The 72,089-nt window shown below is 40.9% G+C and overlaps 1 protein-coding gene across 2 annotated transcripts; it reads left to right on the forward strand.

The window, feature by feature from the left end:
- The first annotated feature begins 7,262 nt into the window (after window positions 1–7,262).
- Window positions 7,263–54,827, forward strand: ELL2 (elongation factor for RNA polymerase II 2). Of its 2 annotated transcripts, XM_052701528.1 has the most exons (12): window positions 7,263–7,391; window positions 17,347–17,394; window positions 32,998–33,119; window positions 37,663–37,826; window positions 40,273–40,532; window positions 43,205–43,329; window positions 43,636–43,729; window positions 45,114–45,675; window positions 47,848–47,917; window positions 51,923–52,094; window positions 53,120–53,164; window positions 53,294–54,827. In XM_052701528.1, exons 1-12 carry the CDS (start codon window positions 7,263–7,265, stop codon window positions 53,408–53,410), a joined length of 1,908 nt encoding a protein of 635 aa, XP_052557488.1. In that variant the 3' UTR covers window positions 53,411–54,827. The 2 variants fall into 2 exon arrangements, with proteins under 2 accessions (XP_052557488.1, XP_052557490.1); XM_052701530.1 differs by lacking the exons at window positions 7,263–7,391; window positions 17,347–17,394; window positions 37,663–37,826 and adding an exon at window positions 23,032–23,090.
- Window positions 54,828–72,089: the final 17,262 nt, after the last annotated feature.

Raw genomic sequence — 72,089 nt, forward strand, 5'->3', positions numbered from 1 at the left:
TCACTGCCAAAAGCAGGAACAAAGCTCCACTGTCCTTGCTATTATATACTTTTATGAGTACCAGCTTACAAAAGTCATCAAAAGTCAGTTTTCTGTCATTCTAAGCACCACTGAAACAAGTCCCAAGATTGGAGTTTGGATTCTGTGTGTCTTCATCATCAAAGTAAATTGCTTTTGCAATTAAATACATGCTGATGGTGGATGGTAGGAGAAAGGATCAGACAGAATCAAGACAACAGACATTTTTATTTTCCCTGGTCCTAGTGGTGCCTACGATGAAATCTGCGTTCTTCTGCTGTCAGCAGCTTTTCCAGCAGTCCACATGGAATGAGAATCTCACTGCTAACGTCACATGATAAGGTGTTGGTGCACAGCAAATTTTCCTTTCCTGATATTTAAAAAAGATATTAATAATACTGCATTTACTTACGGATTTAGTTATCCATAATACTGCACAATGTAATCAACTGTCTAACACAGCAGATCACATGGAGTACCTGATTTTTCCACCATGAATACTCATGTCTTCATTTCAAGTGCATGACACAAATTTAAAGACTGGAAACTAATGGGGAAGGCAAACATTCCAAGTTGTACTTAACTGTTCTGGATGAATGAATAAGCTTCACAGAGCAAATGTAAACCAAAACCAACTGAACGTAAATAAGCTGGTTTCAGCAGTTCCAGTCTATGTCTAAATTTAAACTTCCCTTCAACAAAGTAGGGAAAAAAAAAAATCCAAGGTTATAATATAAAGAAGACTAAAAAAAAAAAAAGAAAGAAAGAAAAAGGAAAACAGGAGAAGTTACTTTAAATAACAACAAAAAAGTGTTATATTTTAAAAAGTGCACTGATTTATGTAAAATACCACAAGGTGAGCGGCTAAAAATTAAGCAATGCTATAAACAATAGCAAATTGGGATGCACAATTCCAATTGTCAGAATTACAGTAACTGTGGCATTTTGACAGAGCTAAAGGCGTCTGAATGGTGACAGTAACTATTTCTGGTTAGCAGGACAAACAAATCTTATTACTGCAGCAGTAACTACTGCTTTGTAAAGAAACCAAGAGCTGCATGTTTCTATTTCAAAAACTGTATTTCAGCATCTGGGACAATTTTATTTTTAAGAGCGATGCAGAGAAAGACAGGAAAAAAAACACAAATGTCTTACTACATACAAAGTTAAACATAAATTACAGGCTACAAGTCTCAAAGAAATTACAGTCAAGAAAAACATGTCTCTAATTGGCTTAATGATTCTACAGCACAACTGAGGTACATAAGACACGTATTATATTGCAAAAAGGCCGTGCTTCTATTTATGGAGTAAAATTACAATAAGGTCTTAACAATTTATTTTAACAAGAAGCAAGTTTAACTGCTGAACTCTTCCACAAGAAAGAACATCAGGGCTGTTCTGTCTAGAATAAAGCAAATGTGTTGCAGAGTAAAAAATCCTTTGGATTCATGTTTGTCTATGTTTTATTCAAGAAATGAAATAAAATGTACTTCTTATGAGATATGTTTAAAAGTGGTAATAACAGAAACTCCTTTGAATCTGGAAGATGTTAATGATTCCATACCCTCAGAATAAAGAGAAAAACGTAAAATCAGGTGGGAATCTCATAAGAAAAAATTTAGTTCTTATAGTTCAGTGTCACAGTATTTTTTTTCTTAGTTTTGGGAAAATCACCCAATTACGTTATCTTCTCATCTCTAAAACCAAAACCAAGGAAAAAAATAAAAAGCTGTGTATATTTTCTTCTAATAACATTTGGCTTGTCCTTGGCTATTTACAGAAAGATTCATCACAAAGAGTTCATTCATGAGAGAAACCAAGAATATTACAGATTATTACTCATATTTGCAAAATGAATGGAAACCAGAGTTTAGGTCTGTCCGCTCTGCTGCTTTTCATGAAATAACAAGACTGCTTCTGATTTAATTTTCAGTCTATTTTTAAGTCTGGAAATGCTAGGCAGAATCCAGAGACACTGAGAAGAAGATTGGAGAGTGTGAAAAGGCTACAAGGCGAGCTGACAGTGCAGCTTTGGTCTGATTAAGCAGCAGTGTAGTCATAGGAACATGTCCCTCGCTTTCCTTGGCCAAGCCAGCATTTATGCCACTCTGGCCGCCAGCCTGGGGCTCCCATTGGGCTGGCTTGCTTGCTGCCACTCAGGTGAATAAAACTCAATTCCTAGGGCAAATAACAAGTATTTAATAATGTTTCTACTTCAGACATACGTGATTTTAGTGTATACTTTGTCCTGCGAACTCCTTCATGAAGACCAGACCATCACCAGAACCAGCCTCTTGAGATCACAGCCTAAAATACACAAGGCTCTTAGAGCAGCAGCAACAACAGCAAGATCGTACAGACCTTTCATTCTATTCAGCTTTTCAAACATTCAGTCAAATCATAATGTCCTCCTGAGTCAAAAGTATAAAAAAAATCTCCCCTTCCTATTATATAGCAGAAAATTGGTAACAAAACACAATTTCACCAAGTGCACAAACCTGAAGCTACTTCTAATCAAAATTACAAGATTTACATTAAAGATGTCAAATAATCTTGACATGATTATGTTGGTATATAATTGATTACAGAAGTGTATACTGATTCATTTTCCAACCTCTTCATCCAAATCTTGGTTACCTTAGCAACTCCACGTTATTCAGCAGAATTTAAAAAATATCACAGCTGTGGGACTTCCACTAAAATGAGGTGCTGCATGCAGTAGGTGTATTCTACATCTCACAAAACATTTCTGGCATATAAGACAGAATTTACCCAACTAGCTCTTTGCGCAATTCTGTTTAGTTGTTGTTGTTTATTTATTTATTTATTTATTTTTCCCTTTAAGCAGAGCATATTGTATATGTAGTGGCAGGGGATATCACAGGAGTCAAGAAAAGTGGCAGCATACATCTTGCAGATGCACCTCCATTTCACATTTCTGCAGAATTTCAGGAGAAAGAGACACAGATTAAAGTTACTACTAAACAGTTTTCAGTTCTGGCATATTTTCAACAGTTTTAGGAAAACAGAAGCTCAAATGAGGCTAGTTCAATCTTAGCACTACACAAACTTATCAGGAAGCTATGTGAAGAACAAGAACCGCGTATATAGAGGCCACATAGCACCAGCTGTGGCACTGACAAGGGACAGGAGGCATGTAATTTGGCAGAGATTGTTTGGCAGACAATATTTTTATAAGTGGAATGCAAGAACTAGAGCAATGGTTAGGAAGAGATTAGAAAATCAGTGTTGCAAATCAATTCAATTAAGATACTGAATTTTAAAGAAATATGTTGAGATTCTTATTTTATAACTACCTTCCTATTGAAGACTACCAAAAACTAAGTAATCACTTCATATGGACATTGAAGGATTTTGTTCCCACAGTTGCTGGAAGTATATTTTTAAGCTGCACGCTGAGGAAATGGAGGCTTTTCTTCGCAGACCACAGAGTATGGCCACATCACTCACCACTCCTCCATAAGCATGAGTTACCACTGCAGCCTTCAGTGCTTCACCAGCTACAAAGAGCTCAGGGCACATTCAAGAAGGAACAAATAATACAAGTGGCTGCTTTTCCAACATTAATTGGCTGTTTCTCCAAACATTGGCTGCTTTAATTTTATAAGCATACTCATTAGAGTAAGTGCTAGCCAAAAGAACTTCAGGAATCCTGTTTTACCCAAGTAGGCCGCATGCTTCAGTGGGTTTTGAATTTGATGTCATCACATAGCCATGAATAACAAACTATGAAAAGTACTATAAGAGGAGGGAAAAAACAAGTGTAATGGCAATGTAGCTGGTGACATGGGGAGCATAAAGAGGGCAGCATCTTCAGAACTGGGATGGTGTTTGTTCTTCCTTCCTTTGGAAGCTGTGGTTACAACCATGCCCAGCAGTAAGATGCACCATTTGAGCTGTGGCTGCAGCGGCTGTCACAACCAAATGGAAGAAAGAAACTCCCTAAAAGCCCAAAGCTAGGTGAGAACTGCCAGCAAGCCCTGCTGGAAGTGCACACAGATGTTCTGCTGTGTGTTACCACCTCCTTCCTCTTTCTTAACAGGAGGCTATGCCATACACACTTTTGGCAACAGCATCTCTGTACCTCCAGCCGGATCCCTACCGCCTGTCAAGTAAAACAAGTGCAGCAGCAGCACAGAAACTGAAACCCTGTATACCCTAGTGCTGCTGCTAATGCTTGCTCTTTATTTGGGCACATGTGTGTATAAACATTCTGCAGCTCTGAAAAAATGAAAACTGCTTTGGCTCATTTCAATACTGAGCAAAACACAGGAAAAGCACTAGAATGAATGAGAATAGACTGCTTTTATCTGTCATTTCTCTTGGGTTGTTATGCTTTCTCTGAGTATAATTGCACACCTCTGAATCACATCTTTTTTTTTCCATATCCCCCCACATATTTTGGCATAGATGCTAGCCTGCCACACCTCAATAGGCAATGGATGAATTACTCTGTTGCTCAGCTACAAAGCTTCTTATTTTACAGTTCTTTCTCCAAGCAGTGCTTCTAGGACAAAACAGGCCACAGAAAAGGGAACAATACAAAAAATTATCAGCATAATTACCTTCTTTCTTTCATGCATGCTCCTTTTCCACTTCAACCGGCAATAAAACATATGAAACCTTACCTGCAGGTAATGGCCTCTAGATACACAAGGCAACTATCAGCAAAACAAAAACAAAAACAATAGCTATACGTCTGAACATTAAGTTAGATTTCTTGTCTTGATTCATTCATTCATAGTTGAAAAAAAATAGTTACCAGAAAATATAGAAACTGCATGAATCTAAAAGCTCATCTGAACATGGAGTTGGAACTTTAAATGAGAGAAAAAAAATGCTTCTTTTCCTAACTACTTGTGCCAGTGTAAGAAATTATTTCAATTATCATCTGCCACTGGAGCAGTTTGGGCCATGCTTCTTAATTCACTTTTTCAAAGTGAATTAAAAAAACATGCAACAATTTGCTGCAAAAGGAAACCTGTTATTAGCCTGAAAGTGTCACCTTATAAAACTGTGCCAGCTTAAGCAGCTCAGCATGCAATCATACATCTAATTACACAGATGTAACTTCATGATGCATTGGCAGGACTATGGGTTCTTCCAAATATAGGTGAATCCTAAAATCCAAAAACCTACAGCACAGAGAACGTGAGGCTGTTGGCTTAACTGAGACATGCATAATGTTTTCTTCTAGGGACTGTTTTCAGGAACAAGGGTGAGCAATCTCACTTTGCAAAACAAAGAAGCAAGCTTTGGTTCAGTTATCAGTCTGGTGTGTTTTTCATTATCTTCCTAAGTATCATATTGTACCCACTCATATTGTACCCACTTTGATCCTGATAATAACAGGAGCTGGGACCATGTTCTATGCTAACTGACTGATCAGAAATGCCATTTCATATTGTGTAACTGTGTGCTAAGGAAGAGAGAACTTGCATGGATGCTTTGATTTACTAAAAGCATGAACTCTATACAATACACTCAGAAAAACAAAACAAAACAAAACATTTTTCCTTCTATCTTCTCCTCTTTATAAAGACTTTGCATTACCCCATGGTGCATGCATTTTGGCCTAGTGAGATGCATCTCAGTGCATAATGTCAAGACTCCACGCTGAGCTGTTCTGAAGATGCCTCTGATGTCTGCTCTCTGTATTCTACTGGTATTATTATTTATGTAATAATGCAGTCATGCTAAGGAAGATTTACATGCCAGAGAACCAGTCTTGCAAAGAATCACACAGAGGCAACCTTGATTTCAACAGGGCAATGCAGAGACACACCTAAACCTATACAAATTATAGGACTTAGTAAGCCACCCCTAAATGAGGAATGACAGTGTGGATGGAGCCATACATTACATGGTCAAGAGATGGTTTTATCATTAGCTTTGTTATTATTCCACATTTCCTTTGCTTATTTTGGCCAGGGAATAATCTTCAGAGGAAAAGCTGAAGAGGTGTATAAAGAAATAGCCTGAAGAAAATGTGATGTGTGAGATGTGTATGGTGCATGTGGATACGTGAAGGTATTGTAGTATAGTTTGGAAAGAACAGGAACTTCATCACAACCTACAGCACCTCACAGGGAGCGGAGGGCAGCGCTGAGCTCTGCTGTGTGTGCAAGCGACAGGGCTGAGGGAACGGCATGGAGCTGCGTCAGGGGAGGGCAGCTGGGGGTCAGGGAAAGGGGCTGCACCAGAGGGCGGTGGGCACGGAACGAGATGCACAGGGCGGTGGGCACGGCCCCAGTGCTGGAGTTCAAGGAGTGTTTGGACAGTGCCCTCAGACACAGGGTTTGATTTTGGGTGGTGCTGATTTGGATCCTGTGATCCTTGTGGGTCCATTCCAACTCAGGATATTCTGTAATTCAGACAACGAGCATGGAATAAAAGAACAGAAGTACTGGAGATGAGGACAGAATTTGAGAGCCATCACGTGTGTTAGCCAGGAGGCCAGGCCAGGACAATAATGGATGTGGTCTTGCGAATAAAGATGAATTCGTGAATTTTTGTTGTGAAAATGCACGCCATTGAAGGTGAGAGACAACATATTTGGTTTTAAACCCAATCCCACAAAGACAGCACAAGTTTGGCTTCTTAGTGCCTGTTGATTGAGATGAGCAGAAATAAGACTGGAAATGGGGTCAAAGAAAGTAAAGCTGTTTTCAGCTGCCTGTAAGATGTCTTTCTATGCGCTTAAGCGACTCAGATGGCAATCTGCAGTTAGCTGTCAGAGTGTAATTTTGGTCAGTGCCAAACCAACTGCCAGCTTTTTCTCTGCAGAGTACATCCAAGTTCCTCCGCGTTCTGCTGGTTTGCCACTTTTTAGGAAATGGTGGAGCCGGAGAAGGCGCAAGGGGATTCCATCAAACGCTTGGAGCGCCGCGAGGGCGCAGCGCAGAGCACGGCGTTAACCCTTCCAGCGCCGCCTCGCAACGCGCGCGCACGTGGAGCGCCGCCCGTGACGTCCTAACGTGTCGCGCCCGAGCGCCGCACCTCGGCCAATGGGCGCTGCCGGAGGGCGGGGCGTGGCGCGGGGCGGGCGGCGTTACGTCCGCGCCGCGATGGCTGTAGCGACGGCGGCGGCGGCCGGAGGCGGCGGCGGGAGGCGCCGGCGGCGGCGGAGACGGCAGTAGCGGGGCGGCGGCGGCGGCGGAGGCGGCGGCGGAGGCGGCGGCGGGGCAGGCCGCGGAGGAGGAAGAAGAGGGGCGCGTAAGATGGCGTCGCTGCGGGAGGGGGGCCGCTACGCCGTGTCCTGCGGGAAAGCGGCGGACAACGTCTCGGTACTGCACGTCAAGCTGACCGAGACCGCCGTGCGGGCGCTGGAGAGCTACCAGAGCCGCAAGGTGAGGGCTGCCGGGTCCCAACAGGAGATCGCCCAACAGATCGCCGCGCGGGGCCAACAGGAGCCGCGCGGCGATCTCGCCTCCGCTCGGTTCGCTCCGCCGCTCTCCCCCGCGCCTCCCGCACGCCGTGATTCACGGCGAGCGCTGAGGTGCCGGCTGCTCGCACCGCCCGCCCCGCTGGATGCCCGCGCCGGGCTGCGGCTTCCGACGCTGGGTGGTGGCTGCCGGCAGCGCTGCGGCGTTCGGCTGTTGAAATCGACGTGCGGGGATGAACTCAGAGCGCCTGGAAAGGGCTGCTTTCCCGCAGCCGGTGCGGTGTAGATTAAGGGTGCTTTGATGGGAGCCAGGCTGCAGGCAGTGAGGAGTTCAACTTGGTGCGCAGAATAGTTCGCCGTGCCGTCAGGAATGAGGTCCCCGAGGCTTGTGCACCTGGTGGGAGCCGTGCGTGAGATGCTGTGGTTGGGAGTTAGGCATCTGTGCGTGTGAGGAACTTAGGGCAGGTTGGGTGTGCAGCGGTGGTAGTGAACCTGCGTTCTGTTCTGGAGAACGGTGTAATTCTGGTCTGTGAAACAACTTCAATTAATTACCTGCCTAGGCCTTTTTTTTTTTTTTTTTTTTTTTTTTTTTTTTTTAAGTGGAATCAATTTCCGAGTCAGAAAATGAATGCCTTGTCATCAAGGTGAATGCCTTGTTATCAAGTGAATACAGAACTATGTGTGACAGTGAAGGTCACGAAAATAAATGAAATTCTTTTTCCTATTTCGCTATTTCACCATCTCCATAACTTCACTAAGTGGACCTCTAGCTCATTCTGCAGACCTGCTTTCTCTCAGTTGAACCTGCAGGAGTCAGTGTGTGCCACTGGAACCGTGGCCAGTGACAGTAACGTGGCGAGTGTAAAACTTCAGCCCTTGATACTGCAGTCTCTAGAACTTCTATGCTTAAAAATGGTCATCCTTTAAGGTAATGAACTAAATTGCAATCTTCTCACTTCCACAGTGTCCAAAATCTCCTATGACACTATTCAGGAAGCAGTTCTCAGACTATATTTGAGAGATTCTGAGGGAGCCGTTGTTTTTATGTAAGGAATCTCTGCATCAGGTGAGAGGAATGGGAAAGAGAGAAGACGTTATCAGCTTCTGTTGTATGTATTTTAAATAAATCCACTTGAAAATAGCTGGTTTATGTCCCTGCAGTGCTTAAGGAGGACAGAGCACATGTCCTGCAGCTGGCAGTTCAGTTCTTCTCACCAGCTTTATGCTCTCTTGCATCACACTGACCCATTTCAGTTCTTACTAAAGAAATTATAACGAAGGCTTGCAATCAGCGTTGCTGAAAAAGGGAGGATGTTATTAAGTGAATGCAGGGAAGATGACCTACAGTTTTGCTGTTGCCTTTCTCTGTGCAGAAAGATCTTATCTGTACATCACAAGTAATTCTTCAAGCAGTATGTAGAAGTGCGGAATCGTGATAACCCTCAAATGACCTACTTAGCCATCACTTGTAGAACTTGGGCAGCCTGTAAGCAGGCTCTGTATGCTAGGTTGCTTCACAAATTCAGATTCCAGCACAGTGTGTGAAGTTTGAAGTACTTGTGCTATATTATTACTTTTCTAAAAATTTTCTTAACTTGCTTTATGGTGTCCTCTTAAATCCTTAAATCCAACTTCCCTTCACCTGCAGAAGCACAGAGCTGAAACAGTGCTTTTTGATCTGTGCAGGTTGTTGTAAGGGCAGGTCTCCTGCACGCCTTTGGAGAGGGAGACTGAATCCACATGCTGGAGAATGTTTAGCTTTGTTCTTATAATACTGAGCAGCATGGTTTGCAGTATTTGAGCATCATCTATGGCAGTGTGAACTTAAAGCATCACTACTCATTTGTTAACCAACTTCTGTTCTGCAGGCAGTTTTACTTTGGTACTGGTGGTTGCTGCATATTGCCTTCAGAGCCACAGCCATTTCAAGCAGCTGCTGCCCCAACTGAGCAGTGGGGAATGCAGAGTGCAGTGTGTAATCTCTGAGGATGCACAGGAGCAGTGTAGCACAGCCTTGCATAGTGCATCCCAAAGGGTCATGGCTGTGCTACTAGAAACCTCTGGTGAGCATGAGCACTTGGCTGCACAGAACAGCTCTCATGGCCATGGTGCTTTGCCTCCCTGGCCCTTGTGCTGTCCTTGGAACTGTTCTGAACAACCTTATTTATTTGTCCTTTTTTTTTTTTTTTTTTCTTTTTCTTTTTTTTTTTTTCCTCCTGCTGGAGTAGTTCTGGATGGAAAAACATAAGAGCTTTGAGAGCTGATTTGATAGAAGGACAGATGGCCAGAGTGAGTGCTACAAGTACAGCCTCTGTGTTTTGGAGGCAGCTACCTGATTAGATTAGCTCAAGTTATAGTATGCAGGTGCACCTTCTGTTATAATGAGAACAGGTATAACAGAAACAGTCATATTGCTGTGGAGCTTCTCACTGCTTGGTGACAGTGTATAATTTCACTCTTGCAGGTGGTGGCATGTCCTAATCTTCTGACTGCTTCTGAAGCAGATTAGGGAACGCTGTACTGAGCAGTTTCTGCAGAGTCGTGTGGACAGTTGTGTCTGCAGCTGATAAAACTTATTTTGCAGAGGGAACATCACCTTTACAGTCATGTCCTAGCTGTGCTTCTCCAGATGAAAGCAACTGGATATCTCTGTTTTGTTCTGCATGCTGCTTAAGCAAGTTTTTTTCTTTTTCTTTTTCTTTTTCTTTTTCTTTTTCTTTTTCTTTTTCTTTTTCTTTTTCTTTTTCTTTTTCTTTTTCTTTTTCTTTTTCTTTTTCTTTTTCTTTTTCTTTTTCTTTTTCTTTTTCTTTTTCTTTTTCTTTTTCTTTTTCTTTTTCTTTTTCTTTTTCTTTTTCTTTTTCTTTTTCTTTTTCTTTTTCTTTTTCTTTTTCTTTTTCTTTTTCTTTTTCTTTTTCTTTTTCTTTTTCTTTTTCTTTTTCTTTTTTTCTTTTGCCTCTAAAATCTCAGCTTCTGAAGCCCAAGGATAATTCTGACTTTTACAAATCTGTCTTGCATTTAAGTTTTTATTCATCATTTGGATGTTCCAGCTGCAGCAATTCTGGAGTTAGTAAGCATATGAGATGCATGTTTGTCTGATGTTCCCTCACTCTGAGCAATAGAAGTCACAGAAAGCTGCTGTATTTCATTTGCCAGGGCTGAAATTCCCTGTAGCTCACATGTGCTTTCTGCACATACGGCATCTACGGTTTGGATTTGGGGTTAGGAAATGACTTTCTGTTTGAAAGCTTGAGACGTTCAGAGATCGCCAGTGACGTCCTACTAGAATTGAGAATGCACTTTGTGCTTTAGAAGGGTCAAATCTCTCAGGGTTTTCTTTTTGCTTTCTTATCAGTCAGCTTGAGGGTGGACATAGCATTAGTCTTGTCACAGCTGTAGAGTTCATATGCCATGAGCTGTGCTGGGATTTAGATGCAAATGTGCAAAGTAGGGGGCATGGGACGCTGGAGTACAGCAGTCTGCACTGGTGGGTGGCTGCTTGAGTGAGAGCGTGCAAAAGAGTCCAGTTACTCCAGGGCACTTCCAGACCCTATAGTATTTTCTGGGAATGCCCCATCCACTCTGTTCTGCTCCTGGCAAATAATTATTTTGTACTGGAATGTTTGATACCACTTGCAAAACTGGTACAGATTGCAAGGGAATTCTGTGCAAAAGAAGGGAAGTGCCTGGGTGAGGTCTCTACATTTTTGCCTCTATTGCCCATCTAAACATACTAAGAGTTGATGATGCATTCTGTATTTGTTGTGGTTTGATTTCTTGAAATCTAAGATTTCTTATCTCTTAAGACAGTGCAATTAATAACGCAGAGTTAATTGATTAAAGCTATGCAGTTATTCATTATGAACATATTTGCACCTTCACAACCCCTATTTCTTTAAACCCTATTTTAACCCCTGTTTCTTGTGGCAGCAAGGACTGGGAGATATACCACTCAAAATGTTTTTTCCTTTGTCACAAAGTTACAAGTCTGATTTAGAACAAGTTTATTAGTGGGGAAAAAAAAAAAAACAACCGAATTCCATACAGTTCCTATGAAGTAGATGAGTAGTAGAGAGGCACTGCTTGACAGCTGTGAGTCACGAGCACTGTGATAGTAAGTGCTTGTACCTCCAAGAGAAGGCAACAGGCTCAACGTGATGGAGAGGAAATGGAGATGACTGAGTCTATTTAAGTGGTGCTTATGCCCCTGTTCTTGTTGCAAACTGTTGGATACATGTTGACATGCTGCCTTACTGCCTTGTTGGAGGAATACTGCTGTCTCTCCCTGCGTGTTTCAGCCAGGCCTGCTGCTAAAGAGATCCAGAAGCCCTTCTTGCCATTCTTATCCTTTGCTTGCTCACCTTCCTGCTCGGGTTTCGGGTTGTTGGTATGAGGGCTCGTGTCATCAGAGAGAAACTGATGTAGGGAGAAGGGCGATTGCTATGCTGAGTATGAGTACTACTATGGCCAAACCAGCAAATCCACTCTCAGATGCAAAGAATGGATTATCATTATTATTATTTTTTCCCTTCCAGTGCTATTGCTCCATTATCTTCCCATAGATTTCTTAACTTGTCTAATGCACAGGATGGACCATGCCCTGGATAAATCAGATATCTGGTATGAAGGTGACTAGGATGTGTATCCTGTTTCAGATGTCAGAAGGTTGTGGTTGATGAGACATAGGACTGCAGGAAAAGCTGAGGGCAGTTAAATGCTGTCTTAACAAATGAGATTATTCCCACCCTTGCCATGGAGTTGATCTAAGGCTAGCACCTTATTAACACCCTGTGCAGATAATCGCGTAACTGAGCTGAATATCTGGAGTAAAACAGAGGCAGCTTAAGCTGATTGAAGGTTCATGACACCATTTCATTTCATTGCAGAAAACTACCTATGTAACTTGTGTGGTTGTTTGGTTGTTTGTTTGTTTTTCAGGGTGCCTTGCTTGGGGTTAGTGAGCTGACTGAGGTTAAGGAAGATATCCACAAGTGCTGGGAGGAACTGAATCCTGGGAGTGGGAAGAGAAAGGAGCTAGACCTTCCTCTTTCATGAACAATTAGCTCTGAAGCAATTGATGGCCATGTAGCAAAAGTACAACTTTATTATCCTAGTGGACCTGTTTGCCAGCTTCCCTAAGAGTGATGGTTCCATTTTCTGAGCCACTGTTGCTTTTCCTGCTCTGATGCTGATTTTGCTCAGACACTGGGGGCATCACACCAGGGGTCTGAAGCCAAGATCACCCATTTATTACCTCTGTGCAACTGCAGCTCCTCCTTCTTGCCTTGTCCCAGTACCACTGCTGCTGCCAGTGCAGGCAGCTCTGCTTGCAGCAGGCATTGCAGTATGCACTGACAGTAGGCTCTGCTTAGGTTGATGTGTGCTATGAGCTAGTCTTTCTCCCTGTGAAAGAAGCAGAAGGTATAGGTTCAGTTAAATCAGAACTGGGACTTTTCACGTTTGATGCCCAGGGCTACCAAATGGTGCTTTTTGCATATCTTTGCATATTACTGTTTGTAAAAGGAGAGTAATAAACTCTTATGGCAAATACAAATACCTCTGTATTTATCTTCGTGAAGCGTTCTTATTATGATTATTGGCACAGGACCTCTAGATTTTTCATAGTAAACAAGTCTTTACTGTATATTAGTATGTCATGCCTTAAGTTTTGTCACTGTTGTGGTTTTTCCAGCTTACTGATTACTGTCCAGACGATGTGATGAGGTTGTATATTTTAAAAATAAACAAACAAACAAATAAATAAAAGCCCAGAAGCCAAGTATGTAATTCCCACAAGTTGGGAATTTGCAGTTGCCAAAGATAAAGTTGTTTCTTCATATCTGTGTTAGAATGGCTTTGCCAACTCACAGCACAATTTTCTTAATATATTAAGCATTTGGAGATCAGAGTTAGCTCTCCAAATTTCATTAAAACAAAGACTGGCTGGCTAGCTATGATTTTTAAATGGGTGGAATGTGTATGTAAGGAATAATCCTCAGTGTTGGTGATACAGGTGTCTGTAACAATGTAACTAATTTTATCAGTGCAGATAGTCTTTCTATAGTCCAAACACTTTTTCTTCTTTAATTCCTTAGCATAAGTTGTGCCATGCTGCAAATTAGCAAGTAACTTCCTAGGCTCAGCAGGCAGTTTTCAGCCCTAAGGCAGCAAAGAGAAGCTGCTGAAAGGTTGGGGAAGGGAGGGAGTAATTTCTTAAGTTGACATTGCTGGTAAGCATCAGTATCTTGCAACTGCATCGTGTGCTAGCCGTCTTCTTGGTAGCTCCTAAAATCATTAAAACACATAAAAAATTATTATACATCACAATCTCTAATGTGCTGATGTTAAGGTATCTTCTATTCACTCTGAGCCAGTGTGCCTGGAAAACAGTAGATAATTAACCTTGTATGCAAGGGTGGTGCCTTATAAATATTAGAGCTATTTACCAAGCACCATGTGTACACACAGATCTTGAGTCTTGCAAGCAGACACAGTCCCTGCCCAAAGACAATTAAGCAAAACTAAACCCGGAGCAAACAAGCCAGGTAGCTCTTGAATTTTTTTCACCCAAAATTTAGAGATTTAAGATTTGAATGTAACTGTTCCTCTATATAATTTTCTCTAACCAGTCCTGTATAGGAGAATGTATTCTTTCTTAAATAAAATTTTCAAATGCAAATAAAGGGAAATTGCTTAAGTGAAATGTGCCTGCAGCTGTCTGTAACTTGGTTTTTGGCTGAGTTGGCATTTGATTATTACTACTCTTACTTCAATGAGATGATGTGCGCGTTGCAAGCACTGGCAGTTTCTCCAGGATCTGATTACTGTGGTGGGATGCTAGGCTTGTCCCCAGGCTGCAGAACTCCAAAATCTCCAGAACTGCTGATTTCACAGGAAGGGAACAGGAGAGCTTAGAGGACTGCTTAGCTGAATCTAAGTTGTTGCCATTGGATTGGCACCAAAGGAGGGACTTGAAGACGCAAGTTGGACTTTGTGGTCACTCTTTAGGGTGGAAACAAATTCAGATCTGGATTGCCAAGCATCACTCGGAGGAGCAGTTCCATTTCACATGTTCAGGAGTTGTCTGGAGAAGCTATTGAGATGTCAAAGCTTTAGGTTTTTTCAGGATTGGAAACTCATGCTGAGAAGCTCCAGAAAGACCTCATTGGCCTGGGCTTGTGGAAAAAATAGTAGCATATGATTTTCCCCTAGCATTGATAAGAACAAGTAAACTCCATGAGATAAGAATTGGAATTGACAGTTGCATCTAGTCCTAGAGTTGAGAGTGATACAGTTGTGTTCTGTTGCTACTGTTGCTGTGCAAAGCTCTTGTGTACCCAGGTTTGGAGTCCTCAGTAGGAATTTGATTTGGGAATCTGCGGAAGGATGTATGGAGACAGCTGCCTTCCTTACTCTCAAGTGATTGAGGGGAGGTGTATCACCTCCCAGGAGACCAGAAAAGCTGGGACTTTGTTTTGGGGTGAAATAAGAGGGCACCTGGTGAAACAGATAAGTTAAAGCAGATCTATTCCCCATATAGATGGGTGGATCTGGCTGTCAGAGGAGGCTGGAGGCAGAGAATATCTGTGGTTTCTCAAAAGGATTAGGCAAGTTCACAGACAGTGGATGTATGAACAGATTCAAAAGAGAACTAAAGGGGGCTGTGTCCTCCAACACCAGTAATTGTGAGGAGGTGTTAAGTGAATGGCTCAGGAAAGTGGCAAGGCACCTGTGCTCCCCACAGAGACACTGTGAACTGAAGGGAGTGGGGGCTGGAGCAAGTGATGAGTAGAAAAGCTATTTGTTCTGCTCCTACAACCGTGCCCAGGCCCATTTCAGAGTGAAGGCCTGGCAGCAGTAGCAGGCTGGACTGCAGGGCTTTCTCCTTGCCTGCTCCCTGCCAGGCAGTCTGGCTCTCCAGATAACGTGCCAGGAAGGACATGAGGGCTCACTGATACTCTGCTAAATTTAGATTCCTTGTGTTTTCTTGCACTGAAGTAGGGTGGGCTGCTGTTCAGCCAGCACACTTTGACTGAATCAGAAACTAGCTGATGTCAGGTTCTGTGAGCCTGTGTAAGATGGTGACAGCTGCAGCATTAGCCTGCATGATGGGTGCATTGGGATGTCTGACTCAGCGTGTGGTGGGGTGCTCTCCTAACTCACTTTGTGTGGAACAAAGTTTCCTTCTGGAAAACTGACACCTCAGATACAGGTTAGGATTTATAATTGCGTCAGGCTTCATATGTTTATCAAATTGCATTTTCAAACACTTGTAGGCACTGGATAAGCTGGTAAAAATCCTCTAATAGTTTCAAACTTGGATGGCTTCTGCCACTATCCAGCTTGAAGTTGAAAGTTCTGTGGAGTTTTTTAAGGGCTTTCGTTTGTATTGTATTGTAGGTCTGTGTGAAACTGACCCACAATACAAACTGTATTGTGGGCTGCTGTGAAACTGGAGGTGCAGTGTAAGCCTTCTGTGAAAAATAGGTGCAGCCATTTTTAAAGATGTGAGGTGTAAGTTTGGAGGTTGCCTGCAGGCCTGTTGCCTGACACCTTGCCACTTACCTCTGCTGGCTTTGGCAGCCACAGGCACCCTCATGAGCAGATCTACTTCATCACCAAACCCAAAGTCTGGAGTTTGCTGCTGTATCAGTGCCACGAGTTTTACTTTGAAAACCCAGACAAGTGCAAAGCATAGAGGAGCAAGCTGTGGCTGGAGGCAGCAGTGAGCAGGAATTGCACCTCCCTCACCTTTCCAGTCATTCTATGCTATGTCATCTACAGCTTTGTGCTCCTGAATGGCACCTCAATTTACAGTCTATAAAAACTTGCTTTTCTGGAGTAAAATCTGTATGAATAAGAATTTTATCCTTTGGTACATTTCTCAGTGTAAATGTTGGCAGGAGGCTGACTAACGCTTTATAAAATCCTAGTAAGTTATACCAGTCAGCACAGAGCCCATATGTTATTCTGTTCTGCAGTGTAATTTCAGGGCTCAGTAAAGCTGAGCACAGTATTGCTGCTAAATAGGATATTCTTATCAGTGTGCTCCTGCTGACAGTGGTGTTTCGGTGTTGTGCATTGAGCTATGTCAGGGAGTAGATCTGACCAGAAGCCAGCCTGTGACAAAGAGCAGTTGTTTTCAACTAGCAAGCTTCTTGGTCCCCTGCCCTAAAAACATCTGTAAGTCTTCATGAGCTGTAATATGAGCACAGAATTGGTGCAGCATGCTTCCGTCACTGTGATTCAGGAACAGGCTGCGCTTACTGCTGTGAAATTATAGAGACGAGTTAGAGGTGGCTCTTGTTGTTTCTGGCGCTCTTACATATTTCTCTTAGTAGATTCATTGCTGCAGAAGTGAAGACTGTTTGGGGGAGCCCTATTTTTTTGATGTTTGTTTGGTTACAATGAATCTTTTCATTGGTAGAACTTACTCTAACTGATTAGCTGAACTGCAGAGTAGGAAAGCCAGACACTCAAATGCATGTGAAAATGTTGCCAAGTAGGCTCTTCAGAAAATGAGCACTTTCCAAAACCTTGAGTGGCGGGCCTGTGAAGGCAGTCTGGGAGTGGGAAAAAGCAGGGCTCTTGGGGCTCTTTTCAGTCATATGTAGGGGAGTTCTTCCTTTTAGTGCCAGCAATATCAACCATTAATTTCCTTGCCCATTCTCTCCCTGTAGTGCCTATGTATCCTAATAAAACATCAGGTCTTGAACTCCTCAGCTCTGCATAGGGTACTGCTTGCAGGAGCCCTAGCCTTACTTGCACAGCCACTCTGTATTGTAATATGGCCTCTGGGAAGTAGGCTGGTTGTTGTAAATGAATCTACCACACGTGTTTAATTTGTGTAGCAAAATAACTTTTACCAGTGTATAGAGATTTGCAGTTTTGCTTACATTCTGCTTGTTTTCTTTCTCTTGCAGGATCTTGTTCCTTCTCAACCTTCAATTCAGTTTCAAGGACGCCAAGGGGTAAGTTTTTTGTACTAATGTTACATAGGAAAAGATACCCAGAGATAATGTACAATCTCTTAAAAGAGAGAAGTCATATGGACATTTTCATGATGCATTCAATGCCATGTGTTTCATTATGTATTTATTTAAGAGCATTATATATTTATTCAAAATATGGAGAAGAGCCATGTTTCTGTGTAATTTTTTTCCTGCTTTTATCAACTTCAAGCCTAAATCTGAAAGGAAAAATTATAAATTTGTAAGTTAGCAGCTAAGCAGTGTATGTCTAGGATTGTAAATCTGACTTGAAGTGATTGCTTTTAAGGTGTGGAGCAAAAGTGTAGTTTTGGGGAATAGGCATGTTATTCCTTAGGCCATGGAGACTACTGATGATTTCTGAAGCTTTTTTGAAACTCTAATAAAATGAGATATTTCAAGCCTGTTGATGAAGAATTTAAGGGAAAAAAAGATAGGGAAATGTGGCCTTCTAAAGGAGGAGGCCTCCTGTGGCCTTCTTAAATAATCAACAAGTGCAAACTGGAGAACTGAAGCTGAACATAAAATTAAGTGCAGGTTGTAGTTAGTCTTAGGATTTTAGGTTTAATATTTGAACTTTAAGATGATGTTAGTTTTAATTCAGATCAGTTAGCAGATCCAGTTTTCTATATATGCGTGCAGTGCTTCTGCGGAGAAAGCAAGGAAGAGATGAGAGGATAGATAAAGTCTTAAAGATGGTGAAAGGTAGTATTCTTGTCCAGAGTTTTTGAAATTACAGTCCTGGTCCAGTGGGCTAGACCTGGTGAGCTGAGAATCAGAATCAGTGTCAGGGATGTGGTCCTGCTGAAAAGGTCACCTTTCTTTTGTTTGGCTTACAAAGCCTGCCCAAATTGTCAAATCACAGAATGATTTGGGTTAAATGAGACGTTAAAGTTCATTCAATTCCAACCCTCTGGGCAGGGACACCTTTCACAAGATCAAGTTGCCCAGGACCCCCATCCAACCTGTCCTTGAATTCCTCCAGGGATGGGACATCTACAGCATCTCTATGTTACCCAGTCTAAATCTAACTTCTTTCAGTTTAAAGCCATTATTCTTGTCCTATCACTACACTCCATGGCGAAGAGTTCCTTTACAGCTTTCTTGCAGGTTCCCTTTAGATACCTATTGGAAGGCTGCCTCAAGGTCTCTTCGGTACTTTCACTTCTCCACTTAACAACTTCACTTTGTAGGACAGGTGCTTCAGCCCTGTGTTAATCCCTGTGGCCTTCTCTGGACTCAGTCTGACAGCTCCACATCTTTCTTGTGGTGGGATCCCTAGAGGCAAACTCAGCACTGCAGGCAGAGTCTTGGGAGAGTGGAGTAGAGGTGAACAATCAACTCGCTTTGTTTGGTGTCCATGCTGCTTTTGATGCAGCCCATGATATGATTGCCTTTCGAGGCTGCAAGCACGTTCTGCTGGCTCATGTCAAGCTTTTCATCAGTGAGTGCTTGCAAGCAGGGAGGCAGTCAGGAGAATTGCATCATCATCCCCTTTTGGCAGCATTTTTCCTCTGTTCCTTTGTATGACCATAAAGCCATCCTTCAGAATGCATTTTGTTCTTTTTTACAAAACCTGGAAAAAGTTATGGTTTTGCTTAGTTCAAAATAAGTTATGGGATTATTAATAATTAACCTAAATATTGGCATGAAGGTCTGAAAGTTATATACTGCAAAAGAAAAAAATTACTAGCACACTTGATCTACCTTGTATGCTCTTTCTCTGCAGAAGTTTATGTCCTTATTTATCCCACATTTTCAAGTAGCATTTTATAGGAGCAACATGTGAGATTTCAGTTACTACCAGGCTGGAGGAGGCTTTGTTTCTCATCTCTAAATATCTTTTTTTTTTTTTCATTGTTGTGCATTTGAACCCCTGTAATATCACTGTGTGATGCACAGATGTCCTAACAGCTGTGCTCAAAAATCTACTAGGTCAGTAGATTCCAGAGTGCTGTGGAAGTCCAGGTTGGGACTGAACACAAGAGAGAATGCTGGATTTTCTTGATTATAAAACTCATCAGTGAATCCTGTTCCCATACTCCATGAGGTGGAAATATCTGATAGGGCTTTATTACTTGCTGCAGAAGCAAAAATCTCCTATGGTACTTCTCAAGTCTATCCATAATTAGGTCAGTGCAAACCAAAGAACTTATTCCAGGACATTTCTAGGTCCTAATTGTCTAACACAGGGATAATAGTTTAAGTTCATTAAGGTAGATGATGAGACTCCATTTTCTTTGTATTGCACCACCATGTTTTAGGTGTTTCCAGAACTCTTGGAGTTGCAGGCCAGGCTGCTGGGCTGCCATGAGAGACTTTTCCATCCTGGGGTATATGTTCTTGATGTCTGTGGAACCAGGCAGCTGCATAACTCTAGGATACAATGCTGAATTGCCTTTAAAAGAATCTGGGCTTTTAAGTATTTCAGCTCTAGTTACATGTTCTACTCATCTTCCTCCATGGGTAGGGCTCAAGTGCAGAAATGAAAGTAGTATGCTGACTTGAGTTGGTCTGGTGCCATGTTGGATTAAGATGTTGAGAAGCTGAAGTTTGAGATAAGAGCCTTAGGTTCGAAGAGGCAAAGTAGGAACTTCTGTTTCATGCATATATTCTAAAAAGGACCTAAGTATGGTGCCAGAGTGTCACTATGGATACTTTGCCCAGTAGCCATATAAAGAAATAAAGAAAATAAAGAAAAACTGTCAAGCTTAGCTTTCCATTTGTTTTAGGACAAAGTTACCCTGAGAGCATCTGAAAAGCACTGGATATGTGTTGACAGTCTCAGAAAGCACCATAGAAAAAACAGAGATGCAATAAGATGGTCCACATTCAGAACGATAACAAAACATCTGTGTGTGCTGTGTTATTAGCCTCTAAACATCTTCGGTGTGATGATCACGGAAACAGTACCAGTACAGTTGGTGTCCAGCTAAGAACTCAGTCATTTCTGGCTTGTTAAGTAAGTTATTGTTATAAGTTATTATATAAGTAAGTTGCTTGTTAAGCAAGTATTAAAATGACCACAAATCAGCTCCTAATGGAGAGAACTTTCCACTGGGAACATTGACTTCTAAAATATCTGGACCGTGATGTGGTACCATCTGAAGAAGCTTGAGGGTGATGAGGAAAGACAAGATGTAGGTCATTTAGATCATAGAGATTAGCTTTTAAGAAATACTTTGTAATTAAACATCTTGGCTTATGTGTTCTCAGTCAATGTAGGAGCTGTGTTGCTCTAGATACAATAACTCTGAGGAATTACAGTGTTGCCAATGACTTTTCACTGTAATGCAGAGTGGGGATGAGTTTTAACAAACAGCTACAAGTAAAACAAGCTGCTGCTGTTAATCCAGTATACAGTCCACATTAGCATTGAGTTCGAAATAGGCATGTTTTCCTTGTGTGGTTTCACTTTTGTGTTTTTTTTCTTTCTTTGCCATCTCTTGTATTGCACTCGCTCCTCTTAGATAGAGATGTAATCTGTGGCAACTGCAACTTATCCAAAGCTGACAGCTTGCCTAGTTTCTTGCTATGTCTAGTCTATGTGCCTTCAGCATGACTGGGCTTCAACTCTTACCTGCAGAGGGGTTGGCACAGTGGTGCTTTTCTTCCTCTCAGCTTACAAAACAGGTCATCTGATTTGGGAAAATGAGTAGTATGTAGTATGTAGTATGATCTAGCAGTTGATCTAGCTTATAAGTAGACCAACTACTAATAACTAGAATAAATGCTTCATCTGCCTTGCAGAGTGAAATAATTTCTTTAGAAATACTCTGTCCTATAACAATTCAAATGACTTTTGAGAAATTATGACTTCCTTGCCTAAAAATATCTAATTATGTTTATTAATATGTCTATTTCTAGACTTAAGGATTTCATTTTTCTTTTGTCAAATGCTTTGTTATTTTATGTTCATTACTGCCACTCAGATGGTTTCCAAATGACTTAAGGGAAATATCCTTGCTCTGATATCAATTAAATCAAAACACCTACTTCTACATAAATGCTGAAGTGCTATTCAGCATTCTCGTCATAGTAATTCAAAATCAACATTATTGATCTTAGGGACATGATCTCTGGGGACTTGGTTCATGGATGGAGGAGTGCTGGCTTTGCTGAACACCAGTAATGCACCCAAGGGTGGGTTTGGCTCTCCTGGGGAGGATAGAAACCACTTCTGTAAATTTACCAAGTGGTATCAGTTTTGGTTCAATTATCTATTACAATTTAAAATGAATCTTTTTTACTCTTTGTGTGTTGCAGGAATTATGGTTTATTCTTCGGCATAAAAATATTTTTCTAAAAGCAATATGAAATGCCCACTGTCTTACATGTTTTTGCAATGCGTTGTGTCAGCTTGGTGGTATTCTTTCTTGTTCATTTTTGCTGTAACATAACCTCTGGCACTAGTCTGGGGATAGTAGTTACCTGCCATGGTCTCTGTCCCTACGCAAATCTCTGGTCCTTCCTTGACAGTAATTACTTCTTGTGCAAATCCTGTTATCTCCCTCCATGCTGCTTGTCCACCTTGCCTGGACCAAGAAAACCCAAAACATTGCATTAGGAAGTACTTGTTACTGTGCTTCCCTGCAGAACTGGCTCCTCTTGTGCTGCTAGCCAGGAACGTTATCACTCTGGCAACAAATGTACAGCTGTCAGAGTGGAGGAAGGGCTCTACTGCATCCTTGCCAACAGTACAGAAGGACAGGAGAGCTTAAGTGTGCCATTTCATTGTTGCAGCACTGTGGCCCATGTGTGGCTCCACATGTTGGAAAGGCTGTTTGCAGACCTCATTTGAGGAGAGTTGTTCAGCAGCAGATGGGTATCACGCTCTGGTTTGGTGGCACTGAAAGGAGCACCATCCCTAGTGCCAAGGCCTGGAAAGATGAACTGATGATCCATAAAGGCAAACTTGAGGGAGCAAAGACTAGATTTTTAGAGGAAAAGCCAAAGCTTTGGGAAGGAAGCAGGGAGGGGGTGAAAGTAGAATTATTTTTTTTTTCCCCTTTAGGTTATTTCATTTATCTACAGATCAGTGTAATTAGTAAAATGCATTTCGAGTGAATTTTTTTGTAGTAAGGCACTTAAATTTGTTTGCAAGTTGGCCATGTGTAATGATACTACTTCAGACAGGCTGAAGCATCCTAATTTCCCTTTAGAAACCAGCACTGACCACTGACCTTCTGTAGTCTGGCTGTAATAAAGGAGGAGGATGAGGTTTGGTCCTTGAAGAAAATGGCTTTTGGCAAAAAGGATTTGCAAACGTTAAAATGAAAACAATAGAAGTCAGTGCTAAACAGTCCTTTTTCATAAGAGCAGGTTTTTGATGCTTTGTTATGATAAAGTAGCTTTCTGGAACATTTGTCTCCCAGGAGGTGCTGGCTGGACACCTACATTAATGCTATCTAATAATCAAAGTTTTAAGCTTGGAGCAAGGTCCCTGGGCAAAAGCTGCATAATCAAAAGCCAAATAATGCCATAGTAAAAATCATCCCTTGTGGGTTCTGTACAATGGGAAGTTCTATACAGTCTGACAGAACACCCTGCTGAGCCCTGCCCTGGCAGCAGTACGTCACTGCCTGTGTTTGCCTCCTGACAGATGAAGCTCTGATCTGGAAAAACTGCAAGTAAACTGCAGCTGGGATAGCAGCTGAAGAAATGGATTAACCCAAAAGGTCTGTTAAAGAACCTGACTTGCAGGGCTTTGCCGTGTCACTCAATAATTTCTGACCAAGTGGTGGATCTGGAAGAGGCTCACAGACTAAGTTGAGTATTGGTGGAGACCTGTGCAGGACAGGGAGCAGGTCTAAGTCCAGGCCTATGGGCTTCCAGATCTCACCTGCAGCAGTAATGACTTGTGAGAACAGAACTGATTAGAGGAGTCAGGTTGGGGTAATTCTGAGAAGGAAAAGGGGGGACTTACATGTGTCTGCTAAGCAGAGGTACACAAAAATAGTGCGCTGTGGATGCCTTCAATGTTTGTGACATGTTGCAGGCAGTGGGAGAACAAGTGGAGAGAGTGGGTAGATGTATTCAGAAGCAAATGATATGAAATGACTCAGCTTGGGAAGCATAATATGTCTGTCCTGAATTAAGGACACTATAACAGTGCATGGCATTGTCAAGAATGATGCAAAAGACTGAAATGAAGTAAAACTATAACTCAAAAAAGTGGTTTCTTTGAAAGGAGAAAGCCTGCACAAGATTGTTCAGAGAAAATTATGAAAAGTGCTATTATAAGAAAAAAACCAGTGAGGATGATATGTGAGAGTAGGAGACAGTAATGAAGGATCCTGAAATGGATGATGAAGAGGAAGAGATTAAAGTCAAGGATATGAGTTGTTCTAGTTGATGTTCTCTATTACTAAACCCATTGAATAGGAAAAAGTTGCAAACCAATTTGAGTACATAGATTTTAAGATAATGTTTTAAAGAAGGCTGCAGAGAGTTGGGTACTCTTAGCACTGATGTCAAGCACTTTGACCTGGTAGGTGAGACCAGACTGGGACACACATGCCTTTCTGAGTGCACTTTTGAGCAATGTGGAAATGCACAAGGTTCTGCGAGTGTGAGCTTTGTCTTGCAGCAGTGGATTGGGAGAAAGGAGATTGAAACAGGGTGCCCACTGTGTGGCACATAATGCTGTTGAGATGATAGGTAATGCAGACAATTGCTTTGAGATTATCAGATTTGGTTTTGAATCGTGAGTTTTGTCACTTGGATATGGAAGATTATTTTCACTTTACCTCTTTTTTTTTTTTTTTTTTTTTTTTTTTTTGTGGTGTGTGTCTGTTTCCAAACAGCAGAAGGCTTTACCACTTTGTCCTAAAGTCTCATTCTTCTAAAGTGTAGAAATTTTAAAACTAAACCTCTTCAGAATGCCTGTTATCCCATTTGTCATCTACAACTAGTGCTGAAAGTATGAAGTTTTGTTTTGCTTTGTTTTCTTCAGAACCTTGTACCAACTCAGTTGTTACTGGTATTTCCTTCAGCATATCCAAGCTGGTATCTTGATAGGTCGTACCATGTTATAGGTTCAGTATCCTTACTGTTCTATGCTCTGCTGTATTTATGGGCACTTCCGTTTTCTGCTGATGCACCAGTGGTTTTGTGTTGTACCTAGTGATGCTATAGGAAAAGAAGGCCTGTCTGCAAGACTGGTAGAGGCATAAGACCAGGGTTATCCCAAGGGAAGTGAGAGGAATGTGTGGTGGTGGAGCTGTGCTTCTTGCTGGCAACCACTTGTTTGGCAGGCTTCGCTGCATTGTAAGAGCTCACTGTACGTTGTTAAATGGACATAAGCGGTATTAAGAGTCTTTCCTGATATTCCTGTCCTGAAAGATAATAACAATGCTGGAGATTCAGCCACTGGTAACAATTATTCTTTTAAGAGTTTTTTTTGCTTTTGGCAACAGAATCAAGAGAGCTGATGTGTTCAGGGCTGGTGCAGTGACGCCTGCAACTTGTCTGTGCTATGGTACTTGAAAGCAGTAGATCCCTTATCCAGTCATTCACTGCACAGCTCATCTGAATGATCTGCCAGGGAGAGAAGATTCTGGGGTTAATTAAATTTGTGTCTCTGAATTGTGTGCAAGCATAAATGAAATCATTTTCTTTATGTAAATGGAGACAGAAGGAGCAAATTTCCTGTAGCTGCCCTTAATTAAGAATGATCAGCTCAGCCACTCCTGTCTTTTCAGTGTGGATCTAGAAAACAGAGACTTCTGCACCTCCGTTTTAGCCTAGAGAGATGTGTTTGACATTGATACTAAGACTTCTTGTGCACTTCTGTTAAAGTAGTGCAAATCCTATGAGTTAAACAAGCAATTATGTCATTGCAGAATGGTAATAGTTCTTCTGTAGTAGCTTCTGACCTTTTTTTTTTTTTTTTTTTTTTTTTCACATGCCACCTTTCACAAAGACTTTTTATCACTGCATTCACTAAATACTTTAAGCAAAATCTTTATTTCCTTTAACCATGAAGAAAGAGGGTGATGACACAGATGATAAAATGATGTAAGAAAACAGCTCTGAAATAAAGCAGAGAGGAAGTATGAGGGAAGGAAGGGTTTGAAACAACAGCTGATGATTGGAGTGCAGAACCTGATGGAAAAACTAAGTATTCACCTCTGTACAGAAGCTGCATTTTAGCTTTTTGTTTTCCTTCAGTGTTTGCAGTCTCCCAGTGCTGTCTACTGACCACCATGCAGGAGAAGCAAGAGATGGGTGATACTGATAGCAGCACAGAGATACTAGGAATTTTAGGCACGAATAGTTGTTAGTTACTATGAGGAATATTATATATGTATTCCAGCCAAGGATAAATGTGTTTGGTTGTGTGAGGTGGACATCTGTGAGAACTGAAAATGATGCTCTGTCTTCTTGTGCTAGTATGTATTCTGGAAAAAATATGGGCTACAGATACAGGAACTCATACCAGTTTGTTAACGTGCTTCAAAGTGGAACAGGTGCAGAGGGGGCAGATGCAGGGCTGGTTTCACTAGAATGGTACCTAAAGTAGGGGGAAAAATTGTTTTGAATGGTGTTCATACACAGCTGTTTTCAAAGTGACCTTGTTTCTGTGTCTAGACACAACTTGAGCACTCTTTTTAGTTAAGGTGTGCCTACATGCAACTTCTCTTCCGGGCTTTCTCATTTTCCTTCGCTGCTCTATCCTGTTGTCTGTTGCTAAGGATAAAGTAGGTCTAATGAAGGTGGGCAGCAAGGACTTCTGTTTTTCTAGGGGAAGAGCACATCAGCAACTATTAATAACAAATTATACCAAGCTGAATGTTTGCAGTTCAGAAAGGCTCTTCTTTATTGTTGGGAAATAAAGCCAATTGCAAAGTACTGCACATCACCTACGTAGAATCACAGAATGGCTTGGGTTGGAAGAGCCCTTAAAACCCATTCAGTTCCAGAGCCTTGCTATGGGCAGTGTTGCTGCCCACTAGATCAATGGGGATGCCCTTTATGTGTGGAAGGCTGAAAACGAATATAATACAGCTTTTCTGAAACAAAAGCACTGACAACTGGCTTGTGGTGCTGCTTCCTGATACAAATGAAAAATTGTTTTCTATTATAGATCTATGCATTTGCAATATGTACTTTACTAATAAATATTCCTTGAGCTTCTTCAGAAAGTATAGAACTCAAATAGGCAAAACAAACGTTTTGCCACTCTGCTTTTCTCAAGCTGAATGTAATATCTGAATTGTGATTAAGCTAAAAATACTTGAATTGTCTGTTGAATTTCTCAGAACTGTATGATATAAATTTATGGTATAAAAGCAAGACCATTTGTTAAGAAAGGAGCTTTATTTCCAGAATTTGTTGAGTCAGACTACTTTAGTCTTGCAAGATGCAGAAAGAAATAGCAAATGTGTCAACAGCAGTAAAACTGGATTTCAAACATTTGGGGTAATTTTTGCAAATTTAGAGGTTATCAGCAAGTTAATAGAATAATTGCAAAAGCAGCAGTAGCCTGTATGTAGCTGGAAAACAGATCAAAAGAAACAGCTCTCAAGCACAGCTCAGGCCGTCTTGCTGTGGTTCAGACTACTGCTTCCTATTGCAGTATTTGGGTTTGTATCCAGGTGCTGGAAAAGCACAGTACTGCTGACTTGTGTTCGTGTTCTGCCCAACAGTGGAGCGTTTTCTGAAGAGCTGCATTTGTATAAGCTGATTCCCATGTTTTTACTCTAAAATGAGTTACTTGCACAGTTGCTTTTGATTGATGGTATGTTCCAGTTTTCAAACTTGCTTTCTAGTTTTTTATGACAACTTTGCATTTCAGCTCCATTTTCTTGTATTTTGTCCCTGCCTGTTTTGTATCACCTACAGATTCAATACTTCATTCAGATTCCTAAGTGTTTCGGCTTCCAGTTTTGAACTAGAGTATGGAAAATCATCTTATCTAATTGCATTTAATATAAATTAAAATGTTCTTCTTCCCCCAGAACCTTTCTAGTGTTTATTAAACTAAGACATGACAGACTGTTTCATTGCTTTCCCTTGTTTAAGGGACAAAGTTCTTTACGTGTGAATACTCTGAAAGGGTTCTTTTCAAAGGCTGTTGCAGCATCTGCTGAGTCCATCAATTTACTGGCTTAGCTACCCTTTGCAAGAAACACCATGTCAAGCTGAATTAGCAACCGCTGTCACCCACTGACTGTTGTTATTTTGAGTTCTTTAAAAGTGATTTCTAACTGGCAAGAACTTTACAGAAAAAAAAATCACAAAAATGAGAATCTTGCATCTGCTTTATTACAAGTTAAATAATATTTTGGAATTAAAGATAAAAAAAAATATATTTTTAATTCTCAGATTGGTTATTCTGCCTTTTTTGAAGTCTTCAAGCACAGAAATTCCTCAAAAATTCTTGCTTCCACTTCATCCAAATTAGTGAGTGCCTGATTAATGATTCTTTGGATCTTGCAAAGTTTCTGAAAAATATATCATGAAAATAGAGGAGGAAAGTAAATTTCTAGATATTTTACTCGGTTATGAGGTACATCAGTGGCAGCAGTTGATTTCCTCATCATCATAGAATCATAGTATGGTTGGAGTTGGAAGGGATCTTTCAGATCATCTAGTTCCAGTCCTCCTGCTTTAGGCAGGGATACCTCTTAGACTGGTTGCTCAGAGCCCCATCCAGCCTGGCCTTCAATGCTTCCAGGGACGGGACAGTGACAACCTCACTGGGTGACCTGTTTCAATGTCTCATCACTCCAATCTTCTTCCTAATATTGAGCCAAATCTACCCTTTTCCTGTTTAAAACCGTTTCCCCTTGTCCTGTCGCTACCTGCCTTTATAAAATGTCCCTCCACAACTTTCCTGTAGGCCCTTTTCAGCTACTGGAAGGCTGCAACAAAGACTCCTCGGAGCCTCTTCTGCTGGCTGTAAAGCCCTAGATCTCTCAGCCAGACCTCTGAGAGGAGATTCTCTAGCCCTCTGATCATCTCTGAGGCCCTCCACCGGACCTGCTCCAACAACTTCATGTCTTTCTTTTGTTGGGTGCTCCAGAACTGAACACAGTATACTCCAGGTAGAGTCTCACAAGAGCAAAGTAGAGGAGTAGAATCACCTCCCTCAACCTGCTAGTCATACTTCTCTCAATACAACTCAGGATATAGTTGGCCTGCTGGTCTGCAAGCACACGTTACCAGGTCATCACATCTTTCATCACCCCCCAATCCATTCTCTTCTGAATGGCTGCTCTCAAACCACTCTCTACCCAGCCTGTATCTTCACTTACAATTGCCCTGGCCCAGATGCAGGACCTTTCACTTGGCCTTGTTGAACTTTGTGAGGTTGGCATGAGCCCAGTTCTGAAGCCACTTCAAGTCCCTCTGGATGGCATCCCTTCCTTCTAGCTTGTCAACTGCACCACAAAAGTTGGTGTCCTCTGCAAACTTGCTGAGGGTTCACTCAATCACACTGTCCACATTGCCTGCAAAGAAGTTAAATAACACCAGTCTCAACACCGGTCCCTGAGAAATGCCACTCATCACTGGTCTTCTCTTGGACATTGAGACTGACCACAGCTCTCTGTGTGCAGCCATCCAGCCAATTCCTTATCCAGCAAGTGATCCATTCATTAAATCTATTTTTTTTTTTTCCATTTTGGTGACCAGGATGTCATGTGAGACAGTGTCAAATGCTTTGCACAAGTCCAGGTGGATGATGTCTGTTGCTCTTCTTTTGTCTACTGACTCTGTAACTTCATCATAAAAGGCCACCAAATTTGTCAGGCATGACTTGCCCTTGGTGAAGCCATGTTGGTTACCACCAGCCACCTCATCTTTACTTTCCATGTGCTTTACTAGGGCCTTCAAGAGGATCTGCTCCATGATCTTACCAGGCACAAAAGTGAAACTGGCTGGCCTGTAGTTTCCTGGATCTTCTTTTTTTCCCATCTTGAAAATGCAGGTTATGTTTTCTCTTTTCCAATCAGTGGGGACTTCACCAGACTGCCATGACCTTTCAAATATGATGGATAATGTCTTGGCAACTTTATTCACCAGTTCCCTCAAAATGCATGGACGGATCTCATTGGGTCCCATGGACTTGTGCACCCTCATATTCGTTAGATGATCTCAAACCTGATCTTCACTTACAGCAGGCAGATCTAACTTCTTACCATTGCTTTCTGCAACGTGAGTGGTGTGACTAGAGCCCTTGCCAGTGAAGGCTGAGGCCAGGAAGTCATTGAGCACCTCAACCTTCTCCATATCTCTCATGGCCAGGTCTCTGATTTCCTTCCAGAGAGGACCCACATCCTCCCTGACCTTCTTTTTAACACTGATTAAAAAAAAAACAAACCTGTAGCATTTCTTCTTGTTCTCCTTTATGTTCATTGCTAGATTCAATTCTGTCTAGATTTTACTTTCCTAACTTGATCCCTGGCTGCTCAGACAGCTTCTTTGTAGTCCTCCCAGGTAACCTGTTCCTGCTTTTGCTCCCTATAGACTTTCTTTTTGAGCTTAACTAAGTCCAGGAGCTCCTTGTTGATCCACAGAGGTCTCCTAGCATTCTTGCTTGCTTTCTTTTTTCTCGTGATACACTGCTTCTGGGATTGGAGGAAATGGTACTTGAATACCAACCAGCTTTCTTGGGCCCCTATTCCCTCCAGAACTTTTCTCCCAATTCACTGTGCCAAGCAGTTCCCTCAAGAGTTCAAGGTTCTGCTCTCTTGAAGTCCAGAGTTGCAAGCTTGCTGCGCACCCTCTTTGTCACCCTGGGAATTTTGATCTCCACTATTTCATGGTCACTACTGCTAAGGCAGCCCTTGCAAGCTTCATGTTACTCACCAGTTCGTTCTTGTTGGTGAGGAAAAAGTCCATCATAGCACCTTTTCTTGTGGGTTTCTGTACTACTTGGAAGAGGAGGTTATCATCAACACATTCCAGGAACCTCTTTGATTTCTGGTGCGCTGCTGTGTTGTCCCTCTAACAGACATCAGGGTTGTTGAAATCCCCCATGAGAACCATGTTTTGTGAACATGAAGCTGCTCCTATCTGTTTATAGAGATCCTCATCCACTTGGTCTTCCCAATCAGGCAGCCTGTATGATGTCTCCCCTGCCTTCCCTTTAACCCTAACTCATAAGCTCTCTGTCAGCTCTTTGTCTATCCCCAGGTGGAGCTTCATGGACTCCAGCTAGTCATTGATGTAGAGGGCAACACCCTCTCACCTTCTTCTCTGCCTCTGTTTCCTAAATAGCTTATACCCATCTATTCCTACATTCCAGTCGTAAGAGTCATCCCACCACATCTCAGTGATGTCATGAACATCATAGCCCTGTAGGCATGCACATGCCTGCAACTCCTCCTGCTTGTTCCCCATGCTCCACTCTTTGCTGTATAGGTGCTTGATTTGGGCTCCCATTTAGGCTGATTTACCAATTAGAGTTCCCTTATCATGAACTTTATGTGCTGTCTTGCTGGATGTGCTGTCTTACTGGCCTATGATCCTACTCCAAGCCCAGGGCATCCATTACCATTGTCAGCCTCAAAGTGCAGTGATTTGAGGACCCCCACCCTCAGCAACTCTAGTTTAAAGCCTTTCTGATTAAATTTGAAAGCCATCATTAGTGACTTTCTTACAAAAGTGGGTGGGAGGGAATGAGAGGAAGCCTTAAGAAGATTTGGGGTTTCAATTTCAGCAAACTCAAATGGTGATTTCCTTTGTATATTTCTATCTGCAGGGAGACAAACTTATTTTTTCTTTGTACTTTGTCTATGTCTTTCTCAACATCTAGAATAAATGATACTTTGCTGAAGGGAGTGGAACAGCAACAAATATCTTTTAAAATGTATTCTTCTAAACTTTTAGGTGCAGATATTCTGATGTAGGTATTACTTCTTACAGCCATTGCATGCATTTAGATTCTTTTAGCTGATTAATAGAAAATAAAGATTTGTCCTAACATTTTGAGAATGAAGCGCAAGCATATGCAGCAACAATTACTTGCTTCTGTTTGGCTGCAATTTGAGATGGGCAGCCTTTGACAAATTATGTTACATATTTACCATTTTTCCAGAAACTACATCAGGCTAAAAACACATCGTGTCTTCTACAAAGGATAGAACCCGCAATCCACTGCATATGATGCTGTCGAATCCATGCATACACACCTGCTGTGTATCATAAAATCAGTAAATGGAAACATTCTGTCAGTGATAATTTTATAGAATGTAGAATTTTAGTGTCATCTGTGTCCCTATGATCTTTTTAGGTTGATGGTTACTCTGTAGTAATCTTCTTAACAGTCACAAGGTAAAGCTACATATATAATCCGACATTATGCATCTGGTATCTTGTTTTATCTCTTATTTCAAATGCCTACATTGCTCTTTTGAGAAAACTACTTTAGATCTTGAGTAAAAGAATATAGCATTCAGATGCCTTGTCTTTCTCCGTGTCCAGCCACTGCAACAAGCTGTTGCTAAGCTCTGGCAGTACTGATGATTAAAATATAAAACTGAAAGACTCAATTATCTGTACTTTGTGCGAATGATCTTGACTTTTGTGAAGACTGGATGATTTCATAAGCAAAATGATAACAGAAAGATTTCTAAGACTATTGAATATTGTTTTTCAAAACTTTTCTTGTTTATAATTTGTGTATAAAATTCCATATTTTATATACAATTCAATATACAAAATATTCCGTATTTTTCCAAAAATTCAGAACAAGCAAATTTCAGAACATCTTATTCGACTTCATGCAAGCTAATTTTACCTTCAGAGTAAAGTGTTTGAATGGCAGCTTTTTGTGCGTGTGTGTGCGTGTGTGTGCTTAAGGGCTATTTTATAAAAGTGCTTTTTTTAAAAAAAACAACACATTGAAAAATCTGTGTCTGCCAATAAACATTTTAGCAATTTCCCATATTTACATTTTTCAGCTCCAGCAGAATGTGGCACATTCTTTACTAAATAATTAGCTCAGCCAAGGAAATCGAGTTTTGTTGTTTCTGACTAAATGTACCAAAAACTATTTACATGTCACATTTGTGCAAATAACTGAATCCAGAGCTAAGCAAAGCAAAAAGGCTTTTGTTATCTGTTGAAGTTGTTCATGTTTGATAATTTAAGAAACTTTAGGCTTGCAGTTTGGGTGTTACTGTTTCTTCTTGTATCTGACTCCAGTACATGCCTTATTAGGACTGCATAAATCACAAAGTTGGTCTGTGCATGTTGTTTTGCTCTGTTATGTTGATCTTCAGTCTGTTTAACTGTACTCAGACGCTTGCATATAAAGTTAAGCACATGCATGTTAATTCTACTAAATCAGAAGAGACCATTTCCTACTTGAATGCTCAGCTGAACTGGGTGCTGAATGACTGTAGCTTTTCTAGTACAAATACAATTGCTGCATATAGCTGGTGCTGTTTTCAGAGGTAGAGTTATGCCAATTCAGACTTTTTGGTGATGTAACTGAAAACATGCTAAAACTTTTGAAATTGAAACATTTTCTGTTTTAGAAGTAAATTCTAAGAAGACTTTTATATTGTAGCTAATGACAAGCGAAGGAATTTAGATGGAAGTCCTTACATAAACATTTTCTTTTCCTTTTAGCTTATTAAAATTCCCAAAGTTGATCACCCAAATGAATCGCATACATTTAACTTCTACTTGTCAAATGTTGGCAAAGATAACCCTCAGGGAAGCTTTGACTGTATCCAGCAAACTGCCTCAAGGTAAGTTTTACTTAACATTTTCTGTCATGGCAAATCTAAGCAGATTCTGTGGCTTTGAGCATGTAGCAAAAATCTTCAACAGATGCATGCTCTTAGTGATGAGCTACAGTTAAAAAAAAAAAAATAAATTCCTAGCAGTAGCATAATTTTTTGTTCATTATAAATACTAGCTTTTACACAGAGTTATTTTGGTTTTGCTTTAAAAAGAAGAAGCTTTGAGTAAGTTTTCACCTCTTCATGCTATTTTTAAAAGCATTTGGAGTTCCGTATCATTCAAGCTAGACCAGGTCCATTCTCCAACCACATGTAAATGTAACTGGCAGCATGCTAGTAGGATAGCCGTAATGGATAGTTGTCTGACTTTAAGAACCACATTAATCAGTGACCTTACCCATAGCTGCATGACTGCTGCACTTCAGAGCCCAAACGCAGTACAGAAGCACTTTGTCCTGATTCATTTCAGTCAAAGTAAAAAGTGTTAATTGTCTAAGTAATGGCCAAGAAAATGCTATCTTTCTATGTCAAGTTTGCCTCAGCCCCGACAATAACACACTTAGTGTAGCATTGATGTGAACAATTGTCTGTCTTGTTTATTACGAAGTTGCAGGCAGATTTTGTTTAATCACTTTGGAAGCTGATAGCAAACAGCCAGTCAAGCGTGTCTCAGGTGCTAATCGTGTTTGTGGTACAGAAAAGCTTCTGCCCTTACTCTGGAAACATGGGATTTGTCTAGGTAGAGAATTTTGCCAGCAGTATGAAAATGAGCTGATTGAATAGCTCTCTGCCTGACAGAAGATCTCTAAACATCCTCCTTCTCTGTGTTAGTTTTCTTCTACTACAATGCAGCCTTTCTGTGAACTCATGCAACTGATGGAACCACTAAAAGCTGAACAGTTTAGTGATTTCAAGTTTGGAGTGGTGTGTTTTGGTGTTTCTTTTTTTGTTTAATTTGTGTCTGAAAGGGGTCAGACATCTGCTGAGGTACAAAGTAAGCCTACAGGAGTGCATGTTGAGTTGAGAGGTCTTGCTTCTTCTTTCTTTTGTCTGATTGAAAGCTCTGCACATGTACTGCAGCTGCTAGTGTACCGAGGCTGCTGCCAGCTCCCAATTAGAAAATCTGCAAGAGACCTTAAGGAGAGCCATTGTGGAGGACTCATAAAAATCTTTTTTCTGAGAGATACCGCATCAGGCTCCTTCTTTAGGGTTCTCAAGTCTGACTCCAGTGTTTCACTAAGCCTCTCTGTGGGCTCTTTGTTGCTTGGGAAGGAGCAGATTCAGTTAAACTAAACTGAATTCATTTTATAAGTAAGACTAAATTTAAGAACTTTTAGTTAGAAATAATTCTGAATAATATGCTTACATAGTTTGAATGTGGCTCTGCAAAATCTAATTCAGATGAGCTTTCACTTTGTTTCTTTGTAGTCAGGTCTTGGTCTGTTCAAAGTATTTAATGCAGAATCATTTTTAAAAATAATTCATAAGGAACCTCTGGAGAGTATTTGGTTTCCTGCTGAAGGTGGGTCTGGCTTCAAAACTGGCTTAAGTTTTGCAGCCTATTCTGCAGTAGATTGCGCAGTGCCCTTGGTCAGTGCTCAGAAGCTCCCATGGTGTAAGCCTGTTCTGAGCTCTGTTCAATCTGTTCTTGCTCTGGAATATTTTAGAGCTGGTTTGGGAGCTGTACTATGCTCTAAGACTGCCACACGGAACTCCTTATCTTCTTGACTTCATGTCAGGCCACTACAGTCCTACATGGTGGTAGCGTACCACATGCTGCTGACCAGTGCATGATGCGTTGGTGTTGGTGATGGTCCTTCTTGAACTGTTCAGTTCCTATGGTGTATAAAGACAGCAATGTTCAAGGAAATGTGCAGTAGGTAGAATTTGTGCTCTAAATGGCAAGAACTATTTTCTTTTGTAAATGCTGTGATTTCTGAGCAAGAAATAATACAAAAAATACAGCTCTGAGCTTTGGTTGGACGAAATTGTAGCTGTATCTTGAAATACTGTGCAGTGACTCGGCTTGGTCTACCTTTGTGACTTTCAGAAACAACTTGGTAAATTAAGAAACAAGGTGCCAAATGTTCCTCAGCCTTTTTTTATGGAACCTTTACTAGGTTATTCAAATCATCTTTAGGGTTCTCCAGAATGTTTTGCTCTAGTGCAGCCTAGCATCCTTTCTCTGTTCGGAGGTGTTGCTGAGGTGAGTGCTGCACAAAATAATTGTTAACAGCCATAGTCACTAAACCAGACTAAATTAAGTTGCTATTAGGCTATATAGGAAATCTAGGCTACATGTGTGCTCATCTGGCTGAGAGTATTACACTGTAAAAATGTGTTTAAACTTATCCAGGAGAAATGAGGACGCAGTTCTGGGGAAAATCTCCCTTTTCACTTAGTTTGGAACTGTTGACGCCTCTGACCATAAGCCACTGCTGATGTCTGCAGCTGCTGTGAATGCAAGGCAGAATTCCTAGAGGACTGTGCTTCTTCAGAAACCTGATGCCCACCTGCACTTTGCTGAGGAGACACATATCTGGTCTTGCATTCTTTCCTGTTGCTTGGGGCTTTGGTCTAAGTGTCCCTTATTTAAATACACATCCCCAGAGAAGCAGATAGTTAAACCACAAGTGCTGCAGGTTGCTATCAAACAGTGAGTCAGCAGGGGATCCTGAGAGAGTTCAGGATAGCAAATAGCATGCAAGCTTTAGGGAAAGTCTGGCTTACGTCTCTTGAACCTCAGAGGGACTAAAGCAATGATGGGCAAGACCTCTGCCTTTGACAGGCAGAGGAAGCAGGTGACTTTCAAATGTGTGTTTAACTAAATGCTGAGCATAACTTGAGAAGGCTCTAAGGCATGGGTGTCCAACTTTTTCTTGCCACCACTGAGTGAAAAGGAATTGTACTGGGCTACATTTATATGTTACTCCAAAATAATGCCTCCTATTTATTTCCATGGAAACTCAATAGATACAAAGAGCACAATAACACTATTTAATAGAGCAAATTCTCAACTACTGAACACTCTTTTTCCACACAGTAACCACCATTAGCTGTGCATTTTTCACCAGCGATAAACAAGAGCCTGCCTGCTGCACTCATAGAAATCTGCACCAGCAGAGGTGACCCACTGTCACTGTTGTCACTTGTGAAACACAGCACCCACTGCCTCACTGTGCTCACATTCACTGTTTGGTTTCCATAAACATTCAGCAAGTGCTGATGAATGTCAATGGGTACCATTTTTTCAGTCACACACCTTTACTGCATCTGCACTTCCATGTCAGATGCCATTTTGTCAGACTGGTCCTCTATTGCCATCTGTCACACAACATGTAATGGGATGCTGGCAGGAAAGTCCAACCTCTGCTGCTCTACCACCACCATCTGCCTCTGACATTGTAAAATAGGAGGTATTATTTTCAGAACAGCTCTTGTAAAATATACAATATTGTTAATGCATAAATAACAAAGAATTTTAATGTATTTATTAAAACCTTAAAAAAAAAAAAAAAAAAGAGAGAGAGGAACAAAACCCATAAAACTAGTGGGTTTCACTATGTTTTTGTCAAGTTCGATGGCAGGGGTTGCAGTTCTCAGTGAGCTCTCAAAACGTTGAGTTGAGATTTCTGATGAAATTTTCGTCTCCGTGTGCTTCATCCTTGCAAGTTATTGTTCACAACTATACATACTGCCAAAAAGCAATGACGCTGAATAAAGTATGATTGTGAGGCAAGGGGTGTAAGAAGGGAAATGTGAAAAGAGGCACGATCAGATTTTTGAGTTGAATGTCTCATTGCAACTCTCTATGTTCCATTTGAAAATTTGCAGGTAATGTATGTGTATCAACTGAAAATGGAGTCACAAACATAAACTGATGACTTTTTTGGCAGACTTGAACCCTGTTCTCAAACTCCTTTATCAAAACTGAAAGCACAGCTGCGCATTCTTCACTGTTCAGATCCCTGTATTTAGCAGTTATTTGCCTTCACTTGAGTCAGCACTGCCCTCCCGGTGCCTTGCTTGCTTTCAGTCGACACAGCGTTAATAGCACACCAGTAGTTAGGTTGTTGCTGAGCAATGGGTGCGTGCCTGGGGCTGCTCCACTGTGAAAAGCCACCTCCATGATGGCGCAGGGCAGGGGCTGGGCCACACTGCCAGCTGTGCTGGGCCTCCTGCGGCCTGTGGGCTGCGGGTTGGGCATGCCTGCTTACAGACATATAGTGCTTATAGTTTGGATGTCAGTCTACTTCAGTTTGCATTGTAATCTGAGTAGTTTATAGTAGTTTTTTGTGTAGCAACTCATACTATCCTGAGCTTGCCTCCTGTATGCGATTATAGGAGAATATTGTAAATATATTGACAGATAACATTGATAAAACAGTGATGTTTGGTTTGCAGAATGATTTGAAGCATATATTACCTAGTGGTGAGAACTGAAAAACATTTTTCTTTGCCTGACAGAGCAGCTTTTTAGGTTTTTATACAACCATACTTCTAGACTTGAAATAGTGCTTGGGCTCATTTTTTCTCAATGTTTTTATAGTTCTGGAGCCTCACAACTGAGTAGCCTGGGATTTATACAGAATAAAATTACAGTATGTGCAACAAATGATTCCTATCAGATGACCAAAGAGCGCATGACCCAAGCAGAAGAGGAATTACGCAATCGAAGTGCAAAGGTTATTAAGCCTGGTGGACCATATTTAGGTATGGTTGTATTTCCTTTTCTACTAGATGTCTGTAAGTTTTCAAATTTAGTAATTGGTCCTTTCATCATACTGTCAGCAGAGTTTATGTGTTCAAAAGACTCAGCGTTAGGTGGTTCACTATCATACTGCAGATTTAAAATCTGTTGCTGCATTAAGGGTTGGCTTTATTTTTCCTCTGGAAAGCCTGCCAGCTCTTCCTTCCTTATTATTGCTTGGCTGGTAAAAATTTTGACCATTGAAGTGCAGGGTTTTATCTTCCCATACACATACCTTCTCTGTTTTAGTAACTAATGTTTTTGGTTCTGTAGCAACATTTTAGAATACAGTGTTAAACCAGTACTTGTAAAAGTAATTAAAAAGGAAAAATAACTTCAAGGACATCTCTTACACAATTCAATTACTTGCTTCGAAAAACGTGCTTTTCATACATGTTAATCAGATTTTGTTTATGCTTTTATCGTGGATGAGCTGTTGTTACTCTAAAACCGTATTTTTTTCCCATAAAAAATAACTGTCGTCTGCATGTGGATTTCATCATTTTGCACAGAACAAAATGTGTAGGCGAGACTGCATCATTAAACCATTTTGAGTACTGTTTCTCCAAGGAGAATGGAGATACGAGTCTCGATGAGCACACAGTGCTGGGGCTGGACATGGCAGTGAGCTAGACAGGCCACATCAGTCCCTGTGCAGAAAAAGCCAGCATGTGCTGGGCTTTGTCACTATGCAGACATAGACACTCCTGCCATGGCAAGCTGCATGCTCCTGTGTCTCTGCCTGCAGAACCTTCTTAGAATTGCAAAATGAAGAGCAAGTGGCTTCTGTTGTGGGTATAGAGCTGGGAATGGGTTAATACTGGGACTGGGATGTGCACTGTCCAGGCTGCAAGGTGAGATGTGCCATGTCACTGCATTCTGCAACAACATTCTGCTTGGAGAAGCTCCATTTCACATGGATATCTGTGTTCTTTGCGATGGTTGCTTGAACAGGCTCCAAGTGAATGTTTTAAAGTTAAATAAATGGGGTCTGAAGATGAGCAGCAGGAGAATGATGGTGTTTGGGGATGCTTCTTTTCAGGCTGGCACAGGCAAAGATAAGGTAGGATAGGGTTAAATTGCTGCGGAGGTATGGAGGGTGGTTTTCAGCATGCTTCACACAGCATAGATGGGGAGCTGAGGTTGTCACTCATGGTAATATGTTGTTATGTTTTCAGTTGATTTTTTTCAAAGTGATTCGGAGACATAACTTAAGGTGCTTGCTTGAATGCCACATACACTATCCATAGTGCCAGGGATGCTTATCTAAACTGTGTTTACCTTGTGACAACACATCAAATGCATTAATACACAACTGGCAAGTTCATGCTGCTCCATAAACATATCATGTGTCTTTTTGTGGTTAGGTTTGTTCTTGAAAACCAGAAAGCCAAAAACTGGAGATTGAAAGATTATAGTGATTTGGCCTTTTCTGCAAAATGGCAATAAATCTTTACTGTTCCTGGGAATAGCAGTGTATAAACACAACTATGTGCTGTTCTCTTTCCTGTGACTACAGAAATTTCCTGAATTCCAAGCATTGCTGTTGGAAGAGTGGTAGAGCTTCAGTTCTTATGACACATATTCACTAGCCTCCCTTATGTACCAAACACGAATTGTTAACATCTGAAAAATGCAGTTTGTCTCACATCCATTATTGTAGCAGATGTTATTAAAAAATGGAGTGGAGAAGTTGAGGGCTTTTCCTGGGAAACTCAGGTTAATGGTTGACTGCTGTTGCTGTAACATTCTGGATTCACTGTTTGCAAGCATTGTTCTTTCAGTTGAGAAATATGTGTTTTTGTACAATTTGATCCAAAATGCTCTGCAGGCTTTCTTTTGAAACTTCTTTGTCATGTATTCCAAGAACAGTTAGATTTTTTGTGTATTGTTTCTGCCCCACTTGATGTCATGTGTATGGCCATATGTAATAAGAGGGGAGAACTTTTCTTTTTCAAATAAGTAGGTCAGGCGATGACGTCAGGTTGGTAGTCTCTTTGAGCTGCAGTGCTATTATTTGTTCAGACGTGGTCTCCCTTGGCATTAATGACGAACACTTTAATTATATAGAAGGCCTTTTCTTCAAACTGTGTTCTTCCAAAAACAATCTGATTTATTTTATTCAGTGCTTAAGATCATAGACTGGAAAAATAATAAAATCAGCATTTACTAAATTTACAGTAAAGTCTTCCTAACAATATAACCGATTTACCTGATTTTTGTTGTATTGAATAATTTCTCAATTCCTACCTTAATGCATCTTCACTCTGTGTATTACCAGTGGATCTTAAAATGCTAACCAAATCCAGTTCTTGCAGATTATTTGGCCTGGTAATCTCTTTAAAATCAAATTCCTTTTCTTCTCCCAAACTCCCATATAACTTCTTTTTTTTTAAACCCTTAATTTAGGAAAAAGAGTACAGATAAGAAAAGCACCACAAAGCATTCCAGATCCTGTGCCTGAAAGGAAGAGGTCAACACCCATAAACCCAGCAAATACAATACGGAGGACTCATGCAAACAATGCTGTTTCTCAGCGACCATACAGAGACAGAGTGATTCACTTACTGGCATTGAAGACCTACAAGAAACCAGAGTTACTTGCTCGTTTGCAGAGAGATGGTGTCAACCTGAAGGACAGGAATTCTCTTACAGCTATCCTGCAGCAGGTGAGATCATGGTTGCCAGCATTTTTTTTACTCCTGCTATTCTTTTAGTCATAATTTTGGGATGTGTTACTCCCATGTTTAAATGAGAAAATAATAAACACCTTAAATAATCCTCTCACCATTTAAGTGTTTCAGCTGACTTTATGCACGTGCTTCAAAATGCAAGTCAAAGTGAGGGAAGAAAAGATTAAAAGATATGTGGGGGTAGTTTTGTTTTGCTGGGATGGTAGGCAGCAATTAACTATTTTTAGCTTTGTTGCTCCTAATGCCTTCTTTTTTTTTCTTCCCTCTGTTTAAAAAGAAACTGCTGAACTAGGTAATTAAGAGAACCTGACCATGCTTTCTCTCAATTGCTTGATGTAGCTCTTCTTAGTACTTAATATTTCTTGCCCCAAACTTACACAGAGTAAAGTCCAATAATGAACTAAGTTATTATTTCACATGTATGTAGTTGGTGGCCTTTATATGGTCAGTGCCTCTTCTTGGTATCTGACAGTCTTAGCAAACAGTAAATGAGAAAAACAGTGGTCTCTTTTGGGGAAAAAAACAAAAAACAAAAAACTGCTTTGCTATCATATGGATTCTGTCCTTGTCTTTCTTGCAGGCTTCTTCCCTGTATACTAGCTTTTCCAGTGCCCCAGTGAGCTGGGTTCCCATTGCATTTCTGTATCATATTCATAAAAATCACCAGTAGGCCTGCTGCATGACGTAGATGAGATTTCTAAGCTCTGTGTTCAAGTGTGCCACATACTGCTACTTTTTTAACGAAATAGTTCTGATAAGGCCCATTAAGATAACATGTAATGTTTTTAATACTACCTGTTCTCACAGACTGATGACTGTATTGTGTATGTAAAGTAGGAGTATTTCCTGTGTATTTAGAATAGTTTTGAAAATCACTGCAGTGAGTAACTCAATATTTATGCAGTTTTAGTTGATACTGCACTGAGTTTTAAACAGTGGTTGTTCAAATAAGTTAAGTATTGTTTAGTTTGTCCAGAACGACGATAGGGTGTTTTTTTTTTTATAACCTCAAAGATGTGTAATTTAAAGAGCCAGGTTCTTACATATGAATTTAATCAACTTCATAAATAATTAATTTTGTATTTTAAGTTTCTGAAGCTCTGCTTGCTATAGTAAAAAAAAATATGACAATCATTTCTTTTTCCATTATTTTTGGCAATGTTTAGAGACTTTCTTGGAGTCTCTTTCTATTATGTGGTGTGAGTTGCGTAAAGGTATTAGTTTACATTCAGAAATAAACAAGTTAGCAGCACTACACTGTAGAAAGGCTTGTTGACATTTTTCTTGTCTTCATTATTAGTTTTCTAGGAGCCTAAAGTCAGGAACCAAAACTGTGTTCTCATATGCATATATTTCATTATCTTAGAATGCAGCTTTAATTCAGTTTTTAACAAAGTTTACAGATTCACCATATTTTGTTTACTTTGAACTATTTTTAAGCAGAGGAGAAACACACACAGATTAGCAGTATTTATCCACAATAAAATTAAAATCAGGTGCAATAATGTGTCAGAAAAGACAGCAAAACATAAAGAATGCTTAACCCACAAGCACATTCAAATCTTCCTTCATTGAGCATCAGCATTCACACCTTTTAATAGTAAACATTACAGGAGAGAAAATGCTCAAGGCAGCGCAATGTGGTGGTGGTGGGTGCAAAGTGTTGGAGCATTTTGTATGAGGCAAATGGATTGACATTCTTCTTTGAGATTTTCTCTGAAAGTTTGAGCAGGTATCAGAGTAGGAAGCCTGAAACAGTGCTTTGGATGTCACTAGTCATGAGATTTTGCTAGAGATAGCTTGAATTTTTTGAGTATACTTTGTGTTATTTTTAAGGAAGATTAAAAAAACAAAGAAACTTATTTTCAGAGGCACATAACTTTCTCATGATAGCATCTTGCTTCAGTCAGCTCTCTGCCTGCAAGAGAAAGAATGCATCTGTACATCACTCTGTTAGCTATACATCTTGATTCCTAAATAGATCTTGATAAGTATTCCTGCGGTTACATTTTTTCCACCCGTAAACAGCCAGTGCGTCTTAAAACTAATGGAATGGGTGAAAACTTATTCTTTATACTAAATGAATAAGTGTATTTCTCATTATCAAGTAAGCTTTTTCAATAGAAAGGTATTGTTTCTTGTGGCGCAGTCACCTGAAAAAGAAAATTGATTGTATTTACAAGACAAGTGATGGCAAATAAAGCTTCTCTTGCTCCTTCTGCAGTCACTGAGGTGGTGAAAGAAGCATTTTCCAAGAACTCTGTGCTCTGCAAACGCAGTGCAGCACTGTCAAACACAGGGATTGCTGATGTCATCCTGAAGTTGAGCAGCACAGGTCTCTCCACATATTTCATTCTGGCGTAGCTGTATTTAAAGGCAGAGATATGTGATGCAGAGAAAAGTTTTTCTTAAGAGTACAATTTCATAGAAGCTCGCATCTTTTGGGGATTTTTTACATCCAAAATTTTATATCCAAATTTGACCACATTTCTGAGGATCAGCACACATGACATGAGAACTACTTTGTATTTCAGCTATAAAAATGGTGCTTGATTTTGTTTATGTTGTTTGATTTAGCTGTACATTACTACTGTGGTTTACCTTTAGGTATAAATGTCTTTTTTTTTTTCTCTTTTGTAAATGTCTAGGTAGCCAACTTGAATCCCAAGGATAATTCTTATACTCTGAAGGATTATTTATTTAAAGACATTCAGAAAGACTGGCCTGGATACAATGAAGTTGATAAACAGACATTGGAGTTAATACTTTCTAGGTAAGTTCAGTTCTCTCATGTGGAGATCTAGTTAGACTTCTTGGATTGCATTAAGTAAAGAGGAATTGTCATGGGCCACATATAAAACATATAATATGGCTAATGTATGCTAGTAACAAAACTTTTATTTTTAAATTTTTTAAATTAAAACTTCAAAAAAGAGGGCAACAAAAACAAAGCAGGTTGGTCTCATGCTGTAGAAGAAAGAAAATAACAGTTTTAGAAACTGTGTGTTTTGCCAATAATAAAAGGACTATGACATGGATACTTTTGCCTTGTAACCTGAAATGTGGGTAATCCTTACAGAAAAGTAAATTCATCTCAGAGTACCACCAGCACCAGTCATTTGGGATCTCCTGTAACTTCTAGTAAAGATGCTGCATCAGCTTCTCCTTCCCAGGTATTTTGTGGCTTTTAAAAATTATTTATAATGTACCAAGGTTTAACTTGCTTTATATTGGAATAAAATCTATAATACAGAGCACTCGTATTATCTTTGCCGTATGAAAAACTAAAGCATTTACTTCTAGATGGATACTTATGGGCTTTTTTGGTTTTATTTTTTGAGATGGTTGCACTGTCAAAGACCTTAAGACTTAATGATAACATAGCCTAAAAGCTGCCATGTTTAGTCTTCCGTGTTTCAGAATGTTCGGAATCTTTGGAAAGACAGAATTCCTGTGTACTTGCTCTCTTGTAAATACGTCTAGACTGGTCAGAGACTATCCCTGTAGTGTTTGAAGAGCTGAGATGTTAGCATAGCACCTGTCTATCAATAGCACACTGACCCTTGCAAGAGATAGCTCATCTGTAGAGGCTAAACTTGTTGGCTGTCCATTATTATCATGTACTTTCTGATTAAAATCTTAAAGTTGTTTTGTATTGCCCCTTGATTTGTTCATCTTGGTGTGTAGGAAGGCATTTTGAAAACTATAAATGTATAGATATTTTTTGTTGTATGATTGCATGTATTCAAGTTTCTTTGTGGTGTGGTAGTTAAAATGATCAAAGATGCACAAACATAATTATGTTGCTGTTTAAGTATAATGCTTAGGAAAAGCTAGAATAAGCAGAAATTACAGTTGCAATCTGCTGTGTGGCGGTATATATTTTTTCTTGCTACCCAGTATGATGGAGGGTAAAAGGGAGATCTGGATCAGTGGGTCCAGGCTTCTTCCAACCTTTTCAAACTTAAGATACTTGCGTCCTGCTTTGCTATCAATAAAAAAGTGCAATACAAACTCTTCAGAAGTGGCTTGAAAAAATCCATATGAAATGCATTCCTTTAAGGAAAAGTACGACACTTTCTTTGAAACTGTATTTTCATAACAACTGAAATTTGAAGACATTTAGGTACACCAGAGCTTGTGTGTAATGACAAATTGTAAAGTACTTGGCGTCTCACACTGTTAAGATACATGAGTTTAAAAGTGGACGACGGGCACACCTATTCTTCCCTTATTTTCATCCTGTCAAACAGCATCATAGTGTGTGTGCTGTGGACCTCTATGTGTTACAACTAGATGGCACAGAACTGTGCCCAGTGCTTAGTTTAAAAATGGTGCCACCTTGTAAACCAAGAAAAAGCACAACAGGCTTGTTGAGGAAAGCATGAACCTATGTTTCAACTGGACAAAATAGCTGGAGGGGCAGCTGCAGCAGAACTGTTTTTTCAACATGTTCTTTGTTGTCTCCTCTTTAGTTGGTAGATCTGTGTTCAACAGCTGCTTGTTCGTAGGTGTTCTTCATTGAAATGAACGCTACTACTCCATTTCGTTTTGCAGAAACGGCTCTTGGATTTCAACTTCATTGATCCCCTGATGAACAAGAAGCCGAGGATCTCCCACCTCAACAGTCGAGTCCAGCCGTCCTTGAGTGGACCCCCACCTGCCCCCAGCAAGAAGGCAACCCTTGCCACTGCAGCACCTGCCCCACCATCCTTGCCTGCCGCCCACCTGCCTGCCTCCAATCCGCCCCAGACTGCCAGCTCAATCTCCCCCAGCACACCTGAGGGGCGTGGGATGCAAGATCTGCCTGTAGATAGCATCAGCCAAAGTGGCAGTAGTGTCTTCAAGCACCAGCAAGAAAAATATACCTCTCGGACTCCTTTGGAAACCCCAGCGCCTGCCGCTGGTAAATTGGAACATCCCACATTTGCAGGTGAAGAAGATGTGTTGTGCAAGAAGTCCATGAAGAAGGCCAAAAAGCATAAGGAGAAGGACCAAATCAAAAAGCAGGACACTACAAGAGAGCAGAAAGATGAAGGACTACTTGAAAGCAAAACGGACCTTAGAAAAGAGGAGACTGCCATGATGAAAAGCCCCTCTGGTTTGGAGTCAGATGAAGGTATTAAAATGCTGCTTCTCATAACTATTGCATGAATAGGCCTTCTGAAAAGACACTAGAAGAACAAAGACTAGAAGCATGAATAATCTACTTTTTCCCCTGCTGTATTTTAAGTTCTTTACCATTATCTCTTACTTTATGATAACGAAGGATTAGGAAATAATTTGTTGTATCCTCTCTCATTATATTTTAGTTACCAGCTTCTTCTTTATGAAACTAGCTAAATAAAATAAAACAAAATAAACGAAGCCTACCAAACAAGCAGAGGCTGAACTTTTTTTGCTAGAGCATTATCTAAAATTGGGTACATTTTAAAGAATTTTCTCTCTGCAGTACTGAAATCATTAGAACAAGGAAATATTCCATGGGTGTCTATTGAAAAGTAAATCTTTAAAAGGAAAGCATAGGTGCTAGAAAAAAAACAGGTAATGGATTTGTTTTTTTATTTGACTTACATTAAACTGAAAGTTTATTGAAGTTTACTGCATGTTTTTTAATCAACTGTTTTTAAAACCTGCACATTAATAGAATTAGAAATTAGAAAAGTTTGACATACAGGGGCATCATGGTAGTTTACTGAAACACACAGTTCAGACATAAATGTATGTGATCATGCATTGAAATACAAGTTTCATGGCAATCTGCATTTTCATGGAAAATCTAAAACGTACATAACCTGACATACAGTTTTCTTGAGTTTTGGCTTTAACAGCCACAGAACTCACTACTAAAGCAGGCTAGAAGTCAGGTTGACCCTTAGCTGTCACAGCTTGAAGGTATAGAGCATGCAAGGTGCCCCTTTGAAGTATTTTTCTGCACATAGAAAAAGTGCTTTGAGATGATGTTTTCCCACAGGCCCTTGTTATACTGCTTCATGTCCACATGTGGTGTGAAATTACCTTGAACATATTTTGACTTCATCAACATGTGAGCACTTTTCTCCAGATTCCAGCAATATAACTCCAAATGGCTAGGGAAAAAAAAATCTGTAGTAACTCTAATGTTGACCCCTACATTGAAGCTTTTAAATGGGCTGAGCCATTTTAGCAAATATTGTTTGAGTTCTTGGAAGTAAAATGCTTGAAGCAAAATTCTTCACAGAAGTAGTGTTTGTTAACATTACTGGCTGCATTTCTCTCAGATATTGTTCTGACTTATGTACTACTTTTTTACTATGCTTCCTGCTTTCAGCATTATAATTTTAACATTAAATGTAATCATCATCTGTAGAACATCGTAAAATAACTCTTTTCCCCTGCCTTTGCTCAGGTGGCTTACAGATTTGTAAAAGTGGCTGAGCATTAGCAGAAATAATGTGCTTCGACAGTGGCAGTGTAAGATAATTATTATTATTAGAGAGGTTTTTTTTGTTGTTTTTTAAGCTTTCCAACAAACACCAATGAAAAAAAAAGGCAGAGGTTTGATAAGATACAAGAAAAAAAACCACTAATTCCAGTTACAACTTAATTTTCCTTAAAGCAGCTGTTCTTACTTATCAAAAAGGTAGATGGGTCTTGAAATATTTCTTTAAATTGATTAGAGGGTATAGAGGTGCTTTTATAATGTCATCGAAAGGGCAATTTGCAAGTGCAAATAACTTGGAAACTTGGTATAGCTACATTAGTGAGGAACATCTTTTTGTTGCAGTTTACTGAAGCCTGAGTGCCAGTAACCATACACAACAGTCTTGACTTTCCTGCATAAAAGAGTGCTGAAATTAAATCTAACTTTGGATGTCCAAAAAGGGCAGGGAAGGAAGGATAAAAATGTGGCATAAAAAGAACTTCAACTTTCTAGTGTACATATTGTAGTCCTCTGCAGCATGAATGCTGGTATAAATCAAGCTATCTAATTGTGCAGCTATTCAAGCAGTTCAATTTGAATTGCTGTGCAAATGCCACGTTATGTCTTGAATTAATAAAAGTTGACCTCTGGTTAATGCTTTGGTCATGCTGAACCTGAGAAATAAACTAGCCGTTCCCTCTTTTTGAACTGCAGTACTGTGTACTGTGGAGAAGGTCATATGAGCCTTGTTAATATACAAAGCTTGTTTGCAGTAATTTACTGTCAGAATAGAACTCTATAGGATTTTTTCCAGCCCTTAGGTTCTTATTGTTCGGCTATATTAAAAATCTGTTTATCACAAGTGTCAAAACTTCTGCTTTTCTGTAGGAGTTGAAAAAACGTGCGCTGCCTCCACAGATTCTCCTTCATCAACAAATGAACTACCAGACTACTTCAAGTGAGTAAAGTGATAATTAAATCTCCTGTTATTTATTGAAGCGATTGAAAAATCACCCATACAAAGTCTACTTTAGTTACAAAATTGAAAAAACTACCAAAATGTAGTTGGAGAATAACAACAAATTCATTTATAATGGCAGTTTCCTATAAAGGAGCTTGCCATCACTCTAAAACTACATTTTAAGTTAACTGGTTGCCTTATTTAAGTTAAGTTTTGAAATCTGAACTTGTCCTTTAATTATTTTGAGAGAGAAAAAAATGTTAAAAACAATTTTTAGTATGCTTTGGCAGATTGAAAAAGAAAAAAAAAACACATTTAATGTCATTCTTCTTGAAGACCAAAATAAAAAGGCATTAGAGTGTGTGCTGCTTTCTTTTTAGACAAAAGGAGAGCTGAACGCCAAAGTACTGAGTATGCAAAGTTTGAATGAAGATCTTGTTAGTACATCTATGTTGGGAAGGTGGTGAAGGAAAATTAGCAAAATTTAAAGTCCAGCATTACAAAGTGTGTATATATGAACTAGCAGGAGTTAACCACCAAAGTTATTTCTAAAGATTATGTAAATGACCTCTGATAATTGGAAGCTACAGCAAAACAACCAATTTAACAACAGAATCATAGACTGAAGACCTAGAGATAAGAAAGAAACTTCAATTCAAATTTTAATTTTAGATTCTTAATTATAGCTGTGAAATAGGTACAAATGTGCTGAACTAGTATATGAAATGTTGCATATCTGTAGTGATTGGGGTATTACACTCTTTGCAGTCGAAGAAAGAATTCCCAGTTAAGGTTAATTTTAGCTTCTTCGCAGATAGTCACACATCACATTAACATGCCCAAAGGTTAAAATTTACCTGCCATGTAATGAAATTTTTCATACTTCATTGCAGTAAGACAGGCGTTAAGAAACTAGATTTGAAATGGCATAATAGCAGAATCAATAGTTTGCTAAATGTTTGGTTTTGTGATTGTTTTTTTCTTGTTTTTTTTTTTTTAAAATTATTTATTATTATTATTATTATTATTATTTTATTTTTTAGGTTTTTTTTTATAAGAATAATAAAATTAATTTTCAATGAAGGGATTATCCTTTATATTGTAAAATAGAGAAGTATATACTTCTGCATATTTATTGCAGTGAGATGATGTAAGTAGACAGAGTAAATCTGTTTTGCAGAGCTACAGTTTAGTGCTTGAAGCGTTGGGCTGAGAGTTCAAACCTGTGTTTAATTCCAAACCTTTCCTGGGTTAAAACAGATTCAGCTCTTTGACATCTGCTTCCCATGTACTCTGAAGGCAATGATACTGAGCTTTCTAAGATGTCTTGAAATCTTTTGTCTTCACATAGAGAGATATACAACTCTGTTATGTAGTCTGATATTTCAGTTGGGTGCCTTTAAGCTTTGCTAAAAAGGGGAAAAAATAGTGTAAGATTTCGTCAAGTTGTTTGAGTTCTGATTGGGTGTAAACACTTCAGTGGAGAATTCTTCATGAAAGGAGCAACCTTTCAAATAGTTGTACAGATAATCTACCTGTTAGCTACAGCTTACTGGAAATAACTTACATAGAGTTGCTTCAGGCATCTGCTTTGTCTTGAGGAAAAGACTGAATCCTTGACCAAACTTGCAGGTTGATCCAGTTTAAAGGATTTTGATAGTTTATTTTAGCTCTTTTTTCTGCCTCCAAGAACTACACAGTTCATTAGTATAATACTAAAGCATGTTGAAGATAATTTCCTATCACAAATATTTAGTGAGTAAACTTGGAAGGGCAACCTCCTGGATTTGTTGGTTGAGACCAGAGAGAGGTGACTATAGGGAGCTGTCTTTGACATAGTGATCATGGAATAGTTGACTTCATAATTTTTGGCGTAAGGAGAAAAAGGTTAACACTCTCTATTTTAAGAAAGAAAACCTGATGCTACTCAGGCAGCTAGTTAGCAGTGTCCTGTAGTAATTTTCTCTGTAGAGTCTCTCCAAGAGTGCTGGTCACTTTCCTGGAATCAACTCTTGAAAGTCCAGGATAACTCAATTCCATTCTGCTGCAAGGCAAGCAAACAAAGTGGAAGACAGGCCTGGCTAAACAGAGAAGCCCTCATAGAATTAGGGCAGAAAACATAGAATCTCAAGCAGCAAAGTCAGGATTTATGGGGAGAGTACACAGCTTCAGTTACATCTACAACTGGGATAAAACAGGGAAAGCAAAAGCTCAATTTGAATTGATGCTGGACAACAAAAAGGGCTTTTTCAAGTATGTCAATAGCAAAGGGGGATCAAAGGAAAACACTGTACTGATAGTTGATACAGGTGACCAACAAGTCATCAACAAAAGGGCTTAAGAAAAGGTGGAAGCATTTAATGACCTTTTTGCCTCAATTTTTAGTAATGGCAGATCTTTGTCTGCCTGATCCTCTGACATGGAGGACCATGACTGGAGAGTCAATGACTTTCCATCCATGGTCCCTAATATTGTACAGTTGCAGCAGCTCAGTGTTCATAAATCCATGGACCTGGTGAGATTCACCTTCAGAGTGCTGAAGGACTTACAAACATTAGTGCTGCGCTTCTCTCAACCATCTTCTGAAGATTGTGAGAGTCTGGGGAGGTCTCTGCTGACTAGCCTGAACTTGGAGACTAGCCAGCATTACAGCAATCTACAAAAAGGGCATAGGAAACTACAGACCTGTAAATCTAACCTCAGTCCCTGGAAAAGTTACAGAGAAGATTGTCCTAGGGGATACAGGAAGTCAGTTAATGAACGAAGCTATTATCAGTCACAGTCAGTGTGGACTCATGAAGGGACAGTCCTGCCGTAACAATTTCATCTCCTTCTCTAATAAGGTCACCTGCCTCATGAGTGGAGAGAAGGCAGTGGATGTAATCTTTCTATATTTCAAGTAAGGCCTTTGGAGCAGTCGATCTGTGAGATAAGCAGGTTCACACCACACTGAGTGATGAACTGTCTCAATAGGAGAGCTCAAAAGGTTGTAGGGAATGGACTACAGTCATCAGTGGTGTGAAGTTCAACAAAGGAAAATACCAGGCTCCTCACCTTGTCTGGGACAGTCTGGGATACAAGTAACAGGAGAGCCTTAGCACTGGAGCAGCCTCATCTTGATGCTGTTTGCAGTTCTTGGCTCCACAATCTAAAAAGGATGTTAAGATCCTCAGAAACATTCAGAGGAGGACAACAAAGCTGCTACCAGGAGTGGAAGGCATATCTTGTGGGAAGAGATTGAGGGCAATTCGGTTGTCTAGTCCATAGAGGGCTGGAAGGTAATGTCATCGCTCTCTGCCACTCTCTGAGGAAGGGAAGCAGAGGGAGGCATTGGGCTGTGTTCCTGGTATCTGATGGAAATGGCACAAAGATGCCAAGGAAAGATTCAGACTGGATGTTAGGACATTACCAAGGGGCTGGTCAAACTCTGTAACAGGCTTCCCAGAGAGGTGGTCCCATACCTGACAGTGTTTGAGGCATTTGGATAATACCCAGAATAACATGCTCTAACTTCTGGTTAGCCTTGAAGTGGTCAGGCAGTTGGACAAGATGATCTCTGGAGGTCCTTTCCAAACCGAACTATTCCATTCCATTTGTATTCAAACATGACTAGTCAAATTATAACAGCAATCCTGAGTTCACAAATCAACTTCCCTCATTGTCATGCTCAGCAGGGCTTCCAGCATGGGGCAGGCATATGTTAGTTCCAGTCTTTTGTTTATGTCTCTATGAGACCTTGCTCTTTTCTGAAGCTGAATTTCTGTTTTGAGAATCTTTTGGTGCTTTTGTCACATAATCAGTTTGTTGCTCACAGTATATCCTGCTGAATGTTAATGTCTCTGGATAAAGACAAAGTAATCAGTTCCTAACCTTCAAAATTTTCCTTGCAGAGGAGGTAAGGTAGGGCAGAGCTCAGCAGTTAACCGCTCCCTCACTGCATCTGTTCGATACCATGAGGTGTCTTTTGTATAAGATTGAATATGCATTTGTGTTTTCTACTAGAAAATACATAGCTATAGTCTCATATGAGCAACGCCAGCGTTATAAGGATGACTTCAATGCAGAGTATGATGAATACAGGAGTTTGCATGCTCGAATGGAGAGTATCACCAGAAAATTCATGAAGCTTGATGAACAGCGAAAACAGCTTTCTCCAGGGTCCAAGGAATATCAGGTAAAGAAGAGTAAAACCATGAAGACTGTGTCTTATTTCCATCTTTTACACCCTACAGAATTCTGTATTTTCAGAATAAGCAGATGCTTCAGTTCTGTAATCCGGTAAATTACACTGACATGATTTTAAAGTGTCCAAGGGATACCAAGTAACTAGTTGTATGTTAGGAGGTATCAGATTGGCTGTAGTTTTACTGACTGCCTCACAGCATCCTGGTGAAGTAAGAGAGTACTGCTGCACCGATGAGAAAGGAGAAGAACCAAAGGACCATAATCCCCAGGCTTTGCTGACCTGCTATTTCCCATTGTTTAAAGGGGACAAGTTTATTTTGTATACTTAACAAGATGTGCAGTCACAAACTTATTTGGCTTCTAACTGTAAATTTTAGCAAAGAAGGGTATTAAAAACTTTGCATTCCAGCTTTCAAGCCTGGGATGACATTATTTGGACATGCAAATTCCAAATGCTCAGTACTGGAATTCTTAAATTCTCTGTGTGTGCTGAGGATGTTTGGTAGCATCTGGCTAGCTTTTATAAGTTTCTGAGCAGATTGCAAATGTATTTGTGAGCGCAGGGAGTATTTTAAAATCCCTAGTACTGCTCAATCAAACAAAGGAGAGAAGCTTTACAGAACTCATGTACGTGGTCTGACCCTACATTGGCTAACTCTTGACTTCTGTGGCTTCACAGAACCATGCAACAAGTCATTTAGCCCTTATTTGAAGACTCCACCCAAGTGTGCTCTCTGTGAAAGCAAGTATTTTACAGTGGCGTGAATGACTTCACAAAGGGAATCTTCAAACGCATTTTCTTCCTGTTGCTTGTTTACAGATTTAATTGCAGATCTGGGCTGTGTTCTGTGTTTGTTAGTCTGTGTTTTTTTGTGACTCAGAACAGTGATGACTCTTGGATAAGAAAATATCTTGAGTAAAACTTCATTTTAATGCTCTATTTGGTTGTATTTTCTAGTAGTAATGAAATGTTCTTCATATTGCTTTCATATTTCAATTTTTTTTTTTGTTAAGATGCTTCATGAGGAAGTCCTAGAAGAGTATCGAAAGATACAACAGGTATGTGTAGCACCAGGTCTGTGGGAGTTATAGACTGTTGGAATGGGCTGATGGCCATTCTTAAGCAAAGGGCAGGAAATACTAAACTTCAGATATTTTCATGCCCTAATTTTCTTTTTATCTTTACAGTCTAGTCCCAACTATCGTGAAGAGAAACACAGATGTGAATATCTCCATAACAAGCTGTCTCACATTAAAAGACTTATAAGTGAATTTGACCAACAGCAATCAGAGTTACGGCACTAGTCTCCTGCTCAGACCAGCATATGTGAATGAATGGAAACTTATTTATTTAAAATTCCATATGAGTTGCTCTAAGATTCTAAGATTGAACTTTTGCATTACAAAAGTTTTTCAGTATTAGTTTACTTGAGTTGACTACTTCTGTTGTTGATGTTGTTTATATGCATATTTGAAGCTGCTTTCTCTGGTCCCTTTTTTTCTTCAAGACTTATGTTTGTCCATTTAAATCATTTTATCAGTAGGTGCTGGGACCCAGTACATCTACTGTGAAGTTGTGCACATTTTAAGAAAATAGTGTAGCGAACTGAAATACTTTTGGATAAATATAAGGCTATTTTTCTGACCTTTCTTGTTAATGCAAACTCTTTGCCTTAAATGGTAGAAGGTTTAGAAATTTGCACAAAAAAAAACCACAAAAAGAAAAAAAAACAAAAAACAAAAACATTGTTTTGGAGGGTTAAAAAGGTGTTGTATATAAGTCTATATACAGCCCGTCTTTGTTACTAGAGAAACTCATCACTGCAACTTAAACCCCCCATCGCAATGGTTGCCTTAAGGTGTTTGCTTGTGTGTATTTAGTGTAGTTAAATTATTAGCTACACTGCTTCCCGCCTGCTGAAACACCTGGGAAGCACTACATGGCCTACCGGTGTCTGAAAGTGTGTGCCTGTTCTGTGTGTATGCAAAAATGTGTGGGTGTGAGCATGCATGATGAGGAGGGGAAAAAAAAGAAAAAAAAAAGCTGCTACTCCAACTACTCTAAGTAGGCCAGACATCGCTCAGGTTAAAACAACTGACGAGTGTTCCTCTAGAATTTTTTCCTATAAAATTGCTACTTCTATTGTGGAAGATGAGAGCATTTCCATTTCAATAGTTTGTCAGCTTTATTAATGTTGGTAAAAAATTGATACTTTACAAAAAATTAAACAGATATATAGTTTTTGGGCAAGATTATAAAACTAAACATGTAGGCTACCTATTTATATACTGCTATAAAGTATTTTTTGAAGAGAGTTATGCAAAGAAGCTATTGCCTACATGAAATGTATATTTAAAGATTTCTGTCCTGGGTGCCAGGAATATAACAAAGAACAGATGTATTTAACTATGAAATACTGTGATCACAAAACAGCACAAATTTTCATTTCATGCAGTTTTTATTTTATTTTGATTTAAATCATTGCTTGCTTTGTCATGTGAAAACACGGGTTATCTGGTCGGAATAGAGCAAAATCTTACTTCGTCTTACGTTTGTCTTTTCAAAATACAGCCAATTGAAAAGGGAAGCACTATGTTTACAAATATGATTTTGGAATGTTTGCCAAAATAGTGGTAGTATCTCTAATAAACTTTATCTCCAGCATTAGGAAAAAAAAAAAAAAAGACAACAAAAACAAAACAAACAAAACCCACAGAAAAATGCCAACAAAAAAATACCAACAAAAAACAACAACAAAGAAAAACTAATCTAAACTGTTGTATATCATTGTAAACCAGAAAATGTCTGAAAATATGCATTCAAGTAAATGGGAATTTGAATTTTTGCCTTGAATTTGTGGGTTCAGATATCTTGCAGTCGTGAAGATGAACTAGCTCGCAGAGGCATTTCTTTCTGTTGCATGACTTGTATGACATATTTGAGGCCAAGCTGATTCTGGATCCCTTGGCTTAACCTCCACATTTCAAACGGCAATGTGAAGGGATGACCTCTTGCTTAACGGTAAGAGCAGCATTCATCTGGACTCAAACACTGAGGCACACGGACAGCAGTGCCTAGGTCTAAGTGCAGGAGCTTTTGTCTGTGCTGCGTCTGCACTGGATAGCTGGATTTCAACCCAGCTTTCAACAAAGTGTCTTCTCAGATTGAAACAATGGAAAGCTTCTTACAGTGTTTTGGCAGTGCAGTGCTCTTCATCTAAACTGTTTGTACAGATCTTACTTCAGCTGCTGTTGTGAGACATTCAGTACTGGTATACAGCTGTCCTAATGTGTTGTTAGTATTTGTTGTACTACCACTATGTAAAATGAGGTTAGTGTAGTTAACAAATTTTTCTCCTCCTGTTATGTGAAAAGATTGACTCGTATTTGCATGCATCTTCTGGTTTACTACCTGTGTATCTGTTGCAGCTGGAGGTTAATGCTACTTGAGAGGTCCACCACTGTGCATCACCATGAGATCTGACAAGCTACTGTAAAGACCTTAATTGAAGGTTTTGCTCATTTGCATCAAGCATTTCTTAAGCCTTGCAAGTACACCAAACAGCCTCTGTAAATTTACGGCACTATTTTGCAATACGTATCTCTTGTTGCCCTTGAGCTGCCATTCCTGTTTGGCAGATGTGGAAGAACCCACTGACTCTAGGCCTGTGACTTTATTGCCCTGCCCCATACAAGTGTCCTGCTTGCTCAGAGGAGCAAGCACTGCAGATGGCGGCATGTTGGCTGGGGATACACTACAACAGGTCTGGAGCAAATGACTGATGGAGAGGAGCAGATGCTCCTTCTCCTGAAAGGAAGCTGGATCTCACTGCGGTTTCAAACAACATCGAGACATGAGGGGGCATCAGCCCTCTCCAGCTGTCTGGAAAAAAAAATCACAAGTTATGAGGACTGGTTTCCCATGTTATGGTTTGTAGGGGGAAAACGATGCCCAAAGAAAACTTTTTTGAAATAGTAGCTATGCTCTAAACCATCATAGGAAGCAGATCACTGCTGACTGCTTCTAAGTCTTCATTTGATCTTGTCACTAATCAAAAAGTAGAAATATTTGAAAGCGTTTTGTAAAACGTGTGTAAGTATTGGAAGCAAAGTTGCTTCAATTAGTTTTAAACAACTTGGATTAAAGTGTTGATATCGTAATCTTGTTCATTTGTTAGCTTTCCTTAAACAGTGTTGTTACAACCAGTCTTTCTGGATATGTTAATGGTGATTCATGTGAAGACTTATGGCTACTTTAAACTGCGATTCTTCTCAGAAGTTTTGCTCTGCTCTGTATACCTGAAGGGAAAGGGATATGGCCAGAAGTTCTGTAGCCTTCTTCTGGGGAAGGATATGGAATTGTTTAAGGGAGGGCAGCATCATGAAGGCTTACAACAGGGCTGTGACTTCCCTTTTGATTCAGAGTACTGTAAAACTTTTTTCAATTGTTTCCATGCAAACTGTATTTAAATTCTGTGCGTGAAACATCTTGGGGCATTCTGTCAATGAACATTTGAGCCATTGTTGCCCTTCTGTTCTGCATCAACTTGAGTTCAATAAAATGTTCACTTTGCAACCCTGAGGTGTGGGGCTGTCCTTGCCTGTCAGTGGCACTGCTTGGGAATGTGGGCAGGGCAGGGAAGTGAGCACCATTCACAGAACAAGGTCGGAGAGCAGGAGAGGCATTGCTGCACCTTCGTGGAGCACCAGGCTGCAGGCTGTCCTTGGCTGGAGAATGACCCATGCTTAGCACAGTCCCTAACCCAAAGAAGCGAAATGTTCACATGCCAATTTGCAGTGGCTCTTTTTCCTACCCTTCTGAGCCTGAAGTTCCTGTCTACTTCTATTTTACATTCACAGCAAAGGGTTCTGGCAAAACACTTTGATATTGAGCACAGTCAGGTGCTTAAGAAGATGGTGAAGATCATGGGGCTTTCCCCAGCCGGTGCATATATGCTAGGGACAGGGGAGGAGGTGGCAGTACTCACAAGAGTCTCACTAATTTTGTGAGCTAACTGTAGCATTTTCTGTGATAGAACGTGCTTGTCTGTTGGTCAGTAGCTATTGGTACAAGATGGCTGCATCATTCTGAACAGTTAATTGTTGGTTGCAGAACTGAGCCATAGATAAAAATTTTACAAGCTGGTAATTATTTTGCTTCATGTTTCACTGCTTTCTTAACCTTTTTTTAGGATGTGAAAATTCCACATATTTGATAGCCATGTGCATTTCTAGCTGCCGTTCAGGCCTAAATTCCTTAATGCCAAACTAAAACCAAAGTCATACACATGCCACTGCTGAAACCACAAACTGTCTTTGAAATCCTAGAACCAAAACACTTTTGAGGCTTTCACTTTTAAATATTACTGGCCCGGTAAGTTAAATTTGCCACGTCTAAAATCTTACAACTGATGGCACATACAGATGTAGTCATGCACAGAAGTGCATGCAGGAGGATTTCAAGGGATACAGAGATGGTGAAAGGTTTTGAGGGCAAGATGTAAGAGGAGCAGCTGAGGGTCCCTGTGTTTGCTCAGCACAGAGCAGAGGAGCTGAGGGGAGCCCTCATGGCGGCTGCAGCTCCTCCCAGGGAGCGGAGGGCAGCGCTGAGCTCTGCTGTGTGTGACAGCGACAGGGCCGAGGGAACGGCGTGGAGCTGCGTCAGGGGAGGGCGGGTGGGGGTCAGGGAAAGGGGCTGCACCAGAGGGCGGTGGGCACGGAACGGGATGCACAGGGCGGTGGGAGTTCAAGGAACATATGGAGAATATCCTTGACACAGGGTTTGGATGTTGGATGGTGCTCTGTGGAGTTGGTAGTTGGATGCAATGATCATTACAGATCCCATCCAACTTGGGCACAGCAGGTTTTCTTATGATTAGATATGATTAAAATTTCAAACTTTTATATACTGCTAATGCATGATACTAAACAGGACAGGAACTTCCCAGTCCTTCCAAAGGCCAGGATATGCTCAGGACCCTGGGACTGAGCACTCTGGATTTTCTGATAGCTCAACAAGCAGAGCCTCCATTAGATCTGGTTTGCTTTGGTGCTCCAACCACCTCAGCACACTGCTCAGAAAATTACTATGATGTTACAATACCAGCTTGTTTGTAAGGCACTTGTGATCATTATGGAAAAATGCTAAAAACAGCATGCACAAACCTAAACAGACACTTTTGTCTATAGAATTTTCTCATGTATGAGCATGAGTTTTTCTGCTCTTGACAGATAATGAGGTTCCCATGGCTCAGGCTCTCTTGGCTATTTTTTCACATTAACAGAATGTGACTGGATGCTTAAAAGAACTAATGTAATTGCTTGTAATGTGCATGCCATCACTCCAAACTTTATCCTGAATGAGTCTGCTGGGAACTTAATATTCTCATCTTCACCCTGACATTCCCAGGTAAATGTCCAGATCACGGGATAAGTCTTTCAGATTTATCTGAAACATCTGGTCTCCTTCCCTAAACACAAAGCCCAGAAACAGGATATGCCTTCCCAGAATCATACCATTGTTTGAGCTGGACAGGACCTTTAAAGGCCCTTGCAGTTGGATCAGGTGCTCAGAGCTCCATCCCACCTGACCTTGAGTTCCTCCACGGATGAGGCATCCACCTCTCTGGGCTTTACTGTGCTTCACTGTGGGTTTCAGTCTTTCACGACTTTGTACCTTCACTGTGCCTGAGCTTTCTCCTTTCTAAACACAGCAAACCTGTGCACAAATTAAGAACACCTTGTAGGTTTGGTGAAATGCATGCTTTCAACATATTTGTTTTACTAGTAACAATATTGGATACTAGAACCACTCAGCAAAAAAAACCTGTAAGGACATCTCTTCATAGAGAAGCCAAAAATGCTGATGTGGAGAAGAATAAGCAGAAGTTGAGTTGCTGAGCTACCACTCCAGACAAGGACAGCAACCATTTTGTCACCATCAAATCATCTCCTACTATCACTACTGTACAATGAGTGCAAGACAGCCCCAGGTAACCCTTAATGATGAATAATCTTTTCCAGTGTACAAAACAAAATGCCAGCTGTTACCACTACTGTCTGCAGATCCTGCTTTATTTTATGATTTCTAAACATCCATCCAACTCTTTCTGCAGTAAATTGCCTTTAGTTGCACATTTTTTCCCACAGCACAGTCAAAATTTCACCACACCTGGGTCCTCACAGGTTTACAGTAGTGACAATAGAGATAAGACAAAGCAAGCAGGACCCTTGATCAAAACGCTGCTCATTCCCACAGCATTGAATAAGGCTGACAGTCGGTCACAGACAGAGAGACTGTGTTCATAAAGCTCCTCCAGGTCTGAGGAGGAGCTTTACCACAGGACAAGATGGATAGAATGGGGAGCTGGAGGTGACTGCAGTTTTGACATTTGGCAGAGAGGGGTCATAGTGCCTTAGAGGTGGAAGAGGAAGGTTGCCCCTAGAATATCTTGCAGTGCTGTAAGTAGCAAATAAAGATCTTGCAGAAAAATGTGGAGCAGTTCACAGTTAGCCTTTCAAGATTACTTTAGCACTGGTAAGAGAACAATAGTGTGATGTCTGGGAACAATTGCAATGGCCCAGAGCACAGTTGTTATGTGCTTTCCCCGTGAAAGCCACTTTCTACCTACCTGGCAGAAAGGGGCCACAGCTTCATCCTGAAGTGTATTTTCTGACTAGGAAGATATGCATGCATCCCAAGTCAGCATCACCACACCACCTGGGCAGCTGCTGCTCATGCCTTACACTTACCAGGGCCATGGTCTGCACCCAGGCAAGGAGCTGGTGGTAGCAGCACCTGCTTTCCTTCAGCACAACATGTCCATTTGCTCATGTCAGCCATGCTATCAAAATGAGGAAAATACATAAACTACCAATACAGAAACGCCAGAATGTAGGATAGCCCTGAGGACCTGAGTAAGACAACACTGTAAAGTATTCCCAACTCACTGCTCTGGAAAGTAGTGCACAGAACAGACTGCCAGCTCCAGCCAAACTCATCATGGAAAGAAGAGCATCAGGGGGCACCTAGGCCTTGACATCTAAGAAGGTGTTTATTTGGTTAGAACGCTACTGATGACAGTCTTTTGGGCACTGCCCTTCTCACAAAACCTTGCCCTGGAGGGCAATCAGACCCAGGCTGTCTCACCCTCCCTTTCTTGAGAAATCCTTGAGGCTGCATGGAGAGCATCCAACACACTGAAAATTATGGGACAGATGGTTAGAAATACTGAAGTAGAAGAGGAACCTAAGCAGCTACTTTCATGTTAGGGAGTTGGGATGACAGCTGGAGAGCTCAGCAAACCTCAGCAAAGTGGCTGGAACCAAACTGATGTGGTGGCTAGACATCTTCACATCTTGAGTCTAGTCTTCCTGAAACAGCAGAGTCACACTTGGCAAGCACTGTAGGCAAACAAACTGATTGCTAAATAGAAGATTTCCATCCTCAGCAATTGTCAGTCAGCGTCAGTTTTTTCAGATTATCTGTAAAGATGTACATATACATAATCATTCCTTCTACAACTGTTCCCTACGAGCAGGATATCAGAAGAGCTTTCTTTCCAGAAGCACAGCATATTTTCTTCAGTTTTCTGCAAATAGCTGTTGAAAAGAAAAAGGAATTTTCGCTGGCCATGACTTCTTATTTTAAATAACCAACTTTTCCTATGGGAGAAAAAAGGGTGTTGGGGAGGGGTGAAGGGGGGGGAAGAAAAAGGAAGGAAAGGGAAAAGAAGGGAAGGGAAGGGAAGGGGAGGTGTTGCTGCAACCAGTGGAAAGAGTGCTTGTTTGCTGATCTCCTTGTGACCACACCAGTAGAAGAATTAACTGAGGATTGGAATTAAAAATTATGGTAGTATAAAGTTCACAGTGTTCTTATACAGTGAATTTTCTTATGTTGACAAAAGAGTATGCCTCAGGTATTGGGCCTTGAGACAAAATGCTCAGGAAGCAGACCAAAACCACCAGCTTTTTCTGATCAGCACTTGAAAATCTCCCATTCACAGGAGAAACAAGTGTGCTCAGAACTGAGGTGGAAGAACAATGCTGGAACATAGAAACACGTGTTCCTCAAACCAGCCACCAAAAGCCAGCAGCCATGAGCAGTGTGCTAACCTGACTTTTGGCAGAAGAAGCTGATTTATATAAACACCTTGGAGGGACTCCAGGCTGCACCTGACATCCACCAACTCTCCTGGTGGTCACATTTTTCTAAGCAAGTGCAGAGAAGCTGTTTTTTTTCCTGTGACCTTGGTAGCTCAGAGGTGACTTGCAGAGCTGTGTTTATGCTGTTTCCAATAGTGACCATTGCTCTGATTCCCTTCTGGACTTCTAATAGGGGGAACTGCCATGAGAAATAATCTCATGAGCTACTACTAGAGTTGCAAGGATATACATAGCATGGAAAACAAAATAATTGTATGATAGGAAGACGCAGACCTGACTTTGTTTGAATTTAATCCCCTGCATCATCAACTAAGTAAGGAAAACTTGAAACTGGGTTTTCATTCTCTAACATTTCAAAGAAAACAGGGTGATTTTCTTCCTAAAGAGAATCGGCATCTTTCAGGGTTTATTTCATATTAATTCAATAAATCCCCACAGCAGTGCTGAGAACTAAGCATTAACAATTAAATTTTAGCCATTTTAAAGTAAGGAGCTCATATGAGTATGTAACATTAGAGGAAGGATTTCTATGAAATGACAGCAAGTTAAAGTCTTTGGTGAGTAAATATTGACCACCACCGAGGTGAGCGACGGAAAACAAACACTGAGCCCCGCAAGGGACAGTGCCTCAGTCAGCACAAGGGCAACAATCTCACATCTCCCTGGAGCCTTTGTCCCAGCAGGGTGAAAGGCTCCTGACATGCTGCAAAATCTCTCCCTAGAACCACCCATCCCCAGCCCTGCTGCCTGCGAAGCTGCCATGGAGCATACGTACCTTCTTCTTTCTTTTATTTCTTTTTCTTTTTTCTTTTTTCTTTTTTCTTTTTTTAGGGTGGTGATGCTTTGTTTTACTGTGGTTTTTTTGTTCAGTTTGTTTTGGTGTTTTTTTTATTTTTGGGTGGTATTTTTGTTTTTTTGTTTTGTTTTGGTTTGGTTTGGTTTGGTTTTTTTTTCAGTGGTGAATAACCCACAGACTCCTCAAGCATCTTTATGGAAGATACCTTTTCCAGATTATTTTTCTTCTCTTATTTCTGAGCAGATAACAGCCTTTCCTTCAGCAGCAGGAAAAAATTTAATTGGAGCATTCATCCTTCTTGGATGCCCCAGTGATAATCAGACAGAAAAGACAAATCTGCAGGAAGTCAGAATTTATTAATTCTAACACTCACAAAAACAACTTTTTTTCAGGTCAAATTGCTCCATTATGTCAAAAGTGACTAATAGCACTTTTTGCCTCTTGCCTCAGCTGTGGAATACTGTCAACAAAAGGAAGTTGTGAATCTGAGAGCATCCAGGCAGAGGAGACCACCCTCACCAAGGAGCTCCTGCCACAATCAGACTCCCATTCAACCAGCAGCAAAGACCCCAGCTCACTGCCCTATCACAGAGTATTGAAGTCAACACTGACTTTCTCTCCTTGCTGGATGAAGCACTTTGAGAAGCAAATAACAGGAAGTGAGATGACTAGAGGAGAAAGAAAATGAGAGCAACAAAATGAAGACAGTCACAAGAATACTTCAACAAGGACACAGCAAGCTGTCCATGCTGCCAGGAGTGAGACTGGGTTAGCTTGCCTTTCTGGGCTACATTGCCAACACCTGGCACACTCCTTGCCAGAATTTAGCCCTTTCCTGTGTTTACTCAGCACAGCCAAGCACAGGGCTGCGTGTTTTTCCAGGGTACAGTGGCAAAATACTGTAACAATACCTACCATTGTTCTTCACTAGGAATGAGCTGAGCCATGGCTACCACAAGGCTCAGTTTTCCCCAGGCACCCCAAAGTTCAGCCCAAAGATCTGCCAGCAAGATAGCCTCCTGGAAAAGCCTTGCAGGATGTGCAGGCTGTGTCTGAGCCAGGCACGTTGCAAAACCACCTTTGATCTCAATTACATCCCCAAAGCTGATGATGATGAAAAAAATTCTGCAGAAAGATTTGCCATGTTTTTTCAGGTCTTAAAACCAACCCAAGCCTGTTTCTCACTAGGCTGGGCAGTGCCTTCATCCTTACCCTGCCTGACCTGCAGTATAGCACTGTGGCTTCCTCTACCCTCTGCTCCAGGCTCTTCTCCTCCAGGTGGGCACCTGCTCCCGCACCTCACCCGCTTGCTTTGGTGGAGGGAGCTGGGATCTGCTGTCTGATCAGGCAGTCTGCCTTTTTCCCACCACTGGTGGTGCTGGATCTGCTATGATTTCAGATTTTCTGCAGAGACTGCCTCTTGTCTGCCCATGGAAAGTTTCCTCCAAACAAAGATGTTTTGAGTCAACGACCCAGTGTTTGCTGAAAAGCACTGCCAGCTCTTTCCGGAGGCATAATGTTATGGAAAGAAAACAGGCCAGGCTGCCTCAGAGGACAGCATGGCTTGTTTGTTAGAGGTCAGGCTGCATCCCGTTCTGCCTCCCTGTGCTCCCAGTGCTCAGGTTTCAAAGCTTCATGGCTGCTCATGTCACTGCTGCCCAAGGAGCATTCCACATGGCCCACTGTGAGTCACTGCCGGGACAGGCAAAAAGGCATGGAGAGAACTCAATAGTTTTGACTTAGGAACTGCAAGTGCAGAAGTTTTGCATGAAAATCTTGAGCCTGAGAACATCTTCAACAAGATTTTGGTCAAAAAAGACATCCTAACTAAGCACAAATCTGGGTACATATCATGAAAGAGACTCACTGTATGGAAGTGGCTGGAGTAATAGGGGCATACTCGGGTCATTTGGAAGGGGAGCTTTTTACGTAGCTATTATAAACGGTTTATCCTTATAACAACTCCTGAGCAGAAAAGTTACCCTGATGATCCTTCACACACCTCACCCTGCCTCCACTGCATCCCAACGTGCAACACTTCACAACATGGTGGAGCTCCCCGACAAACACAAGGAAAGCGCTGAATCACTCAATATATTAATTGTGCTTTGTTATTATAATCAGAAAACTCTTCCTGTTTATGCATAGACAAATCATACAGCTGCACCACTGGTAGCACGAACAGTTCAAGTTGTTGTAGCGTGACGTGCCAGCTTTATGAAGGTGCTCTGGCCCCAGTGGTGCAGGCAATGATGGGTTCCACACAATCATTTTTGCCTTTCTGTTTTCCACCTGTATACCTGCAGTTTGTGCACTGCTGGAGCAGAGAAACCTAGAAGCTCAACAACAGTGCAAATTCCCAGCAGCTTCACACACAAAGCAAACTTTGATGAAGTAAAGAGCACATTGTTTCTCATTGCCCAGAGAGGCTGTGGATGCCCCGTCCCTGGAGGTGTTCAAGGCCAGACTGGATAGGGCCCTGGGCAGCCTGGTCTAGTATTAAATAGGGAGGTTGGTGGTCCTGCATGTGGCAGTGGGTTGGAGATTCATGGCCCTTGAGGTCCCTTCCAACCCTGGCCATTCTGTGATTCTGTTTTCTAGACAAAATGTTTGGCAGAGCCACAGAGTTGCGGTGCAAGAGTAAAATTTTGAAGGTGCAGGATTCTTTTATTTCTTCTTTCTAATCCACCTGCTGCAGCACACATAAAATTAACTTGATAGTTTGCTTCTGTGCACTTTCATTGCAACCTGCAGTTGCCTTTACAAAACATAGCCCTTTTCTGTTGCCTTCTCCCATTCCCCACACCTCGCTCCCAAGAAAAGAATCAGGTTTGTATTGAGTGTATGAATCACAGAATCATACAATCATTTGAGCTGAAAGGAACCATTAAAGGACATCTAGTCCAACTCCCCCACAGTGAATAGAGACACCTATAGCTCCATCAGGTTACTCAGAGCCCTGTCCAGGTTGATCTTTACTATCTCCAGGAAGGGGGCATCCTCCACCAATCTGGGCAACCTGTGCCAGTGCTTCAGCATCCTGATTGTAAAAATCTTTTTTCTTATTCCCACTCTAAATCTCCCCTCTTTTAGTTTGAAACCATCTCCTTACTCTGCCACTGCTGACCCTGCTAAAGAGGGTTTAGCAGTGCTGCCCCTGCTAAAGAGTCTGTCCCCTTCTTATAGTCCTCCTTTAGACATTGAAAGTCTGCTTTCAGGTCACTTTGCAGCCTTTTCTCCAGGCTGAACAGCCCCAGCTCTCTCAGCCTGTCCTCATAGGAAAGATATTCCATCCATTGGATCATTTTTGTGGCCCTCTTCCAGATGTGCTCCAACAGGTCCATGTCTCTCCTATTCTGAGGACTCCATAGCTGTATGCAGTACTCCAGCTGAGACCTCACCAGTGGAGAGCAGAGGGGCAGGATCAACTCTCTTGACCTGGTGAAACAGAATTGAAGTTCATAGGAAAAGTAATTTTAAACGTTCTTATAGAAGTTCCATGGTAATTCAGGCAAAAATCAAAGAGAAACAAACCAAGACAGGAATTTGCTGCTCTTACATTTCACAAAGAGCAAAACAGGGTCTCCAATCTCTGTCTTATTTTTCCAGATTCCAAGTCCCTGGGAGCTAAACCATGTTTTGTGGACTGACTTGGAGGGGGCTGTGCCCCCATTCAGCAGCTGCATGGGCAGCAATGCCCTGCATGGCTCTGAGGTGGCCCTACTAGGGCACAGAATGCTGGGAAAAACAGAGGTTTTACTTCTTACTTTTTGGGAATCCCAATAGGAAGCAGAGGAGTAACATAGAGACAAGTTGTGGCAATTGTTAATCCTAGCCACCACAAACCAGGAACTTTCACGTGAGAGTGCATGGAAGTCTGCAGAGCTTTGTAACTGGCCTCTGGGTTTTTGCATGTGGTATCTTTTCTGTTCAAGGCTCAATTACAGATTGAGTTCCAGATCTCGGTGGCTAATTTACATAAATATCTTCTGCACAAACAAATTGAGGCAAGGCTGATGTTCTCCACTTGGGCTGCTGAGGGGTATTGTCAGGTCAGGTCATGGAGATGCCCACTAGTAAAGCAATTATGGCAATTCAACCTTCATCATTTATTTATCATGAAAAACACTTTTCTTTCTCCTGATTCTAGTTAGGAGTAAAAGGAGACACAGCCACTGACTGTACCCTCTGATTTCTCCCTGTTAAAGGCATTTGTCTCTGTGATGCTGAGTGACACATTACCTTTTTACTGTAGCTCCAGGCTTTACACAAAGCACACTCTGACATGCTTGTGCTTTCTGAATGTACAAAATGCTTGCCACCTTGGAAAGGCACAACATTTTCTGTCCAATATATTTAACAAGAAGTCATTTTCTCGGTAATAATAAATCTCTAGACTACAAAAAAATCCCTCTATAATACAAAAAGTAATAAATAAATAAATAAATAAATACAAGTCGCTCAGTCTGCATATTGCCAATCTCTAGTGGATACAGCATGTTTTCTTCTATGCTTTTGAGGATGTTAAATCATTTTAAAATTGCCTGTAAGGACGTCCTGTGCCTTGGCTCTGTAAAGGATTATTGCACTTGGAAACAAAAAAGCAAAGGCACAGCCTTTGTCCCACACAAACGTCAGAAGGCACCACACCTGGCTTCAGCAGAAAGCATTTCCTGGGTGTGACTCCCAGCTGAGAGTTTCTTCTCTGTGGGAACTGCAGGTGGTCTGGGGCATGGCGCACAGGTGTACAACTGCCCAGGCACAGAAATGTAAACGGCACTGCAGCTTTCTGTTGCGGTGAGGAGCAAGGTGGGTGTATTGTGTTGCTGGAGTCCATTCACACCACCCCACACCATCCCCACACCCTCCTTCAACAGGAGAACAAAATCTGCCTGATGTCATTGAATCACAGAGTCCTCTAAGCTGGAAAAGACCTTCAAGACCTACCTGACCTACCAAGTCCTGTCACTAAATCATGTCCCTCACTGACATGTCCACACTTCTCTGAAGTCCCCTTAGAGGACTCTGTAACTACCCTTTGCAGCCCATTGCAATGCTTGACCAACCTCCTCATGAAAAAAATTCTACTTAAAGCCAGTTGAAACCTTCCCTGGTGCAACCTGGGACTGCAATGTCCTTAGCATGCCCCCACTTCACTGTAACTCTCTTCTGCTATTACGAAATCCAGAGTACTAGCCTACTGCTCTCACCACTAGCAGACTGGCTTTCCATGTCTCTCACATCCCTGAACCTCTAAGCAGAACAACATCCCTCCCATTGTAAGCAAAGCACAAGTTCAGGACCATCTGACCAAACTGAATGTGCACAAGTCCATGAGGCCCATGACATGCATCCCAGGGTCCTAAAGGAACTGGCTGATGTGGTTGTCAAGACACTATCCATCATATTTAAAAAGTCATCTCTCTCGAGTGAACTCCCCAGTAATGGGGAAAAAAAAAGGAAATATAACTCAGATTTTTAAGAAGGATAGAAAGGAATACCAGGGAAACTATAGGCTGATGGGCCTCACCTCCATGCCTGGGAACACTGTGAAACAGAGACTCCTGGAATATATGTTAAGGCACATGTAAGCTGAAGAGGTGATCTGAGACAGCCAGCACAGCTTCACCAAGGGCAAATTATGACCAATCTGGTGACCTTCTACAATGGATGATGGCATCAGTGGACAAAGACAGAACAACTGATGTTGTCTACTTGGACATCTGCAAGGCCTTTCACATGGTCTCCCATCCTTATCTCTAAATGGAAAGATATGGATTTGAAGGTTGGATAAAGAACTGGTTGGGTGGTTGAAGCCAGAGGGCCATGGTCACATGGCACTGCACTTGGGTTAGAGAAATCCCTTATACATGCACATACAGGGAGAAGAACTAATTGGGAGCAATCCTGTGGAGAAGGACGCAGGGGTTTGGGTGGATAAAAAGACAGAAGGCCAGCAGAATCCTGGACTGCACTGAAAGAGGCAGCAAGGAGAGGGAGGGGATAGTCCCTGCTCTGCCCTCATGAGTCCCTAGTTGGAGGGGGTGAGGGTCCCCAGCACAAGGAATACATGGAGCTGTTTGAGCAGATTGGAAGGATGCCATGAAGATGATCAGAGGGCTGGAGCACATCTCCTATGAAAAAATGATGTGGGAGCTGGGCTTGTTCAGTCTGGAGAAAAGAAAACTGTGCGGAGACTTATTGTGGCCATTCAGTCCTTGAAGGGAGCTTATAAGCAGGAAGGAGACTGATTTTTTTACATGGCTGATAGTAATAGGATAAGGGGGAATGGTTTTAAACCAAATAAAAGCAAGATTTATGTAACACTTTAGGATTAAATTCTTTAGTCAGAGGGCAGTGAGACCCAGAGAAGCTGTGGTGCCCCATCCCTGGAGACGTTCAAGGCCAGGTTGGATGGGGCCCTGGGCAGCTGAGCTGCTGGGGGGCAGCCCTGGCCACAGCACTGGTTGGGGTTGGGTGGGCTTTGAGATTCATTCCAACCTAAAACCAGTCTGTGATTCTATGATCTCTGGGCTCTCAATCTCAACACTGACACACTCAATGTTTGTTTCTGATTTTTAAGGTCTGAGTTCAGGCACATGGTGTTGGTAGCTACTTGCACCTGAGATAGGAGATCCTGATAGTCTTGCTGTCTTTTAGCACACTCCACCTGCCTTTTTGGGGTATTTTTGTTGCTAGAGGCAGACACAAAGGTGCTGCAGTGAGGATCAAGCTCTAACAATGTCTGCTTATCAGGAGAGGCTGGGACACCTTGCTACACAACAACAGCATTTCTCCTCAAGGAGTTCTTCTCCAAAACATAACCTACTTCCTTCTTCTCCTCTCTGATAATGCCTCAGACAGATCTCATCCCTGAATCTGAGATTAAAGTAAAAAATTAACAAAACCACAAAACAAAACAAAGCAAAAACAAGTCAGTCTTCATCCAGAAAATCTGTTTTGAACCACAAAGCAATGATTTCTCTGACACATCTGGCAGATTTTGCTAGTTTTGGCTATCTTCCTGGTGCCATACGAAGCACTGTGCTCAAAGTGTGCAACAGTGGAGAAGAGGGAAGGAGTAACAGTAGCGGTATAAGCAGGGCTTCAGGGGCACTGCCACTGCCTTGCTGGGTGGTGCCAATGCAGATCTCTCTCCCATAGGTAGGAAAACACTTCCACATTCTGCAAAACTCTGTTCTAACAGAATTAAAAATACTTGAGGGCACAGTCAAATGAATTGGCACTGACACTCACTGAGTTTTCAGGAGAGCTATCCGACCTCCCCATTTCTATTTGAAAAGAGGGAATCAGGTCACCTTGCTGTCAAATATTGTGCTCTCCTTCCCAAAGAAGCACCAGAAACACTGGCATGTGTCCCACCATATCACTGCCTTCTGCTCACATGCTTCAGAATTCAGGGAGTGAGCCCCAAACACTCTTCTTAAATCACTCTTCAGGTTTTCCAGTAATTAAGAACGTGGGAATATAAAAATTAAAAAACAACAATAATAACATACCACCAACAAAAACAGAAGCCTGCAGGAAAGAAAAAAAAATTTCCTATCTAGTTATTGGCTGTTTGTGGTTTCTTCCTCCATTTTTCTGGAGCTCTGTCAGACTGGCAGCAAAATAATGGTGGCACCTTCATGGATGCCTGAGGCTGGAGGGTTTTATGGCACACCCCGGACACCAGCTGGAATCCCTGGATGTATCCACCAGCAGTGAATCCTGCCTCAAATCTTAGCATAGGAAGAACATACACTGCTTTCATGTTACTGAATTCCCTCTGTATTCCTCCTCCTCCTCCAGCATCTGTGAGAGCAACATTACCTGAATGCCTGCTTGGAATACATCAGTACAATGTTCTGGCATCGGACCAGCTAACAATTAGGTTTCTTTTACAAACACTTAAAATCTGTTTTCTGATAGTTATCCAAACTTCTTTACTTAGCTAGCACACTCAAGAGTAAGAGTCATTTTTAGCTCTTGGCTCCAGCTACAAATGATGAAAGACAGACGGCTTTGCAGGGTAAGCAATGCAGCTTCTCATAATAAGAAAAAAGTCCAACATGTGTTGCATAATGCAATTATACATTAATATGGCACCCTCAGACACATACACAAGCACAATGACTTATTGAGAATTTCTGGCACAGAGGTAAAAATAAATTGTAATCTGATATATGTATTTCTTCTTTCTTTCTCAGAGCATTTTTCATCTTCCAACTCTGCTCAATTCAATTTTTCCATTACAGAATTTATGGCCCTGATTTCTCTACACTGAATTAGCCTAGCTGACTTCATGCTGATGTGTATCAACAGCAGTACAAGGAAAAGCTGTGGATGCAAAATGTCTGCAAGACAGAGGCTCACACACCCTCCCAGCATTCTGCTGAGTAGTAGCATCGTCATTAGGAAATTGCTTTGAATTTTCTAATAGAATTACAAAGGCAAGAGGAAATATACTGAATTCCATCCCTGCAGAAGTCCAGCATCATAAATGACTCCAAGCACTTCTCAGCTGCAATATTATTCAATTAAACAAGTGCTCCATCACCTGGGGAACATTATTACACGTGGAGAAACACAAAGACAGGAAACATACTCTGTGAGACAAACACGGACTGCAAACAGAAGACAGGAAATTACTAACCAAAGCAAAGTGAAGTGGGAGATGCATGTCCGAAATGGTTTGCAGTGTCCCTACCTTGAAATTCATGCAGATCCACAAAAGATGAATTCTGTGTCCCCTCTTGAACAATGTAGACAAATATAAACACTGACTTTTGAACAATAAGTAAATGTGAGCAATCCTCATATATATCTATGAGGATTACTCAAAGCAAATTATGAAAGTAATCTGCACCAAAAAAAAAAAAAAAAAGAGAGAAAATCTTTGAATTAATTGGAAAGAGGGCTTGATGTCTGGTGTTTATACCGTGCCAGGAGGGAAGGGTTTGGGAACTCAACAGGAGGATTCCTTCCTTGACTTTGCTGCATCTGTTTGTGGCTTTATTTAAAAAAAAAAAAAAAAAAAGCTGTCCGAACCACTGCAAGCACCATTAAATGTATCCATATAAATTTAACACCTAAATGACAACAGTGAACAATTTTCCACATTTTTGTGATAATGTCTAGCACATTTTAGAGTAATGAGAATATCTAATATTACTGATAGAAAATGTTTATTTAAAAATACATATCACGCTTTTAACCAGCCGATGCCCAGATATGTTAAACGCCTTCAGGCAAAAATTCTTCAAAAGAGCAGGACCAAACCAGCAAGCTTTTTGTCTCACATACCTACTACTATACCCAGAACTTAACAGTAGCTGCACAGTAGAGTAGGAAAAGCTTGGGCACAAGCTCAGCCTTCTTCCTTCTTTGCTTCCTTGTTTCCTTTGTTCCTTGTTTTCTTTCTTTATCTTCCTCTCCTTCTTTATCTTCCGTTCTTTTTCTTTAGTTCTTTCTTTCTCCTGTTCTCTCTTCTTTTCTCTCTTCCTCTTTTCTTTCTTCCCTCCCTTCCTTCTTTCCTTTTCCTTTTCCTTTTCCTTTTCCTTTTCCTTTTCCTTTTCCTTTTCCTTTTCCTTTTCCTTTTCCTTTTCCTTTTCCTTTTCCTTTTCCTTTTCCTTTTCCTTTTCCTTTTTCCCTTCCCTTCACCCTTCCATTCTTTCTGCCTTCCTCTCTTCCTTTTCTTCCTTATTTATTCCTCTTCCCCTTCTTTTCTTTTTCCTTCTCCTCTTTCTTCTCCTTTTCTTTCACTCCCTCTGTCCCTCAGACACATTTTAATTAGTCCAAAGTTAATTAAAAATGGGAACAAAATAATGCAGAGTTCCAGCAAAACACATTTTTCTCACGTGCCATCTGTAATTACCACAGCTCATCTTTTGGGCTGTGCCCCTTGTGCCTGCGCAACACAAGTTCGAGTCAGCCGGTGTCACAACTTGACTCAAGCACCGGATAGAGAGCATCAACTCGCGGCGCGCTGCTGCCTCCCGGCGGAGCAGATCAGGATCAGCA

The sequence above is a fragment of the Tympanuchus pallidicinctus genome, unplaced genomic scaffold, assembly GCF_026119805.1.
Source record: "Tympanuchus pallidicinctus isolate F22 unplaced genomic scaffold, pur_lepc_1.0 scaffold4, whole genome shotgun sequence".
NCBI classification, from domain to species: domain Eukaryota; kingdom Metazoa; phylum Chordata; class Aves; order Galliformes; family Phasianidae; genus Tympanuchus; species Tympanuchus pallidicinctus.

Coding starts and splice junctions, on each gene's coding strand:
- ELL2 (XM_052701528.1), top strand. CDS start 7,263: ATGGCGTCGCTGCGGGAGGGGGGCCGCTACGCCGTGTCCTGCGGGAAA. Junction 43,730..45,113: donor CATCAGCTTCTCCTTCCCAG/GTATTTTGTGGC, acceptor TTCGTTTTGCAG/AAACGGCTCTTGGATTTCAA. Junction 53,165..53,293: donor AGTATCGAAAGATACAACAG/GTATGTGTAGCA, acceptor TTATCTTTACAG/TCTAGTCCCAACTATCGTGA.